The 72,089-nt window shown below is 45.2% G+C and overlaps 1 protein-coding gene, 1 long non-coding RNA gene and 1 other non-coding gene across 4 annotated transcripts; 2 read left to right on the top strand and 1 right to left on the bottom strand.

Annotated features, from left to right (window-relative positions):
* Positions 1-8,774: 8,774 nt before the first annotated feature.
* Positions 8,775-52,797, bottom strand: NYX (nyctalopin). 2 transcript variants are annotated; one of them, XM_067022983.1, is made up of 4 exons: positions 52,642-52,797; positions 33,966-34,424; positions 28,205-28,282; positions 8,776-11,238 (listed from the first exon to the last, which is right to left on the bottom strand). In XM_067022983.1, exons 3-4 carry the CDS (start codon positions 28,224-28,226, stop codon positions 9,827-9,829), a joined length of 1,434 nt encoding a protein of 477 aa, XP_066879084.1. In that variant the 5' UTR covers positions 28,227-28,282; positions 33,966-34,424; positions 52,642-52,797; the 3' UTR covers positions 8,776-9,826. The 2 variants fall into 2 exon arrangements, with proteins under 2 accessions (XP_066879085.1, XP_066879084.1); XM_067022984.1 differs by lacking the exons at positions 33,966-34,424; positions 52,642-52,797 and adding an exon at positions 28,617-28,700 and having other exon boundaries at positions 8,775-11,238.
* Positions 21,239-25,498, top strand: LOC136793359 (uncharacterized). Its single transcript, XR_010838558.1, has 3 exons — positions 21,239-21,278; positions 21,432-21,539; positions 22,715-25,498. It is a non-coding gene; the product is annotated as an uncharacterized lncRNA (long non-coding RNA).
* A 1,494-nt stretch (positions 52,798-54,291) lies between the features above and the next one.
* Positions 54,292-54,397, top strand: LOC131749123 (U6 spliceosomal RNA). Its single transcript, XR_009333231.1, has one exon. It is a non-coding gene; the product is annotated as a U6 spliceosomal RNA (small nuclear RNA).
* The last annotated feature ends 17,692 nt before the right edge of the window (positions 54,398-72,089 follow it).

The following is a 72,089-nucleotide window of genomic DNA, read 5'->3' on the forward strand; positions in this document are numbered from 1 at the left end:
ACAGTACCAGGAAGAGGGGGATGACCTTACCTCTAGAAACTCTTATCAGTGGAGAAGGTAAGGACTTAAATCTGCATAACAACATTACCTTTGTTTACTGTGCTTTTCCTGCTCACCTCCCACACCTGATACCCCTACCCAGCCTCAACATCCTCTTTTGTCTTTAGCTGAAGATGGTATTTAAGGTGAGGGCTTTGGCCATTTTGGTGAGTTATTCAGTTCTCCTGGGTCTCTCCCATGTATACATGTTTGTCAAACGTTTGTTTGATTTTCTCCTATTAATCTGTCTCATGTCAATTTAATTCTTAGACCAGCCAGAAGAACCTGGTAGGGTAGAGGGAAATTTTTCCTCCCCAGCAACTCCCCTAGATCAATTTGGGAAGAACTGACATCTTTAAATGTTGTCTTCCAATCCATGAACACAGTGTGTCTTGTTTAGGTCTTTGGTTTCTTTCATCAGCATTTCATACAGATGCTATACATGTTTTGTTAAATGTATACATAAGCATTTTTCTTTGGAGTGATTGTAAATGGTATTGTTTTCTAAATTTCTATTTCCATGTGTTCATTGTTAATATATAGAAATATGGGGACTTCCTTGGCGGTCTGCGCTTCCCGTGCAGCAGGTGCAGGTTCAATCCCTGGTTGGGGAACTAAGATCCCACATGTCATGTGACGCAGTCAGAAAAAAAAATAAGAAATATGATTGATCTTTGTGTATCGATCTTGTTTCCTGTGATCTTGCTGAATATGCTTATTAGTTCTAGGAGTTTGGGGTATATTATTTGGAATTTCCTATGTAGAAAATCATGTCATTTGCAAATAAGGGCAATTTTATTTCTTCCTCTCAAATACTTATGTCTTTTATTTCTTTTTCTTAACTTATTTTCCTAGCTAGAATTTCCAGTACTACGTTGATCATGAATGGGTATTAGATTTTGCCAAATGCTTTTTCTGTATCAACTAGCATGATTATATGATTTTTTTTTCTTTAGTTCGTTGATATGTTAGATTACATTGATTTTCAAATGTTCAACCAGCCTTACATACCTGGAATAAATCCCACTTGGTCATGGTGTATAATTCTTTTGGTATCTTTTTTCAAGTCATTTCCTCTGAACTTCAACTATTATCTCCAGAAGAGAAAAGTTTCCAGAGGTGAAAAATGTCACATCACGATCTAGAGGCAGGGAAGTTTACTCTGGGTCTGGAGCTTAGAGATCTGGACTCAAATCCCAGTTTTGCGATTTACTAGCTCTGGAACTTTGGCAAGTCACCTATTTATCTGAACCTCAGTTTCTACATCTGTAAAATGGGGATAACAATGCCTGAATGAGAGAATTAGACGATTAGGCGCTGACTCTGACACATAATAGATAGTCAATAATGGTACCCATTTGAATTCCACAGCAATAGGCATTTTGGAGTAGAATTAGAAACATCTTATAAACGCAGTTATATAGAATATTAGGAACAGGGCATTGAGGTGACATAGCAAGATTTTCCTAAATGATCACAATCTCAATCATTTTTTCATCTTACTGGATGCTTTAATAATAGATATCACTGAGAGACACCAAGAGGGTCCTTCAAAGACATTCTCATTATTAGTTATTAATTTATTAAATGAACAGCCATTAGTGCTCTGCAGGCCTCTACAGAACCTCACTGCAGGAGTCCCACACCCATTAGCCACCTGGTTTGCACGTACCACTTCACCCTGACTCTTCAGGTCCATCAAAGAGCACCTCGATTCTAACTCCTAATTGCCCAGGTGCTCTTCAAAATGCTCAATCTTGCTTCTTTTGATCTAACGAGGTCTTTAAACAGGGAATAAATAAGGCTAGCCCACGTTTTAGTGGGGATGCAAGAAAATAAATTGGCTGGGAGAAAATTAATCAACAAAACAGAGTCCTCTGCTTTACTTTCAACCCCATGCTCTTTGAAAACAACTAAGGAATCAAAGTGATCTATGATACTGTCTTTCAAATATTTACAATTGTGACCCCCAATGAGAGATACATTTTTATATTGGGTTCCAGTATACACATACACACATATAACTGAAGCAAAGTTTAATGAAATAATACTTTTCTTACTATCTGTGATGCATGCTGAAGTTTCCCCATCTACTTTGTCACGATTATTTATTTATTTATTTATTTATTTATTTATTTATTTATTTATTTATTTTGCGGTCCGCGGGCCTCTCACTGTTGTGGCCTCTCCCGTTGCGGAGCACAGGCTCCGGACGCGCAGGCTCAGCGGCCATGGCTCACGGGCCCAGCCGCTCCGCCACGTGTGGGATCTTCCCGGACCGGGGCACAAACCCACGTCCCCTGCATCGGCAGGCAGACTCTCAACCACTGCACCACCAGGGAAGCCCGTCACTATTATTTTTAATGCTGGTTGCCACTACCAATGCCATGACCCACTAATGGATCATGAGTGAGCCACAAGTGGGCCTCAGCCATGGGTCCTGTATGGCAGACAGAACTCCTGCTAGGCCACTGGGAACCACAGCAGTGTGCCCCCCACGGGCCTCTCTGCAAGTTGGCATTTCATTCAGTCTGGCTGTGAACAAAAACTCTTTTTTCTCCTCTCAGGAGTACAGTAGCAAAAGTCAGCCACATTTCAAGGGAACTCCCTTAAAAAGTGCAAATGTTTGTCTAAGTGCTTCTGAACTTTCTGTGCCTGGAACACAAATAGAAGGAACATAAGAAACATTCATTCAGCAACTGAAGTTGGCCAGGCTCACCATGGAGGGGCCGTGTTTCACTCCAGCTTTGCACCCCAGGTCACAGATAGACAGATGCCAAAGAGCTCTAAGATGAGGGGTTGCTCATGACTCCTCCAATGAGCTCAGCCCCTGTGAGTGCATGTGTGTGTAGAGGGCAGAGAGCAGAGATCTAGTTGTTACTGATGTTTAAAACATGAAAATACCACCTCCCCTGGCCTGACTCCTGTCCCCTTTGGCCTTTCTTGACCACACTTGCCTCAAGGCCACGCAAAAGCCCCACATACATCACCCAGGAGAACCAGTAGGTGCGGAGACACATCCCAGACAACACAATGAACAGGATGGAGATGAGACTCTCGGACTTCTGGAACCCAGAACACTTATTTACTGTCACAAGCAGTTTCTGCTCCCTGGGGTGGAGAATTGGGTGGGCCTCTAGGAAAGAGTCCTCTACTCTGTGAAGACATGGGGCCCAGTGCAAACAGAAAGGCAGGACCTACTCCTCGTTCTTGGGGGAAATCTGAACACAGTCTCAGAGGGGGAAGTGAAGAGTCCTGTTTGATAACAGAAAAAGGGAGTATCTTACAAGATTAAAGAAACTTTGGTCATACATGTAACACTTTTTAAAAAATATATTTATTGGGCTGCGTCAGGTCTTAGTTGTGGCACGCGGGATCTTCATTGAGGCATGTGGGATCTTTCGTTGCGGCGTGCGGGCTCCTCTCTAGTTGTGGAGTGTGGGTTTTTCTCTCTCTAGTTGAGGCGCGTGAGCTCAGTACCGGTGGCGCGCGGGCTTAGTTGCCCCACGGCACGTGGGATCTTAGTTCCCCGACCAGGGATTGAACCCACGTCCCCTGCATTGGAAGGTGGATTCTTTCCCACTGGACCACCAGGGAAGTCCCCATACATGTAACACTTTAAAAGGAGGGGGACTGCTGTATTTTTTTCTGAACTATGTCTCCCAGTCTCCCAGATGCTGGTGCTCTTTGGAGAGAAATGTTACTTTACTTTGTGCAACTTGAGGCTAACTGGTGTTTCCAGAACTATTTGTTCATTCGGAGCTCTGAGCAGCAGTTTTCAGACCCCATGGAGCTGGGGTGAGGAAGGGACTGGCCAGAAAGCAGGCACGCAGGCTGAGGATCGGACTTGACTGGCCCCTTCGGTTCTGATGGACCCCACCCTGGGAGACAAGAAAAAAGCTCCCCGGGAGTTTGGTCTCAGAAACAGGGAGGCCTGGGCGTTTCCAGCGTGTGCGGGTTGGGGAGGGAGTTAAGCCAGCCAAGATGCAGGGGCCCTTGAGGGCACAGTCGCCACATCAGGTCTCCTTCACTTCTCAGCTGCTGTGATCTTCTGTGCTGTGAGGGACTTAGCAGGAGGGCATAAGCTGTCCTTGGGCCAGAGGATCAGAGAAGAAAGTAGGGTCCCCTCCCTTGAGATTGGGGTAAAGATGTCAGAAGGAAGCAACAGCCCAGGACAGCTGGGCGCAGCAGACAGGGTCCTCCAGAAGGTAACACTGTGGTGGCCTGACAAAGGTGGGTGGACCAGAAGGCTGTTGACCATCCCTGTGAAACCACCACAGGGAGACCTCTTCAAAACAGCCAGGGAGCTTTCTGAGAGGGAATTTTCCAAAGATCAAGCTTCCAGGGATTTCAATACTGCAAGTTGAGTCTTTGAATGGAAAACAAAGGGGAAAATATGAACCTTTTGCCTCTACATTTTCTCTCCCCTTTCCTGAAAGAACCAATACAGTGAGGCCACAGCATTCCTATTGACTAAAGCAAATACTGTCTTCAAAGCCTAGTTGGGGTGAAAGACTGGGGCTAGTGGCTCGCTCACCAGATTGCCCCTGCAAACCTCTATTTCTTCTTACAGTTCTGAGCAGTCCAGGCTTGGTTCCATCAGGTGACCTGCCTGGAGCCTCTAGTGCTTTGGAACGTTGCCAGTGTTCACCAATATTCCCAGTTCTCCCCCTCCTCCTGGGCACATGGGGAGACCATACTTCCCTGCCTTGGTGAAGTGTGGCCATGTGACATTTAAAAAAAATATTTATTTATATATTTGGCTGCACCAGGTCTTAGTTGAGGTGTGCAGGATCTTCGTTGCATGCGGGATCTTTAGTTGAGGCATGCAAACTCTTAGTTGCAGCATGTGGGATCTAGTTCCCTGACCAGGGATTGAACCTGGGCCCCCTGTATTGGGAACATGGAGTCCTAGCCACTGGACCACCAGGGGAGTCCCTATGTGACATTTTTGGCCAGTAAAATATGAGAAGCAACATGTGTCACATCTGGGTGGAAGCATTTAAGAGTGATGATTCTCTGGGGCTTCCCTGGTAGTGCAGTGGTTGAGAGTCCGCCTGCCGATGCAGGGGACGCGGGTTCGTGCCCCGGTCTGGGAAGATCCCACGTGCCGCGGAGTGGCTGGGCCCGTGAGCCATGGCCGCTGAGCCTGCGCGTCCGGAGCCTGTGCTCCACAACGGGAGAGACCACAGCAGGGAGAGGCCCGCGTACCGCAAAAAAAAAAAAAAAGAAAAAAAAAGAGTGATGATTCTCCCAAGCTTTCTTTCTCTGTTGCAGCAAACCCTAGAGCCCATGTTTGGATAACAATGTCCTCAAATGGCAGATCCTTCTTCAGCCTTGGTCCCTGAGTGGCTACAATGCACAGGGCCCCCCTAATAAGTCCATGTTGGACATGTAGCATGAGCAAGAAATAACCCTCAGTCAGCCACTGAAGTTTGGCGGTTGTTTGTTACCACAGCATAATGTGGTCCATCCTGATGGGTACACAGATTTGCTTAGCAGAATCCATAGAACCTTAACATTTCCCAAGGTACTAATTAGCCAATGATGGGGTGAGAAACTTAATGAACTCGAAACTGGGAACTCGGGCTTCCCTGGTCGCGCAGTGGTTGAGAGTCCACCTGCCGATGCAGGGGACGCGGGTTTGTGCCCCGGTTCGGGAAGATCCCACGTGCCGCGGAGCGGCTGGGCCCGTGAGCCATGGCCACTGAGCCTGCACATCCGGAGCCTGTGCTCCGCAACGGGAGAGGCCACAACAGTGAGAGGCCCGTGTACCGCAAAAAAAACCCCCAAAAACTGGGAACTCTCCATTCCCCTTTCTCTCATGAGAACTCATAATGGCCACAATTGACTGGGAACTCATTCCAGGCAACTCTGGATCTGTTTGGAAAGTAACTCCCACGTTCCCAGAATTCTACTGGGCTGGGTAGCTCTATAAAAATCTGTCTCCCCGGAGGCTACTTCAGTGTTGATACTTGTTCAGAAACTTTAAGCCAAACAAATGTTCAGTAAAAAGCTCACCATCTAACTACCCAGGCAGACCTGGAGCAGCATTTTGAAGCTGACTCTCAGGAACCTGCTCCGAATGAAAGGAAGGACATTCCTCCCAAGGTGACACCTGTTCCTCAGTAACACAGGCTGCAGGTCTGCTGTGGACTCCCATGGTTACCCAATGCAGAGATCTCGCCTCCAGGATTCTCATGATCCTCACTCAGTTACCATGGCCACAACACACAGTTTGAGCAAACAACATTTCTGACCTCATCTTGTTCTCACATTTGAAAAGTAAGACATTCAGAGAACAAATTCATTTTGAAACATTAAAATCAGCCAACGAATTAAGAATTTTGAGTATTGTGATCAAATGAATACAAGCCACAAACTAGGAACCTCATTTTCCACCCATAGGAAAAACAAGCACTGCCTAAAAAATCATTTTGACAACTGTTGAAATTTCAATATAGAGTATATTTTAAATAATAGTATTCTACCGATGATAAAGTTCCTAATTGTAATAAGGGCATCATGGATAAGAGAAAGTCCTTGCTTTTAGGAAATACACACTTAGGTATGTAGGGGTAAAGGGTCATGATGTTTACAACTAACTCAAACTGTTCGTGAGAAATGATAACAATATGGAGAGAGAGAGAAAGCAAATATAGTATAATGTTAACAAATGAGAAACCTAGGTGAATGGCCAAAGTGTTGGTTCTACTATTCTTGCAACTTTTCTGTAGGTTTGAGAGTTTTCCAAATAAAAAGTTTAAAAAGAACCATGCATGTTCCAGATTAGTGACTTTCAAACGTTTTTAACAATAAGCCACAATAAAGTATAAATATGCAGTAATCCAGACACACACACACACACACACACACACACACATATATATATAATCTGAACAAATGCATACAGATTAAAAGTTCCACAAAACAATACTTATAATATTACATGTGATGCTCTGTGACTTTTCTATCCTGTTTTTTTTTTGATTGGTAAATTCCTTTAATATTTTTCTATGACTCAGGAGTTAAGATTTTTTTTTAAGGCTAAAGTGTTTTTTGATATATTTCCCATCCCCTGCCTGAGCTCCCGCCCCACCTCCCAATCTCAGACAACTAATTACCGGTTTAGAAAATATTGGCTGATGCCAAACATTTCTTCTCTGTTCCTTCTGTTCCTTTCCTTCTGCTCAGAGACCCCTGTTCTTCCTTACTCTTTCTCTAAACTGTTACTAATATGTGAGAAGTTTGTTTGCTGCAGCCTTGCTATACACAGTTGTGAAATCTGAACATAATGTGGTAACATGCACATTACTTACCTTATTTTTTTTGGCTGCGTTGGGTCTTCGTTGCTGTGCACAGGCTTTCTCTAGTTGCGGTGAGCAGGGGCTACTCTTCATTACGGAGCGTGGGCTTCTCATGGCGGTGGCTTCTCATTGCGGTGGCTTCTCTTGTCGCGGAGCACGGGCTCCAGGCACGCGGGCTTCAGTAGTTGTGGCACGCAGGCTCAGTAGTTGTGGCTCAGGGGCTTAGTTGCTCCACGGCATGTGGGATCTTCCTGGACCAGGGATTGAACCGTGTCCCCTGCCTTGGCAGGAGGATTCTTAACCACTGCGCCACCAGGGAAGTCCCCACATTACTTACTATTGTGATATGCTCTGCTCTGGGCAATACCAAATAAAGAATGTTACCACTCAGATCACATTTACATCAGCCAAATATTTTCACAATACTGATATCAGAGTGTGTTATGTTGAAGATAAAAATAGCAGCTTGCGTGCTGCAGAAGACAGATTAACTTCCTTCTATACACAGCAATCTACCTCTTGGATCTGGGCACTAGAGTCTATCCTGTTTTTTAAAATGCTGGTTGTGACCCATTAAATTGAGTTGATGGGGGGCTTCCCTGGTGGCACAGTGGTTGAGAGTCCGCCTGCCGATGCAGGGGACGCGGGTTCGTGCCCCAGTCTGGGAGGATCCCACATGCCGCGGAGTGGCTGGGCTCGTGGGCCATGGCCGCCGAGCCTGCGCGTCCGGAGCCTGTGCTCCGCAAAGGGAGAGGCCACAGCGGTGAGAGGCCCGCATACCGCAAAAAAAAAAAAAAAAAAGAAAAAAGAAAAAAGAAAAAAAAATTGAGTTGATGACCACTAATGGTCACAATCCATTTGAACACTCCTGCACTCAGTGGTGCTTTCTGCAACATTTCTAATACTTTGTATTACCTAGAGACACAGAAGAAGCACTATGGCCTTGAAGAACTGACAGCTCAGCGCACCCTGAATCCATGTGGTCTTTGAAAACACACCCCTTCAAATACAGAGAGAGGACATTAAGATTAGGAATTGCCAGAATGTTGACAAAGGCAGTCATTGTTACACGTGTGTGGAGGACGGCTTGAGCACGTTATGTAGCAGACACACAGCCTCTACTCTGGCATTCAGGCCTGGGAGCTTACAGTTGGCCACCTCCCACCCTGAAAAATCGCTCAGCCCCCCTTCCCAGCTACTGTCTGCCTCCTTTCCTCTTGGCCCATTAGTCAGCCCCAAAGTGTGCGGCCCAAAATAATTCCCACACCTAATGGGATCATCCAAGCTGGAGACTCCCTGCCCCACTAACATAGCATCTCTGTCTTTCAGACACTCTTCCCACAAAACTCTAAGGAAAGAGGATTTTGTGGCCTCCTCGGGAGAGTCACAATGCATGTCTGCATATGAAAGACTCTTGAGAAGTCCTGCAGAAGAGAAACCTGTTTAATCTTTTTTTGTTTTTAATCGGAGTATTTTTAGAAATGTATTTATCCACAGACAATGCCCCCTCCTCTTTTTTTCCCTACCCTGCCCTAAAGTTCCTTTGTGGCTAAGGCCACCCCTGGGCATAACTGTGGAATAAATGAAATGATTCTTTGTTTTAAACACCCCCTAACACATCTCAGACAGCAGGAATCACTGCCACCACCTTGAGTCTAAGACCCTTTCCCTTCGCCCTTCTCTCCTGGGGGAGGGGGAGGAGGGTTGTAGTAGAAAACAAAGGGATTGGACTTTTTGAAATTTATTTATTTTTGGCTGCATTGGGTCTTCGTTGTTCATGCAGGCTTTCTCTAGTTGCAGCAAGCAGGGGCTACTCTTCGTTGCGGTGGGTGGCTTTTCTTGTTGCAGAGCCGGGCTCTAGGCACACGGGCTTCAGTAGTTGTGGCTCACGGGCTCTAGAGCACAGGCTCGGTAGTTGTGGCACATAGGCTGAGTTGCTCTGCAGCATGTGGGATCTTCCCGGACCAGGGCTCGAACCCATATCCCCTGCATTGGCAGGCAGATTCATAACCACTGCGCCACCAGGGAAGCTCCAGGGATTGGGCTTAATGGTTGCCCCACCAGGAGAATTGGCACAGTTTTTAGTACTTAGCCGATGGATTAACTCTAATTCAGGCATGCAGGCCCAGTTTCCTGGAAGATGGGCGGAAGGGATGGGAGTGGAGCCCTGTAGCCCTAGAAACTTCCAATTCCTAGTCTTCTCGCCAGAAGGCACATGTTCCTTCTTGCTTCTTTTGCAATTATGCCCATGTGACAGGAGCAGAAGTCCATAATCTCACCCCTCCCACACATGGCATTGACCAGGGTCCTCCTCTTCCCGGGGCCATCTCTGGAGGCAAACTGTTCCTTCCACCCTCTGATGGAATTTTCATCCCCCGCCCCCATCCTGTTCCCCTCTCCCTAAACCAACCACCATCAAGCCCAGTTAACTAAACTCCCTTGCTTGGCAAGGCAATCTGAGCCACCCCAGTGTGGCACAGTCAGTCCATCTGGAGGACAAACACCACGTGCTGGGCCACCCTGAGCAGAAGACCAGAGCCCAGGAGAAACGGTGTCTTGTGGCCCGAGCTGCCCACCCCCCGGGAGGGAAGGCTGTCGGACAGCGAGGTGTTGACCGGCTCCTCGGTGGTATTGGCCGCCTCCGCCACCGGGGCCCTCGGGGCCAGCAGCTTGGAGAGGAGGCTGCTGAACCTGCTCACTGTGGTGGCCGCTGGCTCTGGGGATGGGCCTGGACTGGACGCGGTGAGGTTCAGCTCCTCGGGGTCCACACAGAGGCCGTCGGAGGAGCGCCCAAAGGCCACCTGGCGGAGGTCCAGGCCGGCCACGGAGCCCGGGGAGGCGCACGGCACGTCGGCGGTGCGCCCAAAGCTCTCCATCCAGTCCCGCAGCCACTCCAGGTGACAGTCGCAGCGCCATGGGTTGCGGAAGAGGAAGAGGCGACCCAGGAAGAAGCCAGGCTGGAAGGCTGCCCAGGCGAGCACGGTGAGATGGTTGCCGTTGAGATGCAGGGCCAGGAGGCCCGAGAGGTTCTGGAAGGCGCCCTCTTCCACAAAGGCGATGTGGTTGCGGTCCAAGTAGAGCAGCTCAAGCTCAGCCAGCTCGGCAAACCAGGTGTGTGCCACGCGGCCCAGCGCGTTGCCGCCCAGGTTGAGCGTGCGCAGGTGGCGGAGGCCGAGGAAGGCATCGGCCGGCAGCGCGGCCAGCAGGTTATCGTTGAGCAGCAGGTGCTCCAGGGCGCTGCAGTCGCGGAAGGCACCGCCGTGCACGGCGCGGACGCGGTTGGCCTGCAGGCTGAGCGAGCGCAGGCGGCGCAGACCCAGCAGCGAGCCGGACGCCACAGCCTCGATGCGGCTGCGCTCCAGGTGCGCATGCGTCAGGTTAGCTAGGCCGCGCAGAGCGCCGGGCAGGCGGCGGAACAGGTTGTCGAAGGCGGCGAGCTCGCGTAGGGCGGGCAGCTCGGCCAGGAGGCGCTCGGGCACGCTGAAGAGACGGCAGGCGGCCAGGTCAAGGCGCCGCAGGCGGCCGAGTGCAGCGAAGGTGCGCGCGTGCAGGTAGCGCAGATCGCCGTTGTGCGCCAGGCGCAGCTCGGCCAGACGCGGCAGGCCCTTGAAGGCGCCAGGCGTGATGAAGGACAGGTTGTTGTGGCGCAGCGACAGGCGGCGCAGCGATGGCAGCGTGCCGAAGGCCCGCTCGCCCAGGAAGCGCAGGCCATTGCGGTCCAGGTCGATGGAGGCCGCCTCGCACGGGAACTCGGCCGGCACCTGCAAGAGGCCCGCGCGGTCGCAGTGCACAGAGCAGCCACGCTCCACGCTGCTGCAGACGCAGGCGGCCGGGCAGGCGCTCGCGCAGGCGTCCTCGGCAGCCCGGGCGGTGGGCAGGCCGAGGACCACAGCTGGCGGGGGCGGGCACGGGGGAGAGAGGAGGGAGGAGAAAAGACAAAAAAGGAACAACTGTCAGCCACAGGATTGCCCCAGGTCCAATCCTACCCATAAGCGTGGCAGGATGCGGCCATCCACCAAGTTCTCAAACGTCCCACAGAGCCCTGTCCTCCAAAGGGCCTCGTTCTGCCTTCCAGACCTTACTCAGGTTTCCCCACCCATCACGCCCTTTGCCTTTGCTCTCAAGTTCTGTTCATCAGCAAAACTCAGCTGGAATCCAGGCACCTGACCCAATCCTAAATCCTGCTTCCCATCACCTGTATTATGGCTTGTGCTCCCAGACCACGACCTAGACGGCTTGTTGTCTGCATGCATAGAGGGACCTGGAGGGCATCACTGTGGCCTGTGCTGTAGCCCTGTGCTGCCTAGTACCTACCCCCGGCCACATGTGGCTGTTGAGCATTTGTAGTGTAACTAGCCTGAACTGAGGTGTGCTCGCAGTGTAAAATACACACCAGATCCCAAAGACGTAGTACCAAAAAAAGGTAAACTAACTCATCAATAATTTTTATACTGCTTACATGTTGAAACGATATTTTAGATACATTGGGTTAGCGAAAATATTAAAATCAATGTCGATAGTTTCTTTTTGCCTTTTTTATTGGGCTGCTTAAAGAATTTAAACGTGTGGCTTGCATTATATTTCTACCGGTGCTGTTCTATTCCCTCCCACCGTAAGAATTCAATTTTTGAGGGCTTCCCTGGTGGTGCAGTGGTTAAGAATCCACCTGCTAATGCAAGAGACACGGGTTCGAGCCCTGGTCCGGGAAGATCCCACATGCTGTGCAGCAACTAAGCCTGTGCGCCACAACTACTGAGCCTGCGAGCCACAACTACTGAAGCCCGTGCGCCCTAGACCCCGTGCTCTGCAACAAGAGAAGCCACCGCAGTGAGAAGCCTGTGCATCACAACAGAGTAGCCCCCGCTCACCGCAACTAGAGAAAGCCCGCGCGCAGCAACGAAGGCCCAGCACAGCCAAAAATAAATAAATTAAATAAATTTTTAAAAATAATAATAATTCAATTTTTGAAAACCCCCACTGAGCAAATTAAGCCTCATGAAGAAGGGAGAATTAGGAAACAGGTTGTGAATGAAAGTAAAGCCTATCAATCTTTTTTTTTTTCTTTAACAGTCACCATAATTAAGCCACAAGGACAGCAAACTAAATAAACTATCAATGACCTTCTTACACATCTCAAAAATTACTTGTGGACACTGTGTGGTTAATTCCATTCACCAGGCTTTGCTCTCTAGAGCCTTTTTTCCATCATCAGGGGAAGGACTGGTGCTTGTAAATTAATTTTGTTCTGAGCATTTGAATGGAGGATCAGATAAAGACTTCCAAAGCCCTCCAGGTGGCTTGCCACCTGCAGGAAAGCAGAATGGCATGGCCTGCTTCTGTATGGTAGCCAGAAGTCCCAAGCCCCATCTTCAGTTCCAATGGAAAAGGCAGGATGGAAGATGCACAAGTTTTATTTTCTGGCCAGGAGCAGCTGGCAGGTGGAATGTGCTCCATCTGAAATTCCTGCAGAGGAGCAAAGGTACCCAGATGTAAAACCTGACCACTGCTATTCATAATTTCTACCTGTCCCCGACAGTACTCCCAAATTCCAGCAAACACCCTGGCTACCGTGCAGTCCCTCCCACTGTGTACACGTTATGCTGCCTTGCCTATCCAAGCCCTCGTGGGAACCTGAAGGTGTGGCCACACAAGGAGTGTGTATCAATAGATCTGCCTGCTGCTGCCTCTGTAGGTTTGCTCAGCTTCCAATGTCTTTTCAGTACATCTGTTATGGACACTCATGTTTTTCTCAGTTTCTAGGAAGGGGATTCAGCCCTTTCAGACTTAGATGGAGAACACTCAGCCCTTTGAGCAACCCTTCAGTTGTAAACTGTATCTAGTTCAAAATTCTGATGTTCCAGAGACTTAGCTTTTCCCTCTCCCTAAGAACTGTGAACTAGACACCAAGCTTCCAGCAAGGTTCTTGGACCCTGAACTGGGCTTGGCTGTAAGCAGGGCAGCTGCTGGGCGGGACAGACACCCTGTTAGAGAGACAGGGCCAAGAATGTAACCTTAACTCCAGGCATCAGCTGGACAGAGGCAGAACCTTCTTCTATTAACTCTTCCAACTGGGTCAAGCAGAGGCATCAGATTTCCTTACAAATAGTCCTTCATTCTACTCTCTTCTCCTTTCTAATTAAGGGAAGTGCACTCTCAACCATATGACTCATGTCTCTGCTCCACAATAGCTAATATTGTTCCAGGCGCACTGTATGGCTCAGTAAGTATTTGCAGAATTAAATGGAATTGACGCCTTCCTCTGTAACAAGCCCTGCTGGGGGATGTCATTTATTTTTAAAACTTTGTCAAGGAATTCATGGGATTATGACAAACAGGATACAACCAATTTACTTACATAACGCAAGAGACCAAAGTTTGGGCTCTTTAGCTGCCAGTTTTTTTTTTTTTTTTAATACATGCAACAGGGGTGGGGGTGAAGCTTTTTGTTGTATACCTTTTTACCTTGTACATTTTGAGCCATGTGAATGTATTACCTGTTTCACAAAATAGATTAAAGTGGTTTTTTTTTTAACTTTAAACACTCAAGATGTCACTATTAGAGACCTATTTTCAGCCTCTGAAACTTTGATAGCCATTAGGAACAATAAGTAATTTACTGGATTATTTAGTGAAATTTAAATTAAATCAAGTAACTTCTCAGAACAGACAACCAAACTCCAGTATCGGTTTACACAATATGAAGACTAAGTATATGCTTAGTGAGCCGGAAAAACAGGGCACCAAAACAAAATATTTATTTATTTATTTATGCCTGTGTTGGGTCTTCATTGCTGTGTGCAGGCTTCTCATTGCGGTGGCCTCTCTTGTTGCGGTGCATGGGCTCTAGGCGTGTGGGCCTCAGTAGTTGTGGCACACAGGCTCCAGAGCGCAGGCTCAGTAGTTACGGCACACCGGCTTAGTTGCTCCGCAGCATGTGGGATCTTCCCGGACCAGGGCTCTAACCCGTGACCCCTGCATTGGCAGGCGGATTCTTAACCACTGTGCCACCAGGGAAGTCCCCAAAACAAAATTTTAAAAAATAATAACATAGGGACTTCCCTGACGGTCCAGTGATTAAGACTCTGTGCTTCCACTGCAGGGGGCACGAGTTCAATCCCTGGTTGGGGAACTAAGATCCCCCATGCTATGAGGTGCCGCCAATTAATTAATTAATTAATTAAATTGAATAATAATATGTTTGGGTGAGTTGTGCTTGCAATAATGGCAGAGTAGCTTGTATCAGACTAACATTTCTGCTGATTGCTAGTGTCAACTCTGGAAAAATATTTTAAAAAATCATTTGAACACAACACTGTAAATCAACTGTACTTAAATTTTTTTAAAAAATCACTTGAAGGCACTGGAGAGAAACCTAAACAGGCCACCAGAGTAGATACGACCCTTAAAGGAAAAGAAGCAAACTAGGTGAGAGGCACTGGCTTTTCCTCTCAGGGCATTTTCAAGTCCACACTGCACATGGGCAGTAGAGCTCAAGCAGAAAGCAAGAGTCTTACTGGGATGAGAAATTAGAGGTCAGAGTGTATAGCAGCAGCAGTGGCTGGAAATTGAGGAGGGAAACCATAAGAAAGAGGGAGCCACAAAATTTGCACACAAGCTCCCCCTTAGATCCTTGTTAGAGTCCTAAAGTGCACGTATGTGGAGTGAGTCCAAGGAGCCAAGCACAGAACTCCAAAAGAACTAAACAGATTTCAGCAATTTCCCAGCGATGGGAAGCAGATTAAGAGTTCAAAGTCCACCAAGTTAGAAGCTCTTATAAAATACCTCGAGCTTTCCATTGAAACCCTGGAGGGCCACACCTCAGGAGTAAAGACCATTTCCCAGGGCAAAGGGTAAAACAGAACTAGGCCTTCCCTAACAAAGACTGAAACCAGGCTTCCCCTGTATCAAGGGGATCTGCCAGTAGTTTAGCTGAAGGCCAGAAGGAAATTCAACACTCTTCAAAGGAAGATAAGAGGATCTAGAGTTTCTATAACTACAATCTACAATATCTGCTATACAATCAAATAATACTAGATATGTGAAGAAGAAGCAAAACACGACACTGCTCAAGAGGAAAAAAAATAGTTAACAGAAGCAGACACAGTGACAGCCCAGATGTTAGAATTACAAAACAAGGATTTATTATAAATATGTTTAGGAATTTATAGGAAAAGATGGATATAATGCATGAGGACATGGGGAATGTGAATTTTAGAAGTATGGATCAATTTTTAAAAAGGTATGGAAACTATGAATATGAACCAAGTAGAAATCTTAGTACTGAAATAATACCATATCTGAAATTTTTTTTAAAAAATCATTGAATAAGAAAAACAGCAGACGAGACACAACGGAATAAATATTCATGAATTTGAAAGAAGTCAATAGAAATTACCCAAAATGAAGCTCAGGGAGAAAAAAGATTGGAAAAAATATGATCAGAGCTTCAATGACCTATGGGACAATATCAAGCAATTAGACTAACATGCATGTATTTGGAGCCCCAGAGGAGAAGAGAGAATATGGCAAAAAAATAATTGAAGACAATTTCCAAAATTTGATTAAAAACACAAAGCTCAGCAAACCCCAACTAATATCACACATGCACACACACACACACACACACACACACACACACACATACATATTATCTAGGCACATCACAGTCAAACTGCTGAAAACCAAAGTAGGAAGAAAATTCTTTAAGGCATCCAAAGAAAAAAGACACATTACATAGAGTAAACATCAATTAAAAAGTGATGACTGATTTCATATCAGAAACAGTGGAGGGCATAAGACAATAGAATTATGTCTATGACCCATTAAATTGAGTTGATGGGGGGCTTCCCTGGTGGCGCAGTGGTTGAGAGTCCGCCTGCCCATGCAGGGGACACGGGTTCGTGCCCCGGTCCGGGAAGATCCCACATGCCGCGGAGCGGCTGGGCCCGTGAGCCATGACCACTGAGCCTGCGCATCCGGAGCCTGTGCTCCGCAACGGGAGAGGCCACAGCAGTGAGAGGCCCGCGTACCGCAAAAGAATTATGTCTTGTAAGCTGCTGAAAGAAAAGCAAAATCTGGCAACCCAGAATTCTATATCCAATGGAAATATCTTCAAAAATGAAGTACAATAGAGATGCTTTCAGGTTAACAAAATCTGAGAAAATGCATCTCCATCAGATCTTCTGCACAACAAGAAATGAAGACATTGGGCTTCCCTGGTGGCGCAGTGGTTGAGAGTCTGCCTGCCGATGCAGGGGACGCGGGTTCGTGCCCCGGTCCGGGGAGATCCTACGTGCCACAGAGCGGCTGGGCCCGTGAGCCATGGCCACGGAGCCTGTGCGTCCAGAGCCTGTGCTAGCAGGGGAGGCCACAGCAGTGAGAGACCCACGTACTACAGAAAATAAATAAATAAAATAAAAACAAAACAAAACAAACAAACAAAAAAAGAAATGAAGACATTGTTTAGCTTGAAGGAAAATGACACTAGATGAAAGTCAGATCTACAGGAAGGAATGAAGAGCAATGGAAATGACAAATATGCCACTAAATATAAAAGACCTTAATTGCTTAACAGACAAGTGACTGTTGAAAGCAAAAATAACAATGTGTTGTGGAATTTATAACATATATAAATGAAAAATATGACAATAGCATAAAGAATGAGAAGAAGGGTAAACTAAATTGTACTCATAAGGATCTCGTGTTACACATGAAACTGTATAAGACTAATTCAAAGTAGACCACGATACAGACTTGATGTAAGGGATATGCACCACCAGCATAACTGCGTGGGCCACAGAAACCATGCTGCAAGCCCATCTGGGTGCTGACTGCCTCTTGATGCTTTTAAAAATGGGCATTGCAGCAGTGGTGTGGATCTCGTCAATTAAGTGGAGAATGGGGAAGCAAAGGCTTTTCTCCAAACCTTTAAGGTGGGTTTTTGTTTGGGGTGGGTTATTCCCCCCCTGGATTTTTACTTTTAAATCTTAAATGATATGCTGCAGGCCTCAGACATGACAGACAATGAGCAGGTGAAGAACGAATGGGAAAGTGTTCAAAAACTCCTGTGTTAGCTAACAAGCTTCTGAATGTATCGCTGTAGTCCACAGAGAAGGCTGGGAAAGGTAGCAAGGAGATGCTGCATCAGCTACTGCAGCCTTAAAACAAAGTTGGTGTCTCTTTGGACTTTAAAATTGTTCCTATGTAGCTTATTTTAATTTTGTTTAATCAAATAAACAAGAGGGTTTTTCCATGGGGGAAAAAAAGTAGACCATGATAAATTAAAGATGCATATTGCAATCCCTAGAAAATAAAAAAGAATCTCAACCCCTACCCCACAGCATACACAAAAACTCATCTTAGATGGACCATAGACCTAAATGTAAAAGCTAAAACTATAAAGCTTCTTAAAGATAACACAGGAGAATATCTTTGTGACCTAGTGATAGGCAAAGATTTCTTAGGGAAAAAAAAAAAGCATTAACCATAAAGGAAAAAAGTAATAAATTAGATTCATCAAAATTTAAAAGTTCTCTTTGAAGGACACTTGAGAGAATGAAAAAACAAGTCACAGACTGTGAGAAAATATCTGTATATTTTCTCTGTATATATCTCATAAATGACTTGTATTCAAAATTTATAAAGAACTCTCAAAACTCAATAATAAGAAAACAGGCAATAAATTATAAATAATTTATTAAATAATAATATTCAAATAAATATAATTTTATAAACTTATTTGATAATATTATTAAATAATAAACTATAAATAAATAAATCACCCAATTAATAAATGGGCAAAATATTAGAAGAAACACTTTACCAAAAAAGATATACAGTAGACAAACACATGAAAAGATGGTCAGGGCTTCCCTGGTGGTGCAGTGGTTGGGAGTCCGCCTGCCGATGCAGGGGACGCGGGTTCGTGCCCCGGTCCGGGGGGATCCCACGTGCCGCGGGGAGGCTGGGCCCGTGAGCCATGGCCGCTGGGCCTGTGGGTCCGGAGCCTGTGCTCCGCAACGGGAGAGGCCGCGGCGGTGAGAGGCCCGCGTACCACCAAAACAAACAAAAAAAAACAACAACAAAAAAGAAAAGATGGTCAACATTATTAGTTGTTAGGGAAATGCAAATTAAAATAGTCACCTATTAGAATGACTAAAATTAGAAAGACTGACCACACCTGGTAGGAATGTCAAATGGTGCAACCATGTTGGAAACAATGTGGCAGTTTCTTTAAAAGTTAATCATACACCTGCCTTATGACTGACCCATTCTATTTGTAGGGAAATAAAGGCACATGTCCATACAAAAGGCTTAGGCATGAATGTTCACAGCAGCTTTATTCATAATAACCCCAAACTGGAAATAACACAAACACCCAACAAGAGTTGAATGGGGGGACTTCCCTGGTGGCTCAGTGGTTAAGAATCTGCCTGCCAATGCAGGGGACACGGGTTCAATCTGTGGTCCGGGAAGATCCCACATGCCGCGGAGCAACTAAGCCCGTGAGCCATAACTACTGAGCCTGCGCTCTAGAGCCCGTGAGCCACAACTACTGAAGCCTGTGTGCCTAGAGCCCGTGCTCCACAACAGAAGCCACCGCAATGAGAAGCCCGCGCACCACAACGAAGAGTAGCCCCCGCTTGCCGCAACTAGAGAAAGCCCACGCGCAGCAACGAAGACCCAATGCAGCCAAAAATAAATACATAAATTTATAAATAAATAAATAAATAGGAGATGAATCTATTTGTATAACATGGAAAGACTTCTAAGATATATATATATTTTTTAAGATGTTGGGGGTAGGAGTTTATTAGTTAATTTATTTATTTTTGCTGTGTTGGGTCTTTGTTTTTGTATGAGGGCTTTCTCTAGTTGTGGCAAGTGGGGGCCACTCTTCATCGTGGTGCATGGGCCTCTCACTATCGCGGCCTCCCTTGTTGCCGAGCACAGGCTCCAGACGCGCAGGCTCAGTAGTTGTGGCTCACGGGCCTAGTTGCTCCATGGCATGTGGGATCCTCCCAGACCAGGGCTCGAACCCGTGTCCCCTGCATTAGCAGGCAGATTCTCAACCACTGTGCCACCAGGGAGGCCCTAAGATATATTTCTTTAAAGAAAGAGTTGAATGGGTAAACAAATTATGATATATGCATACAATGGAATACTATTCAGTGATAAAAAGAAATGGATTATTGATACATATAACATGGATGACTCTCAAGATAATTCTGCTGAGTGAAAGAAGCCAGACAAAAAAGAGCACATACTGTATGATTCCATTTACAAAAAATTCTAGAAACTGCAAATTAGTCTATAGTAACAGAAAGATCAGTGGTTGGCTGGGGGTGGATGGGGGGACAGGGAGGGGCGGAAGGGAAGGATTACAAAGGGGCATGAACTTTGGGGGTGATGGATGTGGGATATGTTCATTATCTCAATTGTGCTGATGGTTTCATGAGGGAACACTTTAAATATGTTTAATTTGTTATATGTCAATTATACCTCAATAAAGCTATTTTTTTAAAAGATACCATTTGTGCGTGTGCCTGTATGTGTGTATGACTTGTATACAGAATATAAAAACTACTCCTACAAATGAAGAATAATGAAAAGACAAACTAAATAAAAATGAGCAGAAGACCTGAACACTTTACAAAAGAATATATTAAGTAGCCATTAAGCACAAGAGAAGGTGCTCTACATCATTAGCCATTTGGGAAGTGCAAATTAAAACTACAGTGAGATTTCCCTACACACTCACTAGAATGGCTGACAACTCTAAATACTGGTGAGGATGTAGAACAGCGGGATTCTCTTCCATTGTTGATGTGAGTGGAAAATAGTTCAATAACTTTGGAAAACTTTGACAGTATCTATTAAAGCTAAACATATGACGACTATGATTCAGCTATTCCATTCCTAGGTATTTACCCAAGAGAAATGAAAACAAAATGTCCACATAAAGACTGTACAAGAAAGTTCATTGTGGCTTATTCAGAACAGACCAAAAGAGGAAATTACTCAACAGCAGAGAAATAAATAATTACAATATAGCCATACAGTGGAATACCACTCAGCAATAAAAAGGAACAAACTATTGACACAACAAAAACACTACGGTGAGCAAAAGAGAGCTGACACAAGAGTACATACTATACGATTACATGTACATGCAGTCCCAGAACAGAGCTGCTTGAAGTGGCTCTGGGAGCTCAACAGAACATGGCCTGCAGATGTATTCCACCCCCAAAGACAGCAAATATGCACAGGGCAGAGTTTGGGAAGTATGGTACCATATGTTGTCCAGGTGATATAAGCATGTCTAATGCTATTCAAATTAACCACAGTTTATGGGTTTCTTTTGCTCTCATAACAACCAACTCTTAATACGTATTTGCTCGGGGCTTAGCTTGCTACATATATTATTCCATTTAATGACAGCCCTGCAATGTAAGTATTCTTCTCTTCTACTCACAAAAAGAGGAAACTCAGGTTCAGGGTGGTTAAACACCACCAACCTTTGATTTTTGTCTTTCCACTGTACTGTACTATCCCCCACCCCCCATCCCTAGCCTTTCTGAGCTTCTGTTTCTTTAACTGTGAACTGAAGAGCCTGCACTTCCTGACCTTGGAGGGCCCTTCTGGCTCTCATTTTCCACAGTTGGACAGCAGCTGTTGCCAAGCACCACGTGTAAGAAAAAATACCCAATTCAAAACCCCATGTTTCTCTGCAGCCTCCTCCCAGCTACAGCTGTTTGGACTGCAGGTGAACATTTGACCTAAGCAGAGCCAATCAGATTCATTTCTTCCCTGTGAACATGGAACAGGCAGCGAGATCATGTGAGCACCAGCTGCTATATAGTATTGGGGCTGGGGTTTGTACCAAAGACATGTACAGGTCAAAGTCATCGGGGAGCAGGAGCCAAAGGCAAGGTAAGGAAACTGGTGTGCAGAGAGAGGAGTAGATTGGCCATGAGAATCACAGAAAAGGAGATCAGGGACAGTGGAAAGCTCCTGGCCAGTCCTTTAGTTCCCATAAGGCCCTGCTATAGCTATTTCTGTGACATTTCCCTGCTTCCATTTCAGAAACCCACTCAAACCATCTGGGCAGACCAGTGGATTTCTGTTCCTTGCAACCAAACCATCTCTGCTTATAGTGGACATTTGATGCCTTTTCCAGCTACCCAGCTTCTTGTAAGTACTGTTCACACATTTAGGGAATTTCCTACATTATAAGTCCTGCCTCCTCAACACAGAAGCCAGAAACTCTCTTTTCTCAACGTCCCTTGCAGTTAGGGCCCAGGCATGTGACCTAGCTTTGCCTGTCAGAAGTAGGCGCCAGGCAGAAACCATTTTCTGGCCAGGATGGTGGCAGAGGGCATCTGGCTTCCAGGCTCCCATGGTGGAATTTCAGGCACCCAGCACCCAGCATGATGCCTGTGAACGATCAGGTGTGTCCACCAGTGGTGGTGGCCATGGGGTCTTTGCTGGAACTGCCCCACTACCTGATATTAGGCATTGCTCCGGGCAGTGGACCTCCAACCAGGAAGCCTGGGAACACCTAGCATCCCTGAATAAACCCCTTCCCGTCTTCAGTGACTTGGAGTGGGTTCTATGGCTTGCGGTGAGATTCCTGAGCAACATCCTAAGTAAGACAGGTTCCCGACAGGTTCCCGACATCCCTTGAGTACCATCTCCTCCTTCTGGCCCCTCCCCCTTTCCCTGAGAACCTCATGAACTCTTCACCTTGAAAGATAAAACGACTCAAATTCGAGACCAGGCAGCACCCCTCAACCAAAAGGAAGCTCTTTGTCATCCATTGGCAGGAAATATAGAAAATGGAATCAAATTGTTTAGGCGATCCCCAATTTTTCCAAATTCAAATGAAAAGCGGCCTCTCCTGGAATCAGAAGGGATCATTCCAAAGACAAATCTCCTTGGCTGTCCAGAGCTGAGTTCCATGGGAATCCCTTGGCCAAAAACACATTTACCAAATTAAAATAAAGATCACAGTTTGTGAGAAGAGAAAGTCAGACTCATTGGCAGTTGCTTAGCAATTTATTTTCTCCCATCAGAATTTTTGGGAAGGCTCCATGTGGAAATCTGAAAAGGCTTCAGTGCTTTTATTCCCAGCCTGAGGTAGGGAGGGGAAGATGCGAAATTCAGCAGGATGGGCCTCAGCTCAGCCTGCCTCTGTCATAGCTCCAGGATTCACATGTGGGGCTTTCCAGAGCATTTGGTCTGGAAACACTCCTCCTGAGGGTGCGGCCTCTCACGCTAAATCTCTCGTAAACTCTGATAACACTGCCTTTTCCCCCCTGCTCTCTCATACTGCTTTTGTTGTTGTTGTTTTTTCTTTTGTTTCTCAGTTTCCTCATCTGTGATAGGTGGACAATTATGAGGAACAAATGACCTGTAATACTTGAAACAGCTGTGAAAGCATTGGGCCAAGCTAACAGCAGATTCCATGAGCCACTGTTGTCACAAGATTAAATCTCACCAAGGGACCAGTACTTCAAGGACCATGTGAATATCTGCCCCAGAGTGGAAAGCAAAATACCAAGTGTCAGAATACTGAAGTTATTACTACAAGTAAACTACAAAGGAAGAATCTAGAATGGTTCTCTACCTGGGCTGCACATTAGAATCACCTAAGGAGCTTTTAACCAACTCACAACTCACCAGAAAGATTACATCAGAATCTTCAGGTGTGAAAGCAGGCATCAGTACTCTAAAAAGTTCCTCAGGGAATTCCAATATATAGCCGAAGTCAAAAACCAAGGGTCGGGCTTCCCTGGTGGTGCAGTGGTTAAGAATCCGCCTGCCAACGCAGGGGACATAGGTTCAAGCCCTGGTCCCGGAAGATCCCACATGCCACGGAGCAACTAAGCCCATGCGCCACAACTACTGAGCCTGCGCTCTAGAGCCCACGAGCCACAGCTACTGAGCCCCTGTGCCGCAACTACTGAGGCCCGTGTGCCTAGAGCCCATGCTCTGCAACAAGAGAAGCCACCTCAATGAGAAGCCTGCGCACCGCAACAAAGAGTAGCTCCCGCTCACCGCAACTCGAGAAAGCCTGTGTGCAGCAATGAAGATCCAACACAGCCAAAAATAAAATAAATAAAAAAAGAAAATCCAATCCCCTGCAAGAAAACCAGGGGTCTAGGTGGACCAACTTTATAAAGAAGGGATTCGTCTGTGTGGTATCAAACGCTACAGGGTGTAACATAAAGTTATCACATGCCCCAGCAATTCCACCCCTAGGTGAAAGTGGGTGTTCTAACAAATACTTGTACGCAAGCGTCCATAAGGCACTGTTCACAATAGCCCAAAGATGGAAGCAACAAATGTTCAACAACAGGTAAATGGATAAATAACATGGTCTAGCTACACGGTGGAATATTAATCTGCCATAAAAAGGAATGAAGTACTGACACATGCTACAACGTGACCGAACCTCAAAAACATTATGCTAGAGGAAAGCAGCCAGACACACAAGGCCACATATGATTCCATTTATATGATGTATCCAGAATAGGCAAATCCATGGAGAAAGAAAGTGGATTAGTGGTTGCCTGGGGCTGACGGAAAGAAGAGTGAGGAGTGACTGCTTAATAGGTACCGGGTTTCCTTTTGGGATGTGAAAAATGTCTTGGAACTAGATAGAGGGGATATATGCACAACATTGTGAATGTACTAAATGCCACCGAATTGTACGCTTTAAACTGGTTAATGGTTAATCTTTTGTTATGTGAATTTTACTTCAAACAACAACAAAAAAGGTACAAGGTGTCCCTGAATTGGGGCAAATACCAGAAATGGGTCCCTGCCTTTGTATTCTGGTCCAGTATACTGGCCAGCCCCCGAGCTGCAGGGAGGCGGCGATGGCCGGACTCAGATGCCCACACAATGATGTCTTTTTTTTAATTATATTTTTTTTGGAATGATGTCTTAATGCAGACCAGCTGCGGGATTTCTCCGTAGGTCCTCAGCTTTTCGAGTATATGCTTTTGCCCCTTTGAGGTTTGCTAGGAAAAGAGTTACTCATGGAGTTTCCAACCACAGACTGAGTTTGAAGTGTTTCTTCATCCTCATTGTTTTCAAAGAACTTGTGCCTCCCGAAGCCAAAATAGCAAGGGAAAATGTGGTCCATTTTCTGATTTCAGCAAAATCTCTTCAGCCACTTTGGCTCTACGAGTCATTCCCCTCCCACCCTCGGTAAATGCTATCCCAATTACTCCTCAGACCAAGCCCCAGTGCTGGATTTTCAGAACCAAATGGGCTGAAGGAAGCAGAAATGCAGTGAGGGAGACCATTCCATGGCCTCTCATCTCACAGTGACCCCGGAACTTGCTTCTCACATCATGCAGGTATCTTCTGTGACAGAAAAGAAAGGCTCATGGATTCACACTGCAGCTTTGCTGGCCAATGTGAATCATTTTGGGGGTGGGGGTGTGGAGAAATCAGTTGGTCTTCAGAGGGCTGGTCTGCTGATGGCCTCGCAGGCCCTGTGGATCTCGAGGTGGAGAGCTGTCCCACCTGAGGAGGAGAACACTAGGCCCCAGAAAGTCCTCCAGATCTAAATACAACTGCCCCAAACTGGAAACAACTTAGGTGCTCAACAATAGGGTAATGGATAAACAAACCAGAACACCCAGGCAAGGGAAAACTACTTGGTAATCAAAAGGAAGGAGCTCCTTATCTATGTAATGACGTCGATGAGTCTCACCCACATACTACCCGGCTCTCCACAGCGCCTGACTCTCGATAACGAGGGATTTGTTCTCCTTGGGGTGCAGCTGTTCTCTCCCTACAACCTTCCTTTTTTTTCTTTTAAGTCAAGTTGATTCAGGTATAATTTACTTACGATAAAACGTATCCATTTAAAGTGTACGTAGTTCAGAAAGTATAACAAACATATACACCCACGTAACCCCCACCCCAATCACAATTTAGAATACTCCTACTACCCAGAAAGTTTCCTCAGGCCCCTTTGACAGCAGTCCCCTCCCCATCCTCTGCTCCAGGTAACCAGGAATACAGTTTCCGAAGTATAGTCTTGCCTGTTCTAGAACTTCATGTAAATGAAATAAAAATGGTTCTTTCAGTCAACATTGTGTTTGTGAGATTCACCAATGTTGCTCCGAAGATCACGTGATGATTCCTTATTATTGCTGAGCAGTGTTTCGTCGTATGGATGTACCACCATTTGCGTATTCAGTCACCTGCTGATGGACATTTGGATTGCTTCCAGTTTTCACCTGTTGTGACTAAAGTTGGCTAAAGTGACTAAAGTCACCTATAGTGACTAAGGACTTGGGCGCAAGTCTTTTTGTGGACACGTGTTTTCATTTCCCATTTATCTAGGAGTGGTATTGCTGGCTCATATGGTAAATATATGTTGAACTACCCAAGAAACTGCTAAACAGTTCTCCACAGGGGCCACGCCATTTTGAATTCCCACCAGCTGGAGTCCCAGGTGCTCCACATCCTCACCAACAATTGCTATGGTCTTTTTGACTAGCCATCCTAGTGGGTGTGAGGTGGCATCTCATTGTGGTTTGGATTTGCATTCCCCCATGACTACTGATGTGGAGCATCTTTTCATATGCTTATTAGCATTTTGCATATCTCCCTTGATGAAACAGCTATTCAAAAATGTTTGCCAATTTTTAAAAATTGGTTTGTCTTGGGCTTCCCTGGTGGCGCAGTGGTTGAGAATCCGCCTGCTGATGCAGGAGACACGGGTTCGTGCCCTGGTCCGGGAAGATCCCACATGCCGCGGAGCTGCTGGGCCCGTGAGCCATGGCCACCGAGCCTGCGCGTCCGGAGCCTGTGCTCCACAACGGGAGAGGCCACAACAGTGAGAGGCCCGCATACCGCAAAAAAAAAAAAAAAAAAAAAAATTGGGTTGTCTTATGATTGGATTTGAAGAGTTTTATATATATATATATTTTTTTTTTTAATGCAAAACCTTTATCAGGTATTGTCATGGTTCTAATCTGGGCAGCTTCACCCATTCAACAAGCAAACCCTTACTAAGAACTTACAGTAAGACTCTAGAGACAGGAGGCAAATAAGCTCCAAACCCTAGCCCTCATTAAAGACTCATGGTTTAGAGCAAGCCGATGGTGAAGACCCCTGTAAAGCAAGACAAGGAAGCGGGATATTGTGGACAGCAGGAAGACCCTGAAAGGGTTGCCATGGGGGAGGGGGGAGAGGCGAGGAATTTCCAGGAGACCCTCCTGTGGAGAATTTCTGTTTCAGTTTTGCCCTAGATTTACCCTGCTATGAGCCACCTCTGATTCCACCATGATCTTGTTTTGTCAGGCTGATTTAGTCATTTTTCTCTAGCTGGGGTGGTAGAGTCCTGTTCCTGCCTGCTTCTCGGGAGCATGTTGTCTGCAATCCTTGTGACTTGTAGTCAGAGTAATATTGTCTGTGCTGCTGAGTGCGTTTTAAATGAAAGCGCCAGGGGATGTGGAGATGGTCATTAATTTTAAGTGCATCTATTGTTAGCAAATGATGTCACCGCTCAGCTCTCCAACTTGTCACAAGAAGTCTGTCTGTATTTCGGGTCTCTGCAGCGGGGACAGTTCCTGTTTGGCAGCATGCAGGCTATGAATACTGTCTGCTTTCTGTGAGGAACCGGAGAGCTTTGGGTACAGAATTAAAATAATGTTGGCTCTTCGAAGCAAACATTCTGTCCCAATGAGTCAATCAAACTTCATATCCTTTCTAGGTAGGAGAAATGGCAAGGAGCTGACTGTTTGTAATTATATAAATGTCAACCTCTGTCCTTTGGAGACTCCTGCAGCTAGGAAGTCATGTCCTATTTATCCATACTGTTCCCTGAGCCTTGTTCCAATTTTTTTTCTCATTTACTTATTGAGTCGGCCATTAAAGAATGTAAGTTTCTCAAGGACAAAGGCTATGCAATTAGCTCTCTCATGATATCCCTAGAGTGTACTGAAGGTACAGTGTGTACCTGTTGATTCCTTGAATACAGCAAGTTCTACTTTTTGAAAAGGTGGAATTAAAGAATAAGAAAATTCTATTACTACCGTTCTTAGAATTATCTGGTAACATTTTCTCTGCCAGCATGGCATAGAGAGGTCTATTATGTGGGTCGCTATAACCTCAAATAATTATACATTCACCTGAGGGTCAGAAGAACAGAGTCTTTGTGTAAATTGCTTACTGCAGAACTTAACAAGGGATTTTTCCTTGGGCTATGTCGGTTGGGTTGGAACAGCTGGAGCTGCAGAGGTGTGGAAAAAAATGGGGGATGAGTCTTCTTGTTATATTAAAACGCATATAACAATAGGACCAAAAAACTTGGAAAAAATTCCTAAACATCCATAATCACATAATTCCAACATGATATTTTTCACGTCATCTTCCTCCTTTAGGAAGATATTTCTTTAAGGGATTTTTTTAATGAAATGAGCTTAAAATAATGTGATTAGAAAACCACTATAGCTTTTGGTAATTACACCAATGAATTCATATCTGAAATTAGAATAAGAAAACCACCAAGAGTTTATTTCATATATTTGGCTCAGGAGTTTTGTTTTTAAAACAAACAAAGAACCAAAAACACTGCCCCACCCCCGCCCCGACCTGCTGTTTTCTTTAACTCTCTGTACCCTCCCCCATGATCGCACATTCAGTGAAACCTAATCAGAAGTATTGGTGTCCAGGTACAGCTTTCATGGAAGCCACCTGAAGCCCACACTTCTTGGGTAGAAGCCCTGTGGTTTCCACGCATGTTCTAGCATCTTCTACTGACTTCCCAACCCCCGCACCCACTGGCAGGTGTCTGCTAGGGGATGGAAGGAGGGGGCCTTGGAACTCACCATGCAGCAGCAGGAACAGCATCCCGCAGCTTTTCACGCACCTGGTGGCTTAGAACCATCCAGCTGTGGAATCCCTACCTAAGGGAAGAGAGCACAGGTCACCGGGTGCCCAGGAGGGGTCCCTTGACAACCAGGTCACTCAGGCCCCTCTCTATACCTCCACTTCCTCCTGAATGCCCTGCCTTTCCCCCTTCTTCTCTGCATGCATTTCTCCCCATCACCTTGGTGCTGGGTTAAGAAAAACCAGTAACAACAGCCAATCAGATGCTCCCCCCAAACTGACAGCTTGGATGTATTTGGAAACCCTTCGTCAGCAGCAACTCACACGGACTCACTGACAACCCAGCAAGGAAATGGACAGAGGAAACCTCTGCAGAGAAGCATTAGCGAATAGTCCCCAAATGTTGCTTACCATCCTGGGGCTCTGCCTGATCCCGCTCCTCCTGCAAGGTGCCCTTCGGTTCCCCCAGCCCAACCATCTCCCAAGTCAAGCAGCCACAGATGCTAAAAATGATTCGACAGAGAAGGAAAGTGGGGGCAGGGAGGATGGTGAGCCGGGGCAGAGGAGAAATAGTTGCTTATGCAGGTTTGAGTGCCTATTTTTCTTTCTCCAGATTTAATGGCAGGAAAATCCTGTATCCGATGAGGATTAAGAGAGATGAGAGAATGTGTCTGCCTTTCGAATCACCAAAGCCAGTGACAGATTTTGCTGACACACCAATCAGCTTTATTCCCAGGCCTCAGCTTCTCCATCTGCCTGGCCCCTTTCTCTCCTTAAACCTTCCGCAGACCCCGCCTCCTGCCCTGACCCCAGCCCCAAGCAATTTGCAGCCAGAAATTGGCTTCCTGCCATCCAAATAGCATTATCAGCATTTTCAACAAGGACATGTCATATAACTTGGAGAGGTGGGGAAGGGACAGAACAGCTTAAAATAATGATGTTTCCCGAAATGCAGGCTGCTGCTTTCCTTTCTCTGTGGAATGGTTGAAGGCGGATGATCCAAAAACAAATTGGAGATGGCTTTTCACTATCACGAAGCTTAGAGTCCCGGCTTTGGGGTCAAGGCCATGCTTGCCACTCCCTAAGGCAGCAGGTCCTTGGGCCATTTTCAGAACCTGGCTGAGATTTCTCAAACCCATCAGGACTCAGAGTGTGGCCTCAGACCAGCAGCAGCATCTGGGAGCTGGTTAGGAATGGGGATGTCTCAGCACCCCTACCCCAACCCCAGACCCCTGGAATCAGCATCTGCATTTTAACAGGACTCCTATGCTCCCTAAAGTGGAAAGCCCTGGTTTAGGGGAGTGATGAAGAGGGTCTGCTCAAGGTGGTGGCAGCAGTTCGGCTGCCCTCACATTCTTCTGGGCCCAGCAGATCCACCGGGCCTGGCTGTAGGGTCTGGCCCTCAGCTCTGCTCGAGCAAGCTCCCAGGTATCCATGGCAACCTGCTGCATCCTGGTTGTCATGGCCTTGGTGTGCCGGTGCTGATGGGCCAGGAGTCCCATCCCACAAAGAGGTCTCAGGGTGTGAAGCTAAGCATCTGAGGCTGCTGTGCCCTGGGGAATTTTTGTTTTCTTCCATTTGGGTCTTGAAAGCCAAAGTACGGCTGAACTTGTCATAACCTCTGCTGGGAAGGAAGCCATACTGGGGATGGGATATGGATGTGGGCGGAGGGAGCCCCCCAGATGAAGTCCCTGTCCCCAGGGGTGCACTCACCCTGCCCAGGTGAGAGCGGTAGGCATCTATCCCCTTGTGGCCGCTCGTGTTGGGGGCATCCTTGCAGCCCTCATTCCAAACCTTGGCCCCATGAAGCCTCTGCAGCAGGCCACAGACTGAAACGTGGCTGTGAGAGCAGCCTGTCGGCACCTACAACCCTGGGCTCTGCTTACTGGGTCCACCTTGCCTTCAGTCTTCTGCAGGCTAGTGGGCCTGGGGCTCTACACCAAGGATCTCCCTCAGGAAGACCGCCTCTGCCTGTGAGATCAGACATCTCCCGAGTGGGAAGTAAGGAGCAATGAGAAGCCTGTCAGGGGAGAGACGAAGGGCCCATTCACTGGGCCAGCTAGTCACACTGACAGCAACTGGGGAACAAGCAGCCTCGTCATCAAAACCTAGTTCCCAAGGGGAAAAAAAAGCAAGGAGGGAGGGGTTGTCACAGGAAGTGCGATTGACTGGCATGCCCCCAAGGAGAAACTTCAGACTGGACCCTGTTATCCAGAGAGCAAGACAGCAGGTCCCCAGCCACTCGGGGGCTGGCGGGGCAGTTAGCACCAGTGCTGGCTCTCTGTCTCCATGTAGCTGGTGGCTGATTAGAGGGGAAGGAAAAAGGAGGAAGGGTAAGTTAAGTGAGCCCGTGATATAGAGGCAGCCCAGGATGCCAGGCTTTGCCTTTGCAGGTGGCCTTCTAGAAAAGCTTCCATCAGCAGTGCAAGTGGGGGCGGGGCGGGGGAGGGAGGGAGCCCTAGTGTTTCTTTGTAATTCCTGCTGCACTGGTTTGGAGGCAGCCAGCAGGGACTCAGCACGGGGCCTCTAATGATAGGAAAAGACAAAATTCCTCCTCGGGTTCAGGGGTTCAGACTTCAGCGGCCTCCAATGGGCACCCTCAGGAAGGACTTGGATACTAAACCTGATTCTTTCCACTCCTCTGCTCCTGACTCCTGCTGGCACACATGTACACACACACCACAGGGAAACATGACCATTCCGCAGGGCCAGTGCTCGAGGGCATGTTCAGCCTGGCACCGAGTGAAACAAAGCAAAGTGCCCTGTTTCCATTTGATACCAGGCAGGAGGATGATGTAAACTCCAGCAGAGCCTGGGAAGGAAGTCGGCGATCGCGTCATTCCACGCTTTTCTTTACTGATGAGGAAGCCCGGGCCCACCTGTAACATGAAATGTCCTTATGCTTAGTTCAGATTCCCCCAGAGGCAGGTCCTGGGACAATGATACGGAATGGAAGTACTTGATTTGTGAAGCGATTGCAGAAGCACCAGCAGGAGTGGGGAAGGTAGAAATCAAGTGTTATCAAACAAGTTGGTGCTGTGACCAAGCGGAGCCTAATCCCGTGGCAAACTCTGCGAGACAGAGCACACGTCTCAGAATTCTCTCTCCTGCAGGGCAGGGAGCTGGGGCACTTATCCACCAACTCCCGCCCTTGGTAGAGGCTGCTCCCAGAGGAGATGAGGGGCCGTTGCTTCTCCAGCAGCCTCTGGCTGGCAGGCTCCCCAGCAAATCAGGGAGGCTGGGGGAGTAGCTAAGCTTCCCCAACTTGGAATTGGTAAGGAAATGCTGATTACCAAGGAGGCATGGTGCAGGGAGGGGCGTCGGGACTCTTGCTCTATGCAGAGCTGCCCTGGGATGGGCTGCAGGGTCTCATCCTGCTCTGATGGGTGAGGCTGCCCCTCAGGGGCTGCAGAGCTGGTGGCTGCACCCTACGCGGTACAGCGATATTCGGAGGACACAGATTTGCCTCCAGCCTTTCTACACCATGGTCACAATTCACAGACATTCCGACTCTGGATGGCTGATCCTCAAGACCTTTGCTCCTTTCTTTCCCCACTTCTCCACCTGCTGAAACCCCAACCTTCCTGCAGGCTTAGCCCAAGTACTACCTCCTCTAAGAAATGAGCCCCTCTTGGCATCCTCCCTCCTCGCCCACAGGCATCGGCCCTGCCCTTTGGAGTGTCTGGATGGTCCAGGGCTGTGCTTGGTCCAAGTCTGCACCCCCATAACGCCTGTCAGGTACCACCCTCAAACTGGGCAAGACAGAGGACGAGGAGTCAAAGTGCCAAGGAGATGTCCACCGGATTCTGGGTACCTGGGAGTGTTCCTGGCCAATTTGAGATTCTTTCTTTTTCACCGAAAGAATTCAGAGATGAAGTGATAGGTAAGAAGTGGATTTATTTAGAGAGTAACACGCTCCACAGATAGAGCATGGGCCATCTCAGAAGGCGAGAGAGCCTCGAAATATGGCGTGGTTAGTTTTTATGGGCTGGGTAATTTCATAGGCTGATGAGTGGGTGGATTATTCCAACTATTTGGGGGAAGGGGTGAGGATTTCCAGGAATTGGGCCACCGCACCTCAGGACTCCCTGCCCAACAGATTCTGAACCTGCTTTTCTTAGTCCATCCTCCAAGGGTAGACTGTACCACCACCGTGCACACTGGAGAAGGGGCCCCTCAAAGGGCATCTGTTTGCACTTGAGGACGTGTGTGGGAAAGGGCCCTTGTGGTGTGGGATGGACGCAGGCAGGGGAGAGGGAAGCCACGCCACAGCCCTTGAGCTGGGACCACTCTCTGTGCCACCACATTCCTGCTCAGAACGCTGAGGAATACAAGAATTCCAAACTTGAACCTGGCCTTCCAGATTGTTATTCATGGAGGTATATCTGTCAAGGTAGGATAGAACACATTTTACTTAAGAGTTTGTTGGCTTGATTTATAACTTTTAAATATTTAGACATATGGTATGTGGTCCTCTGTGTGTACTCTTGTCCCAGGTCCCACAAACATCAGGGCTGAGCCTATGTTTGGCATCCAGGCAGAGGTGCACAAATGTTTGCTAACGAAGCCCATGTGAGAATTGGTGGGCAGAGGTGGGGAGGGGGACTATGGAAGGAGGACTGGGGCACATGACAGCCTTGGCCCCTGGCGCCACCTTCTTATCTGACTTACTCGGTGGTCTCAGGACAGATACCCTCACTTCCCATGCCTTACAGTACTTGAAACTATTCCATAATCTAGTCCAGACCATCATTCTTCAAGTTGGGAAACTGAGGCCCACAAAGGTTAAGTGACCAGCTGCCCAGGGTGACAGTTAAGTGGAAGTGGAGCTAGGACCCAGTCCTCCTGTCTCTCAGTCCCTGGGTTATTCCGGGACCCTAGTAAGACAGGGACACAATCTATCCCCATCCCCATGGCCACTCCCGTGGCCTGCACTAGGAGAAGGGGAAAGGGGGAAGGGGAGGGAAGTCACTCCCCTTCTTGCCAGGCACCCCTAAACTACCTGGGCTGAACCCATTCTGTGGCCACAGCACCTATAACTCCTTTGTTCTCTATTAGCAAACCATCCTACTTCCTTTCACTTCCAACCTTCCAATGGAAACCCAGCTCCGATGGGTCTGGTTAGATCTGCCTGGGCTCAGGAGCCTCGTTTCTGGAATTGGGGGGAGGGGAAGGGAGGGGCAGAGAAAACTGTGCCTTCTTTCCGCGAACTCCCGGTGAAGTGACGTCGCCCCAAATGCAGGCCCAGACACAGTCGGGGTGAGGGCTCGCACCCCCTTCCATCCTCCCCGGGGCGCAGGGCGCGCCACAGCCCTAATGGAGGGGCAAGTAGGCAGCGAGTCAGCGGTCTGGACATTTCGGCCCAGCCCCTCCTTCCATCCCTCCCTCTCCGGGCTTCGGAGAACTAGTTCAGCTCGCTAACCCCGGTTAGCAACCACTCGTGACACAGTGGGGTTTTTCCCCTTAAGGTCACGTCCTTGTGAAGCCTCTACAGCTCCTGCCCGCATCCGCCGGCCCAGCCCCAACCCCTCCGGGGACGAAGAGGCGGAGCCGCTGGGCGCTAAGCCCCACCCCCGCCAAGCCCCACCCAACCAGGCGCGGCCGCCAGAGGTCGCTGAGGCTCCGGAGCCGGGCCAGGGCGGCTCCCTCAGCCCCCGCCCGTCCCCGCCTTCGCGCACCGCTCTTACCAGCTCGGCGGGGCGGGACGGAGGCCCGGGAAAGTCCCAGAGTGCATCTGTGCCTGAAACGTTAGTCACGCACCTGGAGCCGCAGAATATCCGGCTGGAAGGGATGCCAGGGCGAGGGCCTGACTTGTCAAAGGTCACACCCTGGGAAAGGTGTCCCAGAGCCTTGCCCTCCTGACCCGGCCATGTAGCTCCGATTGTGGCTGATAATCCTGTTTGCTCATCTGTAAATGAAGAGCTGGCTCAGGGTCCCTTCCCGGCTTATCACTCAACAAACGCTGCCCACTGCCCACCTCCTTGGAGCCTCTTTTGAAATCATCGCTCTTTACATTGCATCAAGAGTAGGTGTCTTCATTTCCAAGTAAAAGGAACCAGAGCTCCTTGAAGAAAAGTCTGTTTCCAGGTCTGGGGCAGGCAAAGTACAACATGATCCTGGAACGTCTTATTATTTCAGAAGATAAGCCATCAAAGATATTTGAGTAGAAGGAACGTTGAGTGGTTCCACTGGCCAAAGATGGACCAATAAGAATATTGACTGTAAAATGAAATAAATATATTTGTTAAATCCATGAGTTTATAAGATATTTGAAAAACTCCTCAGTAGACTTTGGAGGTTCTAGGGTGTTATTCTGAAAGGTGATAACTAAAGGGAAAGAATCAAGCATTTATCTTGCCTTTCCTTTATGGGTTGTATTTCAGGGTAACCAAATACACTAGTTGATAAGGGAAAGTTTTTCTTTATAAAAGAATCACACATAATAAATGCAGAAGTGATAGAATGAGGAAATCACTGTATTGCAATGAAATCATGCATCCTACGGATCGTTCTTAAACATACCCCCCAGGTGGCACAACCAGACATTAGGTACCTCTTGATCTGACATAATAGAAAGTACAGAGCACTACCATTGAAGTGTTTGGGGCAAGGAAAAAAAAAAAAAAAAAAAAAGAACCTGAAGCTAATCAAGCCTCCAGATCTAGCTACCATTTAAAGAAATGTGAAGGATGGAGAAATATGTTAAAAGACTCCAAAGGTACAATAAGCTAAATACACACTGTGGAAAGTTCTCCAGGGCAAATGATCCAGTTTTCCCAACAAATTAATGGAATGGGGGACGAAGGGGAAGAAGGAAGACCTGTTAAGTAAAAGAGACTAAAGAGAGAGTTACTGGGAGTTCCCTGGTGGCCTAATGGTTAGGATTCCGGGCTTTCACTGCCTTGGCCTGGGTTCAATCCCTGGTGGGGGAACTGAGATCCTGCAAGCCACGTGGCACGGCCAAAAAAAAAAAAAAAGATAGTAGTCAATGCAATTTTCAGACAATTTTGAAACCATCATTAGAAACTAAATACAGATTGATTATTAGATAATATTAAAGAATTGGTTTTCTGTTGGGTGTGATAATGGTATTATGGTTCTATTTTTTAAATTCTATGCATTAGGAAAAATACAGAAGTAATTATGGTGAAATATGATATCTTGGATTTGCTTTGAAACACTCCCACAAAACAAGGGGCAGGGAGAATTGAAACAAAAATAGCAGAAAGTTGATAAATGTGGAAACTGGGTGATGAATACATGGGGGTGTCTCTACTTTTGTGTGTTTGAAATTTTTTCATAATAGCTTTTTAAAAGTATGCTCCTCATTTTGCCCCTTTCAGATACATAGCTAAATATATTTGGCGGGAAGAAAATTTTATATTTTGCATTTCCTTCCATGCATTCCTATCAACTTTCCTATATTTCCTTCATTGAAAATGAAAACAACCTATAAGAAGTGGAATAACTGGCAATCGTGCCTTGCTTTTCTGATCTAGAACATTTTCATACATAACCCATAACTCAAAATGGTTAAACTATAGAGGAAACTGAGAATCAGAACTTCTGAGCTGTATAGTCCCTTTGATTTGTTTTGGTTTTCTTGTTTTTTGTTTGTTTAGATAACTTTAGAAAGTGGCTTATAATAAGTAATAATTTCTCATGAACCCTAAAATGTTCTGTTTTGGCTCAGGTGTCTAGCGTGTCAAGATGGGAACCAATTTGTACTTCTCATTTAAAGCTTGTGAATGTCAGTTCTTGGTCAAGCAGAGGCGAAAGACTGAGCTCAGTGCTGAGCTGTGAGGAGGCAGCTTTATTCTGCCTCCAAACAGGACCCTTCTTTGTGTTTCACTTTCCTCTTTCGCAAAATGGAGCTGTTTTACTTCTTCCTAGTAGAGTTATAAGGGCTAATTAAAGCCTGTGGAAGCACTTTTAAAGAAGATCCTAAGATGTAGGGTACTTGAGAAGTGAAAACTATCATTAATATATTTTAATCATCACGTTAAATACCCACATAGACACACCCACCTCTTCTCCATTCAGGCAGATTTTTGCAAAGGGGTAATTAACAGAGATGATGTCATAACCACAGATGGCTGCTTTCATCCTGAAAGCTGCAAAGTTTCCAAATGCTCACTAACTCCTCATTAGACTTTTCAAACATATTAAGTAAGTACAGAGTCCCCAAATCTGAGCGAAAGCATGCTGGCAAGAGAAACCTTTTTCTTTGTAAACAGAGTAAATGAACATTTAAAAGTAGCCATCTTTTAGGTAAGCCTGCCAAAACCCAGAGGGCAGCAGTAATAAAATCAAATGCTGAGACTGCATGTTTGGAAAAATCAACTTGACTACATCCAAAAAGATCTCCAAAAAGACCTGTACCTGCTTTTTAAGTCTTCACCAGGCACCTAGAACGTGATGAGGGCAGCTGTTCAGCTGTTAAATGCCAAACCCTCTGGGAAACAGCTGACAAGCGCTTTGCTAATGCAGACACCAGCTACAGTGATGCAGCTCTTTGAAATTCTAATATAATGTTCTCAAATTCCCCTGTGATGGGAAACCCTGTGTCCTTTTCCAATCTCTACAGGGAATCATGGGATAGTGGGGTGGTGAAGGGTACATTTTACCTAGTGACTTCCGGTTCTGATTTCCGGGCTTTGCTCAGAATTCTATCACCCACACTTCACCTCTTGTTTTCTCTCCACTCCCTGTCAACCCTGACATGTAATAAAGCCCCTTTTCCTTGATCTCCCCAGGACGCCACTCACCAAGGCTGTCGTGAATGTGTAGCAGACTTTGGCTGAGGACTTGGAGAGTTTAAGACATAATGTAGGTAGCCTCAGCCATTCATCTTCCCCTCACTCCACTCCCCTTTCCCCACCGAGGACCCTTTCCCTCTCCTTTATTCCTCTCCCGAGCAAACTCACCCCAGATTCTCATTCTTTTCTTATGCTGAGCAGTCTGGCTTTCTCTCTGTCTCATTCCCAGGTGGCCCCAGCCCTGCTATCTTTCTAAAACCACAATGGCCCATTAGTTTGCTTTTCTAAACAGACAGTTCTCACCCAAGAAGAATTCTGTTCCAAGTCATTCAGGAATGCTTTTCAGAAATGTACAATTTCTGCAGCAGTTAACAGAAAAATCCACCTAATAATGCCTTTGGTCAGAAGCTCTCAAACTTTTTGGCTTTCAGGACTCCTTTACACTCTTCACTCAAAATTATTGAGGATCCCCAAAAGCCTTTGTTTATATGGGTTATATCTATCAATAGTTACTGTATTAGAAGTTAATACTGTATTTCCCAGTTAACTGAGAAACTTTTTTTTTTTTTTTTTTTTTTTTTTTTTTTTTGTGGTAGGCGGGCCTCCCACTGTTGTGGTCTCTCCCTTTGCGGAGCACAGGCTCCGGACGCGCAGGCTCAGCGGCCATGGCTCACGGGCCCAGCCGCTCCGCAGCATGTGGGATCCTCCCGGATCGGGGCACGAACCCGTGTCCCCTGCATCGGCAGGCGGATTCTCAACCACTGCGCCACCAGGGGAGCCCTCTGAGAAACTTTTAAAATTTGTATTCATTTGGACTTCCCTGGCGGTCCAGTGGTTAAGACTCCACGCTCCCAATGCAGGAGACAGCCCTGGTCGGGAAACTAAGATCCTACATGGTGCAGCCAAAAAAAATAAAATTGTATTCATTTAAAAATAACAGTAATAAGCCCATTGCATGTCAACATAAATACATTTTTTGAAAAATAACTATTCTCCAAAACAAAACCAAAAAATGAGTGAGAATGACACTGTGTTACATTTTTGCAAATCTTTCATGTCTGACTTAATAGAAGACAGCTGGATTTTCTAGCAGCTTCTGCCTTCAATCTGTTGTGATATTAAACAACATGGAGCCTCTGGAAAACCCCACTGTATGCTCATGAGAGAATGTGGGTGAAAAGAGCTAATAACATCTTAATACTGTTGTTACTAAACCAAACTTGGGTCCGGCTCGCCTCACCAGCGCAGTAAAGCCAATCTACTGACACTGGGTCGTGGTGAAGGGAAGTGCAGCGTGTATTGCAGGGCCCCAAGCAAGGAGTCCAGGCATCTAATGCTCAAAAGGCCCGAACTCCTGATGGCTTTCAGGGGAAGGCTTTTAAAGACAGGGTGAGGGAGAGGGTTGCTGGGTATGTGATCAGCTGGTGGACATTTTTCTGATTGGTTGGTGGTGAGGTAATCAGGAGTCAACATCAACCTTCTGGTTCCAGCTGGTCTGGGGTCTGCGTGCTTGTGGGCAGCAGGCAGTTAACTTCTTCCACCTGGTGGGGGCTTCAGTGTCTGCAAAACAGCTCAAAGGATTTGGCTCTGAAGATTATCTATAGCGCTTGAGGAGGAACTAAAGGTCCTGACTTTGTTTAATGGCCAAACTATTATTTTGTCTTGTTTGACTATTTCCCTTTGTTTCTGCATTTTCTCACTTCTCTGATTAAATATATTCTTTGGAACTCAGGGAAGGCCTAGGAGGCTAAAGTTTTCCTATAGACAAGAGGCAGGTGGAGGACATGGGGGAGGGGTGGTTCTGTCCCAGAAAGGCCTTATAGGGTCCTGCTCAGTTACACTATTACAAATTTTGTTCTCGTGGGACCTCTTAAAGGGTCTCAGGGATCCCCAGAACACACTTTGAGAACCACTATCTTAAAACCTAAAGACATTTATTGTTTACTTAATAAGAGATCTGAGGTAGGTGGGCTCAGGGTTGGTTCGGCAGGTAACACCGCCAAAGACCCTGGTGCTTTCCTACCTTCCATTCCCCCCACCATTGCATGTTGGCTTCTAACCTTCAGGCTTGTTGCAAGATGGCAGCCACAGCTCCAAACATTAACTTCATGCACTTTCAAAGGAAGCAAGCAGGGAGGTGTACCTAGGGAAACCACCACCTTCTCCCCATCTCTCTGTTTCTTACCAAAAGTTTTTCCAGAAAGCCCCCAGCAGACTTCTCCTCCAACCTTATTGGCCTTGATGGGTCACATGGCTACTCTTAACTGGAAAGGAAGTCTCTTGAGATGGGGAACAAGAGGACTATGATAAGCTAAACTCAAGACTCCTTGTCCCCTGAAGCTAGGCACATGGTTGCCCAAACAAAATCAGGGTTCTGTTAGCAATGTAGATGGTGGATTGGCTGCATGATAAGCAACAAACAGTGTGACCCCCAACTCTTAAACTAATAAATATTTCACCTACTACATCTTTATCCATAACAAGGAAGCAAAATGTGTAATTGACCCAATACTATTGGCAGAGACTCAACTACAAGGATTGGATTTCTAGTAAAGATGTTCTCATGGGAATCTCTAGTTAACTTGAGCCACCAAATTGGGTGAAAGTGCAGAAAAGCATTGTTATTTTTCAAACATTAAGTTGAATGTTAAATTGGACATGAAAATCCTTCATCATATAGCTCCCCAAGGCCATCTCTAAGGTCATTTTGTGAATATCGTATCAGAAATGAGATCTCTTGTGGTTTCCTTAGATGTAAGATCTTTGTGGAAACAATAGAACTCCACACTAAAGATTATCATAAAGATTGAAGAGTAGGGCTTCCCTGGTGGCGCAGTGGTTGGGAGTCCGCCTGCCGATGCAGGGGACACGGGTTCGTGCCCCGGTCCGGGAAGATCCCACGTGCCGCGGAGCGGCTGGGCCCGTGAGCCATGGCTGCTGAGCCTGCACGTCCGGAGCCTGTGCTCCGCAACGGAAGAGGCCACAACAGTGAGAGGCCCGCATACCGCAAAATAATAAAAAAAAAAAAAAAAAAAAAAAAAAACAAGATTGAAGAGTATTCTTCACTTAAGTGGATTATCAAGCAAAGCTACGGCCCCACATAATTCTAATGGGTGGGTGTCCACAGTTAATGAGCCACAAATTTGGAGGTGCTCAGCCAATCTTTTGGGAAATATCCATTGAGCAGACTTGGAACATACACATAAGAATATTATTATTTGTTTTTCTTTGAAACTTATCTCATTCCAAAAGGGATTCTAGTAGCATACAACACAAAATATAAAATAAAATAAATTGTCTCTATAATAAGAATTTTTCTCCCCCAATTTTTTCTAACCAAAGTGAAGAAATTGGACAGGAAGGAAAAAATAAGATGAAGCTAAGGTTAATGCCTAAAATTCATGATATAAGGTTACATATTGTTTTTAGAGCTAACTTTCAAATTTAACACAACTGCCAGCAGTCCCATCACAGATAGAAATACGATGAATTTACACAATGCCACTGTTACTAAGGAAAATATTCTCCTCAGGCTCACATATATACATAGGAACACACGCACATATAGGCATTGAGATACCTAAACAAACAAACAAAACAAGCTTTCAAAACCATCTCCACAATAAGTAAAGAGTTAAATAGGGCTACTTCTCATTACAGTCTTCAACATATGTCAAAGCAAATTTCCATAAACATCATGCTACAAACTCCTACAAGATGGGGCACAGGTACATAGCTCTTTGAGGATCTGGTTTAACACAAAAATAAAATTTAGAGATGATGGAGGTCTGCAAATAGCAAGAAACAAATGAGAGATTGGTATATTTTCTTTAACTGTTATAAATTATTTTTTAATTGAAGTATAGTTGATTTACAATGTTGTGTTAGTTTCAGGTGTACAGCAAAGTACACCTATATATATATATATATATATATATAGAGAGAGAGAGAGAGAGAGACAGACAGACAGACAGACAGACAGAGGTGTACAGTGATTCAGTTATATATGTATATATGTATATACATATATATGTATATGTGTATATATATATAAATCAGTACATTCTAATATCACCAAAGAACAAGTTTGATGAGAAAAAGTAAAATAAATATTACATTATTTTCTTTTTTTTCGCCACACCGTGCATACGGGATCTTAGTTCCCTGACCAGGGATCAAACCCCTGCCCTCTGCAGTGGAAGTGCAGACTCTTAACCACTGGACCGCCAGGGAAGTCCCAAATCTGTAAATATTTTGAGAAATAATTGGTACAGAGTTTTGTTTGTTTGTGTGTTTGTTTGCCACGACACTCAGCTTTCGGGATCTTAGTTCCCCAACCAGGGAGTGAACCCGAGTCCTCGTCAGTGAAAGCACAGAGTCCTTACCACTGGACCGCCAAGGAATTCTCTGAATTTTAATAAGAATATCTCACAACCATATATGGTTGAGGGTGGGAGGGCAGAGAATAAAGGATAATAATAATAAAAAGAATAATATTATTTAAAAAGAATAATTATTTTTAAAAATAATTTATTTTTATTTATTTTTGGCTGCTTTAGGTCTTCGTTGCTGCGCACAGGCTTTCTCTAGTTGCAGAGAGCGGGGGCTACTCTTCGTTGCGGTGCGCGGGCTTTCATTGCGGTGGCTTCTCTTATTGCAGAGCACGGGCTCTAGAGCGCAGGCTCAGTAGTTGTGGCGCACAGGCTTAGTTGCTCTGTGTCATGTGGGATGTTCCCAGATCAGGGCTCGAACCCCGTGCCCCCTGCATTAGCAGGCGCATTCTTAACCACTGTGCCAACAGGGAAGTCTGAGAATACAGTTTTTAAGACTAGAGTTTTAACATTCCTACATGAGAATCCAAAGTATCCCAGGTTAATAATAGAAGTAAATACTAGAAGTAAACAGTTTTGTAAAAGCCTGATAAATCAAAAACTTTAGAAAAACAGATTAGTTAAGGTTACCTTCTAATAGAATTCAAAAGGAAACAAAAAGTTGAAAGAACCTCACATAAAGTTCATAAATCGAAAGGGAGAGACCAAATGAAAATTTAAATAAATTTAAAAGGAAACGGGATATGGTAAAATTTCACCAATTAAAGCATTAAATGTAAAGAGGCTGAACTCTGCTCTTAAAAAAGGCAGTTCATTGACTGTTAAAAGAGCAAAATCTAACAATTTGTTGCTTACAGGAGACACACAAATCAAAAAAAAAATCAACAGAGCCCCGGTGTAAGAGGATATTCTTATGTGAACAGAAGAAAAGCTGGGATTACTGTTTTGGTAGCAGATAAAGCAGATGTAATAGCAAAAGGCAGTACAATAAGTAAGGTCATTACATAATAGCCAAATGTACATTAAATTATGAAAATTGAAAAATACTGAATGTATGTGTTACAGAAACCATTGGAACATTGCAACAAAGTCAGGGAAAGAAAATGGACAAAAAAGGACAAAAAGGCAAGAAGAAATAAAAAACAAATATTATTTTAATTGGAACCCTCAACATTCCATTTCAGGAAGTAATAGACAAAGAATATATTGGAAACTACTATATGATTGAATAACTCATTCAATAAAAATCTTGGTGGGGTGTTCACTACGTTCCAGGGCCTCTGTACTCCATGCTAGAAGACAATTCCATAAACAATATGAGTTTAACAGACATGTGGGGAAACTAAAGATGGGACAGGTTCATATGGTCTTTTCTCAAATGTACATAAATCATACCATTCGCAAACAAACATACCAAAAACTATGATTCTATATTGGACCACAAAGACTCATTCTTTCATTGATTTAGCACACATTAACAAGTTTATTCAACTTACTGGGTTTGGTATTTGCAGAAAGGCAGAAATACGGTCCACCAAATAGTCAAACCACAAGGCATTAAAATTTTTAAAAATAACAAAAACAAAATGCCGATCACATAGGAATGCTATGTGACACATTTAAATGCTCTCTTTGGAAGTGCTTGAGTTACACAGGAAATCCAGAACATATGTGGGGGACATCTGTTGTTTTTGTCCTGCCCCATTTCTCCCTTCTGCTAACAGAGGTCGTCTCTTTCTCTGGGGAACTTCCCCTCCCCCACTCTGCGTGACTTTGGTAGAACTGTCAACCCCTGGTTCTGTGATGAGGAGGTGACCCAAGTGGCCAGAGTAACTCATTCTTCTGAAGATAGTGATTGTCCTAAAGGGCATGTGATCCACACGGGTGAATCAAGAGCCCTTTTCAAAGACTGATATGAACATTGGGGGAGAGAGAGTCATGGTAAATTCTCCAAGATTCTGAGGGTTAAGGAGAACGTAAACCTTGTGACGCTCGTGACCATCTCAACTGCCTTGTGGAGAGAGTCTACCTGAGACTGAAACCTACACAAAGAAAAGAATGGGGCTTCCCTGGTGGCGCAGTGGTTGAGAGTCCGCCTGCTGATGCAGGGGACGCGGGTTCGTGCCCCGGTCCGGGAGGATCCCACATGCCGCGCAGCGGGCTGGGCCCGTGGGCCATGGCCGCTGGGCCTGCGCGTCCGGAGCCTGTGCTCTGCAACGGGAGAGGCCGCAGCGGTGGGAGGCCCACGTACCACAAAAATTTAAAAAAAAAAAAAAAAAAAGAAAAGAATTAAGATATGGGAGCGAGAGGGCCAGAATCCTAATGATATCGCTTTGATCCTTGGATCCAGCCGTGCCAGAAGCACGTCCAGTTGCTCGCCCTCTTTTTAAAAAAAACCGTGGTAAAATATATAGAACATAAAATTTAACATTTTAAACCTTTTTAAGAGGAGTGGCGTTAAGTATACTCACATTGTTGTGCAACCATCAGCACTATACTTCTCCAGAACTTTTCCATCATCCCAAACTGAAATTCTGTACCCATTAAATAACAACTCCCCTTTCCCCCTCCTCCCAAGAAATTCCCTATGAGGCTTAAACTGTTTCTAGTTCAATTTCTGTACCTTTTAATTAAAAGAGTTGACTAATGCAACTCTGTAAGAGAATATTTTTTAAGCAATGAAAACATAATACAAAATATACAATTACTACATATAACAAGAACTATAAAATTATTCAAACTCTTTGACACAGTAATTTTATTCTGGGAAGTATAACCCAAAGAACCCTCCGCCACACACACACACACACAAAACCTATATTGAACAAAAAGCATTCAGGCTATTAATAGTGAATTATGAAAACAACACGATATACAGCAATATGGGTGACAACTAAGCAAAATTTTAATGACATATGTGGACCATGTAAAAACATGAAAATGTTCATATAAAATAATCTAAAGTGGAAAAAGCAATTGAAATAGCAGGCATGCATTGATGGTAAGTGTAAAGGAATGAAACACTTGAATACACACTTCCCAAAAGCCCATGTAAAGTTGCTCAACTTCATTAATTACCAGGGAATTACAAATGAAAACCATAATGTGATACCACTTCACACCTACCAGAATGGCTCAAAAGACAATACCAAGTGTTGGTAAGGATATAGAATAAGTGAACTCTCATACACTGTTGCTGGGAGTGTAAATTGGTACCATCAAATTGGAAAACCATTAGGCAGTATCTATTCCGCTCCTGGGTGTATACTCAAGAGAAATTCATGTACTAGAATGTTCAGAGCAGCACCATTCCTAATAGCCCCAAACTAAAAACTACCAGAACACACCTCAGCAATAGAATGGATCCATAAATTGTGGATATTCACACAATGGGATACTATATATAGTGGTCTGCAAAACTATAACCTGCAGGCCAAATCCAGCTTGCTGCCTGTTTTTGAAAGTTTTACTGGGACACAGTTGCGCCCATTTGTTTACATTCTGTCTAAGGCTCTTTTCACCAGTATCAGAAACTATAGTAGTTGCAACAGAAACTATATGGCTCACAAACTTAAAATCTTTACTCTCTGGCCCAGCACAGAAAAAGTTGGCTCTATAGCAACAGGAATGAACCGCCAGTACACATGACGAATGAATCTCACAAACAGATTGTTGAGCAAAAACAACACCAGACCCAAAGAGCACACGTTGTATGATTCCATTTACATAAAGTACAAAACCAGGCAAAACTCTTCTACACTGTTAGCAGCCAGGATGGTGGTTATCTTTGGAGAGGTAGTGTCTGAAATAGGGCATGAAAGTGGGTTCTGAAGCTATGGTCACATTCTGTTTCTTGTTTTGGATGTTGTTTGTGAATGTTCATCCAGCTCTGCACTTATGATTTATGAGCTTTTCATAACCTATTGTAAGTACAGAGCTGGGTGTATATTATGCATTCACCATAATGCATACTTTTTTTTTTTTTTTTTGCCGCTCCGGGGCATGTGGGATCTTCCCGGACCGGGGCGCGAACCCGCGTCCCCTGCATCGGCAGGCGGACTCTCAACCACTGCGCCACCAGGGAAGCCCAATGCATACATTTTAAAAGTATAAAAAGACCATTACTGAAATTTGAAAAATTAGGAAAAACTACATGCACTAAATGTACTATCTCAGATTGGATCCTGGAACAACAACAACAAAATAACATTAGTGGAAAAACTGGGGAAATCCACGCAAAGTCTGTAGTTTAGTTAGTAGTAATGTACCAGTGCTGGTTCCTTCATTCTGGCTAACGTACCATGTACATTATGTAAGATGCTAACATCAGGGCAAGCTTGGTGAGGGGTGCATAGGAACTCGGTACCAGCTTTACAACTTTTCTATAAATCTAAAGTTACTTCAAAAGAAGCACAGAGAGATCAGCTCGGTGCTTTGTGACCACCTAGAGGGGTGGGATAGGGAGGGTGGGAGGGAGGGAGATGCAAAAGGGAAGAAATATGGAGATATATGTGTATGTATAGCTGATTCACTTTGTTATAAAGCAGAAACTAACACACCATTGTAAAGCAATTATACTCCAATAAAGATGTTAAAAAAAAAAAGAAAAAGTAGTTTTTGAAAAAACTATAGAGCTAGCAGCAGTTCACAAATGTTTTGGTCTCAGGACCCCTCTACACTCTTAAAATTTACTGAAGACCTCAAAGAGTTGTTGTTTGTGTGGGTTACATCTATCAATATTTACTGTATTAGGAATTAAAACAGAAAGTTTTAAAATATGTATTCATTAATTCATTTAAAATAAGAATAAGAAACCCATTACATATCAACATAAATCATATTCTTTTATGAAAAATAACTATATTTGCCAAAACAAAACAAAAATTAACCAGAAGAGTGGCATTGTTTTACATGTTTGCAAATCTCTCAGCTTTTATGCTTAAAGAAGACAGCTGGATTCTCCAAGTGCTTCTCCCCTCAATCTTTTGTGTTAGCAAACATAAAACACTACTGTACATTAGGGAGAGAATGACAGCGACAAATGTGAACACTGCCTTAGTATTATTATGAAAGTAGTTTTAAACAGGCAGGACCCCTGTACTACACTACATAGGAATGGATTAAACAATAAGATTGTGTTTCATTTGATTCCTTGTTCAGTAAAATTGCTTCAACTACATAATTTTTTTGATGTTAAAAACAAAGTCCCCTGCAGGAAGCTAATTAAGCATTGCTGCCAAGAGGCCAGCAGCTCCTTTTTGAGCTTGTGTTTCTGCATCTTTCCTGCAACAGAATGAGGCTCCTGCCCGGGTTGCCAAGGACGCACTGTCCCCGCTGGAAAGCCCTGCTCACCACGGAGGCTCCAGCAGATGTCCATGGAGGGTTTTTTAACGCCATGCTAAGCGGCTGGTACCGAGGTCATGCATGAGAGGGGAGGTGCAGCCTGCTCGGGATTTATTTGGGAGCTCACACGAGGGACCTAGCCTCTCAGGGCGGCAGTGCATGAATGTGCCCGGGCTTGCATACGACCTGGAACGGCTGCCAACAGGGCACCGCCCCGGCCCGGCGCTGCCTTCTTTCTGTTTGTTTATTCTTTATATCAAGTAGATGTGATTTTGCACTTTTTAATTGAAGTACAGCCTGGATATGGAAAGGTGCACCTATGATAAGATAGAGTTTCATGAATTTCCACAAACAGCACAGCCGTGCAGCCCTTACCCCAGAAGCCCGCCCCTCCCCCAGCCCATCCCCAGACAAAACTCAAGCACCTTGCTGGATAGCCACCCTCCTAACTTCTACCACCATAAATTCGTTTTGTCAGTTTCTATACATAAACGGAATCACCTGTACCTGTTCTTCTGTGTGTGGCTTCTTTTGCTCAAGGTCTTATCTGTATGAGTATCTTGTCTTATGACCTTAAGTGTAGTTCGTTCATTTCCACTGCAGGATAGTAAGTATTCCATTGTATGACTATACTGCAATTGTTTATCCATCCTCCGTGGACATCTGGGCCATTTCAAGTTTGGGGCTACTATGAATAAGGCAGCCATGAACATTCTTGTAGGAATCTTTTTGTGGAAACATTAGCTAGTTTTAAATTTAAACTTACCATGTTTTTATGTACAGGTTATAATGTGAAAAGCAGAAATTGCCTTCCTCATTTCTGCCTCTTTTTTGTAAGCCCTATTAAATTTCTCCTTTCAGAAATTTCTTAAGCATCTAAACACTCACGAATATAAATGAATGAGATCACTCTTTTGGCACTTGGGGGTTTTTTTTCACTTAATTATCATGGAGATTGTATTAGTCATGATGGGCTGGAATATACTGAAGTAATGAAAAGTATTCACAATCTCAGTGGTTGAAATGTTTATTTCCCCCTCCTACTACCTGTCTAAGCTGGGTAGATAAGATATTCATGTTCATCATAGTCACTCAGAGACCCAGGTCCCATCCCAACATGTGTGTCCAGTCACTGGGGCAGGGAGAAGGGGATGTCACACACCAACACTTAAGGTGTTGGCCCAGAAGGGACATATGTCATTTTTGCTTGGTTATCATTGGCCACACCTATCTTCAAAGAGGGTGGGAAAATGCAATCCTACCCTGTGTGGGGAGAGAGAAGAGAGGCAGAACATTGGGAACATCTTTAGTGACTACCACAGAGATCTTTCCACATCAGGACCCACAGATCTACCTCATTCAACCACAGTAAAGATGTAATGCAAATGACTTAACCAATGCCGCTCCTCGGACAATACAAGCCATGTAACAATGAATGTTCTCTCACATTTCTCTTTACTCACTTGTTTCAGTATATCTGTAGGATAAATTCCTTGAAGTAGAATTGCTGGCTCAAAGAGTTTGTGCATTTTTAAACTGTACTAAATATTGCCAAATTGCTAGGTCTTGCTAAATTATCTCCTGAAGGAATTGCCAATTTGCACTCAGACCAAGAGAGAATGCGAATTTCTGTTTCCACCAAGTCCTGGTTCTATCTAACTTTTAAATCGTTGACCATTAGATAGGCTAATATTGTCATTTTAATTTGTGTTTCTCTTTTTTTTTTTTTTTTTTTTGTAGTACGCGGGCCTCTCACTGTTGTGGCCTCTCCCGCTGCGGAGCGCAGGCTCCGGACGCGCAGGCTCAGCGGCCATGGCTCACACGCCCAGCCACTACGCGGCATGTGGGATCTTCCCGGACCGGGGCACGAACCTGCGTCCCCTGCATCGGCAGGCGGACTCCCAACCACTGTGCCACCAGGGAAGGCCCTAATTTGTGTTTCTTTAATTAGGAATTACATTGAGCATCTTATCACATGTCTACTAGTCACTTATATTTCTTTTTCTGTAAATTACCCATTCCTGACCTTTGCCCATTTTCTGTTGGGTTACTAGTCTTTGTTCTCATTGATTAGTAAGAGCTCTTTGTATATTCAGGAAATTAGCCTATAGTCTGCCATGTGTATTTCAAAGTTTTTTTTGGGGGGGTATGTATTTATCTTTTGTTGTTATGGTATTTTTGTTTACACAGACATTTAAAATTTCATATTGATCAAAACTACCAGTTTTGGGACTTCCCTGGTGGCACAGCGGTTAAGAATCCACCTGCCAGTGCAGGGGACACGGGTTCGAGCCCTGATCCAGGAAGATCCCACATGCCACGGAGCAACTAAGCCTGTGCCCCACAACTACTGAGCCCGCACTCTAGAGCCCGCGAGCCACAACTACTGAGCCTGTGCACCTAGAGCCCACGCTCTGCAACAAGAGAAGCCACCGTAATGAGAAGCCCACGCACCGCAACGAAGAGTAGCCCCTGCTCGCCGCAACAATAGAAAGCCCGCGCACAGCAACGGAGAACCAACGCAGCCAAAAATAAATAAATAAATAAATAAAATTTTTTTAAAAACTACCAGTTTTTTGCTTTGTGAATTCTGGGCTTAGGAACTTGTTTTAAAAGGCTTTTCCCGGGCTTCCCTGGTGGCGCAGTGGTTGGGGGTCCACCTGCCAATGCAGGGGATGCGGGTTCGTGCCCCGGTCCGGGAGGATCCCGCGTGCCGCGGAGCGGCTGGGCCCGTGAGCCATGGCCACTGAGCCTGCGCGTCAGGAGCCTGTGCCCCACAACGGGAGAGGCCACAACAGTGAGAGGCCTGCGTACCACTAAAAAAAATAAAAATAAAAAATAAAAGGCTTTTCCCAATGAAAATATTTTTTTAAATCACCCATGTTTCTTTCTAAAACTTTTATATTCCTTCACTCTTGGAGGATCTTCCTCTCTTCAAAGGACAGGATTGGTGTTACTAAAAATCTGTTTCTTGCAGAAAGTGGGTGGATAAATATTGAACTGAACTCTTATTTTGCACTTCAACTGCCCCCCCAGCCCCCCCCCACACACACATGCATGTTGAGCTCTGAAACCCTTTTCCTAAATTCACTCAATTCTTTCGCCAGGAAAATATCATTACTGGCCTAATTACAGATACACTTAGAAGAAATTGTTCTGGGTCAGCAGGAGCTGTTTCTGCCTCCTTTCCAAATCTTATTTCCTGCACACAGATACCATAATTATAGGACTGAGTTGAGCTGATGGAACAACCACAAAACTGGCAAGATAAAAGGAAGATCAAAAAATTGAGTGGCTACTTTGTATTCCCTTTTTCCTAGGATTGAGAACTTCAGAAATCCACAAACTAAATATCCATGATACCTAAATTTAAAGTAAAAGAAGCGGGCTTCCCTGGTGGCGCAGTGGTTGAGAATCCACCTGCAGATGTAGGGGACACAGGTTCGTGCCCTGGTCCAGGAAGATCCCACATGTCGCGCAGCGGCTGGGCCCGTGAGCCATGGCCGCTGGGCCTGCGCGTCCGGAGCCTGTGCTCCGCAAAGGGAGAGGCCACAGCAGTGAGAGGCCCGCGTACTGCAAAAAAATAAAATAAAAAATAAAGTAAAAGAAGCAAGAGTGGGTGGAACTGTATATTCTCATATGTACATAAAAATGACATAGCTTTCTAGCTTAAACTTGAACAATAGTTTGCTCATTGAATTAGGTAAGATTCTTCATTTTTGTTTTCATTCGTCTCTTAAGCACAGAATCCTATCTGGATGTTTATTTCATCTCCATATTTTGGGAAACTAAAACCTAGAGTATTCCTAGGAAAATCCTTGAATATATGCACGAGGATATGTATGCAAAAATAGTCTTGGTAGCATTGTTTATAAGTGCTCCAAACTGGAGACACCCCAAGTGTTCACCAACAGCAGAAAGAATACATAAGTTGTGTAATATTCATACCATGGAATACTATACAGCAATGGGAGTGAACAAATAGAGCCACGTGCCAAAAGAGAGTGTTTAGAGCCCTCACAAAAATATATACAGTATAACTGATTTCTCTAAATTCAAGCACAGGTAAACCACATTGTTTTATTTATTTATTTTGCGGTACGTGAGCCTCTCACTGCTGTGGCCTTCCCGTTGCGGAGCTCAGGCTCTGGACACACAGGCTCAGTGGCCATGGCTCACGGGCCCAGCCGCTCCACGGCACGTGGGATCTTCCTGGACCGGGGCACGAACCCGTGTCCCCTGCATCGGCAGGCGGACTCCCAACCACTGCGCCACCAGGGAAGCCCAACCACATTGTTTTAAAATGCATACATGAGAGGTCAAAATATAAGAAAAAGCATGGAAATGATTACTATAAAAGTCAGGAGAGGGATTATTTCTTGAGGACAGAAGACAATGATCACGAGGGAGGGATACCTGGGGATTTCGAAGATGGGGGTGATGTCCTATTCCTTGATCTGGGTGTTGTTGACATGCGTGTTCCCTTTAGAAACATTTGTTAAATCACATGTGTAGGTTTTAGGCACTTCTCTGTTCTTTTACTTCAACATGAAAAGAGTTTTTTAAGCTTTTTTTAAAACCCTAGCAGGTTACACAAAGTTGAGTTACAGTAAAAATTCACAGAAGATTAGAGTGGGTTGTGGGCAGCTGTCTGCCTTACTTATGAGGAAGTCGGGTAGGGTTGCCAGATAAAGTAGAGGATGGTTACACAGTAAATGTAAATTTCAGATAAACAATGCATAGTTTTGTAACATATTTCAAATATTTCATGCAGCAACATGGATGGACCTAGAGATTATCATCCTAAGTGAAGTAAATCAGAGAAAGACATATACCATGATATCACTTATATGTGGAATCTAAAAAAAAAAATGATACAAATGAACTTATTTACAAAAGAGAGATAGACTCACAGACATAGAAAACAAACATATGGTTACCAAAGGGGGAAGGGGGGGAAGGGATAAATTGGGAATTTGGGATTAAAAGATACACACTACTATATATAAAATAGATAAACAACAAGGACCTACTGTATAGCACAGGGAACTATATTCAATATCTTGTAATAACCTATAGTGGAAAAGAATTTGAAAAAGAATATATATATATATATATATATATATATATATATATATATATACACACACACACACACATAACGGACTCACTTTGCTATACACCTGAAATATTATAAATCAACTATATTTCAACTTAAAAAATATTTCATAGAATGTGCTTATCCTAAAATATTTATTCAAAATTCAAATTTAACTTGACTTTTGTATTTTTATTTGCTAAATCTGGCCACAGTATACCGTCCAGGACAATAGTACAAAAGGAGGCCCCTACAACATATGCCTGAAGACTAAGTTATACACCCAACCAGCAAACTGTTCAATAAAACATGTTCTATTCTCCTATCTTGACAAATACTCCTCACAATGACAAAGTTGATAAATATATATGTAAAGCGATGATATTTTTGTATGACTGAAATTCAGTAAAACATCAAAGACTACTGAAGTCAGTTATGTTTGTGTGTGTCTGTGTATTTTGTGAGTTTGGAGTATTAATAAAATAAAGACATACATAATTCATACATTAGCATATATATATTACTTAAATTTTATTTTATTGCCTGAGTTTACAAAGTCACAAATTATGCTACTATAATTAAAAATTTCATACAACTTGTGTTCTGTTGATAGTAATTATCTACAGAATTTTAAACAGAAAATGTGTGTTAGAAAAAATTCAGTCTCCCTCCTATGTATCTCTGACACTCACACTATGGCCACACTCACAGCACTTCTGACACCAGATGTGTGTAGATTTCCCCACCAAGCAATTCTCTGCAACACCAGCTGGGTGTCCTACAATTCAACTCAATTCTGACACTATCTACCTGGAGACAGAATCAGATTCCACAAGTTAAAGACTCAGTGCCACAAGACTGCCCCACCCTCACTTCAATCGCCAATTGCAAGCCCAGACTATTACCTGTACTTCTGACCATCCAGCTGTAAATCAGAAGTTCCCATGACCCCTTCCTCGCGTTTGATTAATTTGCTAGGGTGACTCACAGAACTCAGAGAAACAGTTTATATACTGTTTACCAATTTATTATAAACGGATATGATAAAAGATACAGATGAACTGGCAGATGGAAGAGATGTGTAGAGCAAAGTATGTGGGAAGAGGGTTGGAGCCTCCCGCCCTCCCTGGGTGAGTCACTCTCCCCAAATCTCCACATGTTCACCAACCCGGAAGCTCTCCAAACCTGGTACTTGGGGGATTTTTTTTTAAGAAGATGTTGGAGGTAGGAGTTTATTATACTTGGGGGATTTTTATGGAGGTTTCCTCACATAGACATGGTTGATCATTAACTCCATCTCCAACCCCTCTCCACTCTTTGGAGAATGGGGGATGGGACTGAAAATTCCAAGCTTCTAATCATGGCTTGGTCTTTCTGGTGATCCAGCCCCCATCCAGGACCCCACCAAGAGTCACCTCATTAGAACAAAAGACACTGCTATCACCCAGGAAATTCCAAGGGACTTAAGAGCTCTGTGTCAGGAACTGGGGCCAAAGATCAAATATTAGAACAGAAGATGCTCCTACAGCTCTTATCAGTTAGGAAATTACAAGGGTTTGGGGAGCTTGTGCCAGAAACCAGGGACAGAGACCAATATATGTTTTCTATTATTTCACAAGATGTAACTGCATTAAAATTGTATACATTTTTAATATATTTACATCAAGTTTTAAAATTAAGGTAGGTAGCAAAAATCAAAATATTTAAACATTCTCATATGTTTCAAAAACATTTTTCTTATAAAATATTAAAAATTGTGTATTAAAGTTAAATGGCAGGACTTCCCTGGTGGTGCAGTGGTTAAGAATCCGTCTGCTGATGCAGGGGACACAGGTTCGAGCCCTGGTCCAGGAAGATCCCACATGCTACGGAGCAGCTAAGTCCGCGAGCCACAACTACTGAGCCCACGTGCTGCAACTACTGAAGCCCGCGTGCCTAGAGCCCATGCTCCGCAACAAGAGAAGTCACTGCAATGAGAAGCCCGTGCACTGCAATGAAGAGTAGCCGCCGCTCACCGCAACTAGAGAAAGCCTGCGTGCAGCAACGAAGACCCAACACAGCCAAAAATAAATAAATTAAAACAAACAAATTATTTTTAAAAAGAAAAGAAAGGGATGGAAGGGGGGAAATAAGTTAAAAGTAACTTAGAAGACATTTAAATAAAAGTTTTTAAAAGGCAAGCTAGTGCTCACTTCGGCAGCACATACACTAAAATTGAAACGAGGGCTTCCCTGGTGGTGCAGTGGTTAAGAATCCGCCTGCCAATGCAGGGGACAGGGGTTCGAGCCCTGCTCCGGGAAGATCCCACATGCCGCAGAGCAACTAAGCCTGTGTGCCACAACTACTGAGTCTGCGCTCTAGAGCCCGCGAGCCATGGCTACTGAAGCCCATGCGCCTAGAGCCCGTTGTCTGCAACAAGAGAAGCCACCGCAATGAGAAGCCCGTGCACCACAACAAAGAGTAGCCCCCTCCTGCAGCAGCAAGAGGGGGCAGCAACGCAGCAACGAAGACTCAACACAGCCTAAATAAATAAATAAATAAATGAACAAATAAATTTATTAAAACATAAATAAATAAAATAAAATTGGAACAATACAGAGAAGATTAGTATGGCCCCTACACAAGGATGACGCACAAATTCATGAAGCGTTCCATATTTTTGTGGGAATGTAAACTGGTACAGCCACTATGGAGAACAGCATGGAAGTTCCTTAAAAAGCTAAAAATAGAACTACCATATGACCCAGCAATCCCACTCCTGGGCATATATCCGGAACAAACCATAATTCGAAAAGCTGTATGCACCCCAATGTTCATTGCAGCACTATTTACGATAGCCAAGACATGGAAGCAACCTAAACGTCCATCGACAAATGAATGGATAAAGAAGATGTGGTACATGTACACAAAGGAATATTACTCAGCCATAAGAAAGAATGAAATAATGCCATTTGCAGCAACATGGATGGACCTAGAGATTATCATACTAAGTGAAGTAAGTCAGAGAAAGACAAATATCATGTGATATCATTTATATGTGGAATTTTAAAAATGCCATATGAACTTACTTACAAAACAGAAACAGACTCACAGACTTTGAAAGCAAACTTATGGTTACCAAAGGGGAAACATGGGGAGAGGGATAAATTAGGAACTTGAGATTAACATACATACGCTACTATATATAAGATAGATAACCAACAAGGACCTACTGTATAGCACAGGGAACTCTACTCAATATTCTGTAATAACCTATATGTGTAAAGAATCTGAAAAAGAATGATTATATGTATATGTGTAACTGAATCACTTTGCGGTACACCTGAAACTAACACAAGATTGTAAATCAACTATACTCCAATAAAAAATTCTTTTTAAAGACAAGCTAAACTTACTGTAGGGATGCAAAATTGGTTGATAAAACACTTGTTTTTTTGTGACTAACATAAAAGTCAGGATCATGGTTACTTCTGGGCAAGGGAGGGGGCTATGAATTGGGATGGGAAACATGAAGTGGTTTCTAGGGTGCCTGGCAAAGCTCTATTTCTTGACCTAGGTGGTAGTTAAAAGGATGTTTGGCTTAAAATAATTCATTGTCATACATTTGTTTTGCTTGTGTCTGTGTTTTATTTTATAATAAAGAGGGTTTGAAAAATAAAAAGTTTGCTATATAATCTACAAGGACTTCATTTTGCTGTTCTTAGGACCCAGAAACCCTCAGTATAGTTCTTAAAATTTCCAATTCTCTGGTATCTGTTGCGGTCACACCATTCATACGGTTGTTTTCCAGATGTTGAGCATATGTTCTGGCTATTCTGGGACAACGGTGATTTTAAATAGTCTATCTGCATGTCATTGCTAATCATCATTTCCCCCTAAATTCCAGGATCTTGATGAATTATAGCTACATGAACCAAATCATTAAGCACTGTTTGAGATCGTGGGGCTGAAAAAAAAATGCCACCTCACAATTATTTACAAAGTTGAGTTCACAGTGACCCATGTTCTATTGAGGGAAGATTGTGTGTGCAGCACATTCTGGTCAGAATGCCTGTGGGCGAGGGAACAGTTCCCTGAGCAATGTCCTCCTCCTTGAGGTACAGTGATTGGCATTTGGGGGACCAAGGATGGTAGACACATTTCTTCTGAAGTAGGAAGAGCCAGAGGGTGGGCCTGGTTCCACAACCATTGGGGCCAAGGATGGGAAAGTAAGGTGAGCAGGCAAGTCTCCAGGTTAGAAGCAGAGATAGAACAGGGGCAAGGCCAGGGGACAGGACATGGGCAGGGCAAGAGTAGGTATGTGTGTGGAAGTGGTGGCTTTCCTTGCTGGCCATCCATCTTATGGGGTGTGCTAAGATGACCTGGTTTATGGGCAGCCCCATCCCTCTGCTATCTCCCCCCTAGGCAGCTGGGTAGGGCAAGGAAGAATTGAGCTTCTCCAAATTTGTCTAAGGAAAGACCTTTGCCTTTTCCTGAGAAGAAAATCAGGTTTCCTCTGGTGCTCTAGTTACTATGTACTGTGGGAAGAGGAGGTGGATCAGAGCTAGCCAAGGTCTCTGCCACAACCCAGTACTTCCTCCCCCGTGTCCTCCTGCTTCCTATCTCTAGTGGGCAGGCTGTTGTGGTGGGAGGTATGGTAATCCCCAGAACCTGTGACTATGTCACCTTATGTGGCAAAAAGGACTTCACAGATGTGACCAAGTTCAGGATCTCACGATGGGGAAATCAGTCCAGTGTGATCACAAGGGTCCTTCTAAGAGGGTGGCAAGAGGGTCAGAGCTAGAGAAGGTGATGTGATGATGGAAGCAGAGGTGAGAGAGAGAGAGAGAGAGAGAGACATTGAGAGAGAGATTGGAAGATGCTATGCTGAAGGCTTTGAAGATGGAGGGAGGGGCCATGAGCTAAAGAATGCAGGCAGCCTGTAGCTGGAAAAGGCAAGGAAGTATATTCTCCCCTAGAGGCTCCTGAAGGAACGCAGTCAACACCTTGATGTCTGGACTTCTAACCTTCCAAACTTTAAGATGATAAATGGGTATTGTTTTAAGTCACTAAGTTTGTGGTCATTTGTTACAGCAGCGATAGGAAACTCATACAGGGAGGAAATGGGGCAGGCTCTCGATGAGCCAGCTGAGGCAGGGAATGGTAGAAGATGCTGTGGGGTGCCTAGACAGGGGCCACCGACAGTGGAATTCCACGGGGCTGAGGAAGCCTGTGAGCCTGCATGGGTGGAGAAAGTGAGCTTCAGCTTTTCAACAGGGACGGCTGAAGCAGTGGGAGGGAGGAGAGTCTTGGGTTGTTTTCTGATTGTCTGCTTAGAGCCCAATGTCTGTTGGCCCATGCCATATTTCCCTTTTGCCCTCATTGTAGGGTATCCCTTTGGCCTCCCTTAAAGCTGACAGGCACTGTGTCCTACCAGGGCAAGAAGAAGCCTTGCTAGATATTAACAGGCAGCTGGCATTATGAGTTGGTCTCAGAGGCAGTAGGGACGAAAGCTCTAGTGATCAAGGAATGGAATGTTCTGGATAGAGGGAGGTGAATTGACAGGTTACCTGTTAGCTGGATGATGAGTTAGCATAGGGCCACATGAGTCATTCAGTTCGGCTGCCAGGAATGAATTGGAAAGCTGTGGTGACTCTTGCCCAGTGACAGGAACTCTGGAAGCTTCAGTTCCCCCAGCTGTGAAATGGTCTGAACATACTATCTACCTCACAGGGCTGTAACTAGGCTTAAGGAGCTAATCCATGGGAACCAGTGCAGTGTCAGCACACAGCAAGCACTCAAGGAAGTTTATAATGATGTAACACTGCAGCCTCAATTGGAAATCAGGGAGAGGGTGGCTTGTGCAGGTGGAAAGGCCCTTTGGTAAACAGGGCAAAGGGAGGTCTGTTGAATGCAGGTGGTGAGTTGTATCGGATCATGCCGTAACACAGATGGGGCACATCCATCAGGAAGTCCAGCAGGATGCTCGGTAATCAGGAAGCGGATGTCAAAGCCTGTCCTCGGCAGGGACACATGCATGGTGGGGGGTTGGGGGGTAACATGACACACCCTGAAAGGCAGGCCTCGGGACCTGACAGTCACCTCATCCCTATCCCTGTAACATGGGGCATGACTCTACCGTGGTGAGGAGTGGCCAGGAAGTCCAGGGGTCCATTCTGGGGCCAGGCCAGAGCAGGACCCCTGCAGGATGCAGCTAGAACTTCTGTTCTAGAGCTGGTGGCAAGGCCAAGTTCGGTGAGCCCGGTGAGTGCCAGGCCTGGGGTAGCTGAGATCATTCAAGGAGACCAAAGGGTAAGAGGAGGACTGGACCTGAGAGGGAAAATGCAGCACCAGGAGCTGGAGTGCCAAGGGGCAAAGTCCAGTGGGAGGCTGGGAAGCACTGGGTAACTCCTCACCAACTGAAGGCCTGGGCCCCCAGGGGAATGTTCCATGGCTGTCCATGGTGGGCTGTGCCTGAATCAGTTGGGCTAACTTTGTCAAGCATTGCAGGCTGTTTGACGAGTTTGGGGAAACCTTCAAGGAAATGTTTAAATGCAGTTTTTTGTTTCAGTGTCAAAATGAGTGCAAAAGGCATGAGAAGAAGACGTAGTTTTAAAAATGTTGACCTTGTACCATCTATACTCAGTGGAAAAGTGGCATGAATGTTTTTTACAGTGGGAAATCTGACTTCACAAACACAGCCAAAGAACCATCAGTTCCCTACCCGTTCTGCAGCTTCTATTATGTCTGTGAAGAAAATTTTCATGAAATTATTCTGTTAAAATGGAAGAGTACTTTTATAGTCAAATAAACAGTTGTCATTTAAATGTCATTTAAGTGGATCACCCCATTACCTAACACAGCCATGATTTCAGATTGTACTAAACATCGATTTTCACTTTTTTTTTTTTTTTTTGGTACGTGGGCCTCTCACTCACTGTTGTGGCCCCTCCCGTTGCAGAGCACAGGCTCCGGACGCGCAGGCTCAGCGGCCGTGGCTCACGGGCCCAGCCGCTCCGCGGCATGTGGGATCCCCCCAGACCCGGGCACGAACCCGTGTCCCCTGCATCAGCAGGCGCACTCTCAACCAGTGGGCCACCAGGGAAGTCCAATTTTCACATATTTAAAACCAATATTTTATCAGCACTAACAAAAAGTGGAACAATTGTAGAAAAGTTTTCTTCCAAAGCCTCATTTTTTTTTTCTTTTTTTGGCCACACCGCGAGGCATGCAGAACTTCCCTGGGGTCGAACCCACACCCCCCTGCAGTGGAAGCAGGGAATCTTAAACACTGGACCACCAGTGAAGTCCCCCAAAGCCTCTTAAGAATTAGCCAGTGGGAGACTTCCCTGGTGGTCCAGAGGTTAAGAATCCGCCTTGCAATGCAGCAGATGCAGGTTTTGATCCCTGGTTGGGGAACTAGGATCCCACATGCCGCAGGGCAACTAAGCCCACGCGCTGCAATGAAAGATCCCGCGTGCTGCAACTAAGACCCGACGCAGCCCAAAAATAAATAAATAAATATTAGGGAAAAAAAATGAATTAGCCAGGGGTATTGAGTGAAACTTTATCTCTTAGAAATATTTCTCTAAATTCAAACGAAAAGTTGTTCCTATCATTACTAAAAATTTTTAATGAAAACACTATAGTTAATGTGAAAGCCCCTGAACTTTACATTCTACTGTGGTAGTTAACTGAGTGATTACATAAATATTATCATTGTTATGAGCCATAAAGAACATGCTACTGAGATTGCTGGCACATCTGCTCAAAGTATAAATACTGACTTTGGAGAAGCAAAACTTACAAAGTTACAGTAGGGTTTAGAAGAAAGAAAAACTTCTGAAATTTTGTAGTTCCTAGAAATGAAATTTCAGGAGACAATTGCTAATGACAGTAGAGGCAAATCTTGAGACCATCTATTGTTTATTCTAATTCAATAGGGGGGAAAGCGCCCTGAATAGGATTATCTGAAAAAAGCATGAAGTCTTTTAAAAATCCCTCTTCCTTCTATATCACAGTGTGTCTCATCTTTCTTTGTTTCTCGATGAGAACAGTAGTTAAACATTATCAGGAATGGTTGGATGTTCCTAAAAGTATTCATCACAAGAAAACAAAAATATTGGTCCTTTCACTTCTAGGGAAGTGAGATTGTTTTGTTGATTATCCAGTTTGAGGTATCTGAAAAGTAATTGACCATTGAAACTGTAAAACCTCTCCTAAGAATTCAAATTAATTACTCAGAGTCAGGTCAAGAAATGTTTGAAAGTTTAAAGAAGAATAAATAATGGTTGAGCAGACTGAGTTCCTCAAACAAGTACATGTAGATCCACATGAAAATTGCGGGAGATAATTTTTAATGACAGCTTAGACAACTACCCACTAACCAATGTTTCTAACCTGTATGATCCTGTTGTAAAGTCCATAAACCCAAGTACTAAGTTTTTCTTGTTTTAGAGGAATACCCAATACCTAGAATAGTGCTTAGAATTTAGTAGAGCCTCAATAAATATTCATGGAATTTTAAAAAATAGGTAAATAAAAAATCAAGGCAATTATAAACTCCAGGAAAAAATGGTGTGGCAGAATTTATCCGCAGTAGCCATCCCTCCTCTTCTTTGTTAACAGAACTCTGACTTCCTTTAAGTATAGGTCAGTTTCATCTACTTCAGGAGTGTTGGGACTCCTCTCTGTCCCCCAGAGGGAGAATACTAATTAGTCAAAGCCAGTCACGGTAATTTATCCCCTTTGATGGTGACTGGTTTACAAATAAACACGTGACACAACACTGGTCAATGAGACCCAAGAAGAAGTCTGCTGTGAAGTTTCCAAGAAAGTTCTCACACTTAAGAAAAGGACAAGGAGACAGGACATCCCCTCTTCAATCCAATTGACACTCTGTGATCCTTGCAGTTGCTGCAGCCCCCCTGTGACCATGATGAGACAAGCCAGAGGACCAGAGCCAACAATTAGCAGAAAGATGGAAAAGGCTTGGAACTTTGCTGCCACTGTTGAGTCAGTCGCTAAATTAAGCAACCCTGGAATTCCCGAGCTCTGGGCTTCTTTTACAAGATGACAAACCTCACTATTGTTTAAGCCATGTTAAGTTGAGTCTTCTGCCACTTGTGGGAAAAAACACCCCAACAGGCTTATGCTATTAGTTGGCTACTCATTCCTCACCTCCTTTCTCATTATAGAAAGTGAAAATGCTTTCCCAGCTTCCCTTGCAGCTGGGAACTCATGTGACCTCGTTTTGACCCATGAGATATAAAGGGAAGTCCACTTGGAGTTCTGGGAAAGGAATTACCTCCCCTCCAATCAAAATAAAAGACAGAGGCATGGGAGGAGAATTTTCTTTCTCTCCCTGAATGATGCAGTTGGAGCTGTGTCAACCACCTTGTGGCTATTAGGAGCAAAACTGAATATGAAAACCAGGACACAGGATGGCAGAATGGAAGGAGGGAAGGGACTGGGTTCTGATGACACTGCCAAGCCTCTGAACCAACCCTTGGCCTTCCTGCTTTACACACATTAAGAAAGTAAGAAAGAGCCTTATGGTTTAAATCAGTGTTTTGTTTTTTTGTTTGTTTGGTTGGGGTTTTTTGGCCGTGTGGCGTGGCTTGTGGGATCTTAGTTCCCTGGCCAGTGATGGAACCCATGTCCCCTACAGTGGAAGCGTGGAGTCTTAACCACTGGACCGCCACGGAAGTCCCTAGCCACTGTTGGTGAGATGGGTTTTCTGTTACTTGCAGCTTAGAGCATCCTTACTGATATATCCACAATTATAGAGCTGTTGAGTCAGAAAGAAAGTGTGGCTGTGGAGCACAACCTAGCTCAGCAGTGAATGTTTGCCTGGCCATAATAACATAAATGCTGACTTGTTTTAACCAAAAATTGTAATATAGCCCTGTTGGGGGGAGCAGAGGGAGGGGGAAAATGGGATCAGGGTATCTGAAAAGGTCCAGTTTTCATCACCATGATGGGAAGTCCACAGATAATGTCTAAACTTAAAAAATAAAACATAGTGGTTTAAGTGTATTAACTAGTAATATGGAGAGATATATCAGGAGAAAGAGAGAAAAGGGCTGAAAATATGTGCTTTGGAAGAAAAGTGAAGGAGGTAGGGAAGGCTGGGGCAGGGTGATTGCCCTGATTTATTATGAGCCTTTCAGTTCTACTTGACTCTTTAAGAAATGAACACATATTCTCTGATAAAATCTTAAACTAATTTCAAATCAAATAATATCCAAAAATGTTAGATTTGGAGACAAAATTTTACTAATTAAACCATGCCAAAGAGAAATAAACTAACCAACAAAATGAGTGACTACATGAGAGGTTACTCATGTAGTATCATTTAATAATTACAAAAATGGATGGAAGTAACAAAGACAAGCCTGTTAAGGGTGTATGGTGATGTGTATTTGTAATGAACATAGGAAATGTGAAGACAAAGCCTACAATTTTGACTTCCAGTTCAAGGCATCAATTTATCAGTTTACAGATACTAGTTTTATGCATATCACATGCTAAGTCTTATATTTGAATCTCTTTGAATCCCTGCAATCAAAACACTCAACATCACAGCTGGGGAGCCAAGAGTAACCAACATAGAACAGCATAAGAAAAGAGTCAAGAAGAGTTGATAAATGAGCATTGGTATGGTCAGGCACGGCCCTCCGGGCAATGTGGATTTGACCTGGGCTGTAAAGAATGAATGGTGCTTCTGGAGGAAGCAAGGAGGAAGGTGGGGTTCTAGGTAAAATAAATAAGACAAACAAAGTCATTAAGGTAGCAAAGATCCTTAACATATAAAGAGCTCTTCTAATTTAAGAAAAAGAAAAAGACCAGGAACCCAGTAGTAAAAGGGGCAAAGGATATAAGCAGATATCATTCACCAAAAAAACCACAGAGAAATGTAAATGGATCTTAAATATGTGAAAACATTTCCAGACATAGAAAGAGAAAAATCCAATAAATTCCATGTTCATCTCTCACATTTTACAAAGATGAAAAAGTTTGATAATTCAGTGTGTGGCAGGCAGAATTCTAAGGTGGTCACCCACATCCCCACCCCATGGTATACCATCACCTTCTCCCAGTTCTTCACTCATACACTAATCTAGGTGTTGCTGTGAAGGAATTCTGCAGATGTGATTATGTTCCCAAATCAGGTGACTTTAGGATAATCTGGGCGGGCATGACTTAATCACATGAGTCCTTTAAATCTAGGTATAGAGGTCAGAGACAGGGCAGGCAGAGATCCAAAGCACAAGAAGGATTTGATTAGCTGTTGTTCACATGAAGATGGAGGGGACAATGTGGCAAGGACTGTGGACAGTCTTTAGGAGCTAAGAGTGGCCCCCAGCTGACAGCCAGCAAAGAGAGGCAGACCTCAGTCCTACAACCATAAGGAACTGAATTCCACCAACAACAGAAACAAGCTTGGAAGCAGATATTTCACCAGAGCCTCCAGACAAGAACTCAGCCCTGCTAACACCTTATTTTTAACCTTGTGAGACCCTGAGCAGAGAACCCAGCCATGCCATGCCAGACTTCTGACCTACAGAACTGTGAGCTAATAAATGGGTGGGTTTTTAAGCCATTGAGTTTGTGGTAATTTATTACACAGCCATAGAAAACTAATATGCTGTGTTTAAAAGGGCATGGAGGGCCTCCCTGGTGGCGCAGTGGTTGAGAATCTGCCTGCCAATGCAGGGGACACGGGTTCGAGCCCTGGTCTGGGAAGATCCCACATGCCGCGGATCAACTAGGCCTGTGAACCACAACTACTGAGCCTGTGCGTCTGGAGCCTGTGCTCCGCAACAAGAGAGGCCGCGATAGTGAGAGGCCCGCGCACTGTGATGAAGAGTGGCGCCCGCTTGCCACAACTGGAGAAAGCCCTCACACGGAAACGAAGACCCAACACAGCCAAAAATTAATTAATTAATTAATTTTTTTAAAAGGGCGTGGAGAAACTGGCTTATTCATTTCTTGCTATCCAGCATGTAAATAGGCATAACCTCTATGCAGGGCAAGTTGACAATATCTATGAAAATTAAAGTTGCTCATCCGTTTGACCCAGCAACTCCACCTTTAAAGATTCATCCTACGGGTATACTCACATGTGTACAAGATGATCCACAAACAACAACATACACTGCAGTGTTGTTTGTAACAGCAAAAGACCATCTGCCACCTAAATATCTATCAATGGCAGGCTAGCCAAATACATGATGGTATGGCCTCCAAAATGAGACCACTCCAGATACACTGATGTAGAAACATCTCCAGGAATTATTGTTAGGTAAAAATGTAAGGTTTAGGTGGTGTGTAGAATCCTACTATTTATATGGGGCCCCCAAAATAGATACAATCAGATATGTTGGTAAATGCACAGGATTTTTATGGAAGATACACAAGAAACCTGTCCCAAGAACACTTTGGGGAGGGGACCAAGTGACAAGAGGACAGAGGAGGAAGATCGTTCCCAGGTTACCTTTGCTCTCTTGTGTGTATTACGTGTTCAGAAAAATAAATACAAACAAAAGAACAAGGTTAGCTCTGCCCTTGTGGGTACTTGAAGAGAAGGAAACTACATTTCATTTGTTTCTCCTTCCTCCTTCAAAGGGAGGAAGAAAGAAAGAAGGGCAGGAGATGGGGGGAGGGAGGAAGGGAAGAAAGGAAAAATAGTAGGAGAAACGGAAGGAGAAACTTCCCCTCTGCTCAACTGGTTACTTTTACTTGGTATGAGCATTATGGTTCATCTTCAGCCAGAGGTCCACTTGCAACTGGGCACAGAGATGTCCCCTGTGAGAACAGCGCCTGCCATTTCCTTGTGCTGGCTGCGTACCCTCCTGGCTCCCAGTAGCTGCGCCATAAATATTTCCTGCAGGAAGAAGCGATTGACTAATGGCTGCTTTATCCACATTCTTTCCCTCGAAACAGTAGGGTGGAAATGTGCTTTTGTTCTTACGTTTGTGAAAGATTTCTAAACTTTTGCTAAAAAGTTGGCATTTCAATATGAGTTGTTGTCTTTTTCTGCCAGTGGGCACCAGTTGGGAGAAGACTGGGTTGGGGGGCTTGCTTATGGTGAACCAATTTTGAAATTGAGAAAGGACTTGATGGCAAATGGAATAGGGCAGAGAGGGACCCCGCAGACTCAGAGCCCACCCCAGCCCTGGCTGCAAGGACGATCACTGGACAGCTCTCACATGTGCGTACCCTGCATCCTGGTCCTTCTGAACGATTTCCTACACACCTATCCCTTTCCACTTGTTGGCCCCTCTGCCTGGAAAACAACCCCTTCTCCCTCTTTGCCTGATCAACTCAGGCTTCTCACCAGACTTGGTTCAAGGCTTTCTGTTTGGTGAAACTGTCATGACCCACCCCATATGGACTAGGGGCCCCTCCTCTGTGTTCCCATAACCCCCCGACACTGTTCACATCCCTACTGTCTTAGTGTGTGCTCCTCCCAAAAGCAAGCCAAGAGACATTGAGACAAGGATTTTGGGTGCAGGTCGTTATTTGAGAGGTGACCCCAGGAATCACCAGTGAAAGACTGGGGAAAGTGAGACAGAGGGAAGCCAATAAAGGATAAGTTTATGAGTTGATTATCACTGAGAGCAACGGGGCTGAATCCTGCTGGGGATTGTCTGATTTGGGGGAGGGGATGGGAAACATGCCTCAAATCTGTCCCAGTGGAGGACAAGGTTGGGGCATTTCTTCACCAACTCCCATTCCCCTTAGGTAACCACTTTCTCCCTACAATTCCCAGTTGCCCCTCCAGGTTCTCAAACTGAGAAGCTGAGAGAGGCAGGCCCTGAGGTAGAAAGCAGTTACCTGCCTAGCACAGCTGCTGGTGAGCTCAGGAGTCCCCGAGGAGACAGCATCTGTATCACCTAGCATAACACTTTCACATGGAATGGAAGGGTACATTTGTTGTTGTTGTTGTTTAATATTTATTTATTTATTTGGCTGCATCGGGTCTTAGTTGTGGCATGCGGGCTCTTTCGTTGTGGCGCATGGGCTCAGTAGTTGCCACGCCAGGGGCTCTCTAGTTGTGGTGCGCGGGCTCCAGAGCACGCAGGCTTAGTTGCCCCACGGCATGTGGGATCTTAGTTCCCCGACCAGGGATCGGACCTGTGCCCCCTGCAGTGGAAGCACAGAATCTTAACCACTGGACCACCAGGGAAGTCCAGGATACATTTGTTTTTATTTTCTCCCTCCCTGCTCCCATAGACTATATGTTTCATCTCTGCATCCTCAGCTTCAAGCAGTATATTGGCACACATTTTGTGCTCAAAAACTATTTTCTGAATGAATGAATGAACAAGCTTGGAGTTTATGTTACTGACTACTGAGTGAGAAGACTGATTTTTAATTTTTTTTTTTTTTTTTGTGGTACGTGGGCCTCTCACTCTTGTGGCCTCTCCCGTTGCGGAGCACAGGCTCCGGACACGCAAGCCCAGCGGCCGTGGCTCACGGGCCCAGCCGCTCCGCGGCACGTGGGATCCTCCCGGACCAGGGCACGAACCCGCGTCCCCTGCATCGGCAGGCGGACTCCCAACCACTGCGCCACCAGGGAAGCCCGGAAAACACTAATTTAAGGGATGAAAATTCCTGGTGATTGCTTCAGTCAACCCTTAATACACACTGAGCTTCATTAGTAAATAGACAACTCTCAGACCTTTCCCTTGGCAGAGGTCACATAATCAGGCTTTGTGTTGATTTCGCATTCTGTTCGTTAGAGACAGTTCCCTGGTGGCGCAGTGGTTGAGAATCTGCCTGCTAATGCAGGGGACACGGGTTCGAGTCCAGGTCTAGGAGGATCCCACATGCCGCGGAGCAACTGATCCCATGAGCCACAACTGCTGAGCCTACGTGTCTGGGGCCTGTGCTCCGCGGCAGGAGAGTGAGAGGCCCACGCACCGCGATGAAGAGTGGCCCCCGCTTGCCACAACTGGAGAAGGCCCTCGCACAGAGGCAAGGACCCAGCACAGCAAAAAAAAAAAAAAAAAAAAAAAAAGGCAGAAAACACAGGAGTTTCAAATTATAAAACTCTCAGAACCACTTGGCAAACAGGGCTGTGCCATATCCATGTTGTGCCATGAGGATGAATTATCTCATGAAAAACGGTTGTCATTTCTATAATTTCTCAAAGCATCCGAGAGCCTCAGAAAATGACGTCCGCACTCTTCCCTTCTCAACCAGGGGTTTGAAAAGCCATCCCCCAACTTCCCTCTGAGTCCAAATAGAGGCGCTCTTTCTTTTTAGTTTCCTTTTTCAGTTCAAGTGCTATGGAAAGTAACCACGGCCCAGCTAAAATGACCCCGGACAGGAAGAACAAGAAGGAGCAAGTCATGTGGAAAGTGTACAGCCACTGCCGTCCTCGGAGAGCTGCCCAACACATCCTCCTGGCCCAGTTTGGGGATCTGGACCAGGCAGGCCTGGCCACGAAAGTGACCTGCCCATCTGCCCTTGGGCACTCCCACAGCCTCTGCCATGCTGGCACCCGGATGGGGCCACCCTGCCCAGGTCGCCATGCAAGTGGACGGGGACTGAGTTGATCCCATGACCTCTGGCCTGGAGCCAGGACCCAGGCTCCCCGCTGACAGGGAGTGCTCCCCTGGGCTGTCAAAGGCCCTGACTCATCTGTCCTGGCTCCAATAGGTGTGGCCTCAGCAGGGACTCTACCAGCAGGGGCCTAGGTGGCCTCCAGGATGCTTTCCTGTCAGCCTGGGATCCAACAAGAGCGATCTGGTTCCCCCAGAAAAGTACACTCAAGGCCTGGACAGTTCAGCCCCGCCCACACTGAAGTGTAAGTCAAGCATGACTCGGAAGGATACAAGGAACGCAACTCTTTCCACAGGGATTAGCCTCACTTGGCGGCCCAGTGCAGTGGGGGGACCCCGAGCACTCATGGAATTGAAGCCCTGGCCGTCTCTGGCCTCTTTGACACAGTACTTTTCCAGCTTTCCTGCTACACTGCTGGCCTCTTCAGTGACTATCTTTCGTCTTCCCCTTGGCTGGGGGTGCTTCCAAGGCTTCTGTCCTCATCTTCCCTAATTTACGCATCTCTCCACCCTGTTCGTCAGTGAGCTTACCAAGCTTGGTTTCAAGGATCACTTTTTGAGAGCTCAAACTGTAATTGACCTTTGCACCACTCTCTATTTCCCAGGGCAGAACTTTCTAGGGGCTCAATGGATGTGAAATCCTAAATTTCTACCTATAGCCTGAATCCCTCTTCTTGGCCTGAATCCAGTCAGAACAGAAATTTCTGCCCAGGCCATGCAGCACCAGGGGACACTCCTGGATGGCTACAGCCCTGCCCTTCTATCTCACCATGCTGCACAGCCAAGACTTCCCCATGTGACCTCCAGTCTCCTCTTAAGGCACCAAAGGTAAATCAGGTCAAAGGCCTCCTGCTTCTGGCTTCCCTTTCAATTTCTCCAACTTTCCACCCTTTCCTGGCCAGAAGCCCAGAAAAGTGACCTTGGGACCCACTGCCACACCTCTCCTGGCCCTGCCTCTGTTTCTTCCCACAATTCCTGGCGACCAGAAGGGACAAAGGCTGGGTTTTCACTTCCTCTAGATCATATCCTCCTCCTCAAAGACAAGTCCCGTGGCCCCATCTATGGTGGAAGGGGTACTGTCTGTCCATCCTGGAAGAAATACTGTGATCTAAATTCTCCAAGAAATTCTCTCCGATTCTCGCAAGAAACTTAGGAAAACCTTCCTCACTCCCAAGCAAATGGCTCCTCAGGCTGCCCAGGGAGAAGGTGGCCTGTAGAAATGCAAGATAGAAAAGCCCATTTCGAATTCTCCAGTGTTCCCTGTTTCAAGTGGATTTTCCCAGTTACACCTCATGACAACCTATGCGGCAGTTACTATTATTTGAATTTTACTGTTGGAAATATTAAAGCACAGAGAGGTCATGTGAGTTGCCCAAGTCACACAGCCAATAGTGGCAGAGCTGAGATTTAAACCAGGTCATGGTCTCACTCGGGAAACAGCTGTGGGTCCATGATTGTATAGCGTTCCCTCTGATTCTTTTTCTTCATTCTCCATTAGCCAATCTCACACTAATTTTCCCTTTAAACTCTGACTTTGCTCTTTCCTCTGCAGTCCCCCATCAAGCCCCAGGCCTAGACCCCCACCATTTCATTTCTTGATTCCTGCCCCAGCTTCTCAGTTGGCCTTTTACTGCCAGTCCTTGCTTACAGTACATATTTACACAAAAGCCAGGCTATTCCTCCTAAAACCCTGCTTTCTTCACATCGTTATAATCATCTTTGGCTCCATATCTTCAGCTGCAATGCGTCCTGGCATTCAGGGAGGACCTCAGCCCACTCCTGCAAAACTGTCTTCCCCAACTTCCCCAATTTGACAGTCTGGGTCAGTCTACGCAGACCCCCAATCACTCCCAGCACATGCCATGCACATTCCCAGGCCCAGTCTCCCACCTAGAATTCATCCTTTTGTCTGCATAATCCTGTCTCTCCTCTAAGGCTCTGCTCAGTTCTCCCACCCCTCCCAGCCCACCCTGACCCACAACGGTCCTCTCTCTCCACAACTGTACTCTTCTCTAAGACCACACAGTTTGACCCTGAATTGTCCCCTAAGATACCCCTGTATTTCCCCAGTGTGACTGTGAGCTCCTCAGGGATGTGAGTGATGTTGAAACAGGAGGGAAGGGGGCAGGGCATAACCTTTAAAACAATGACATAGCCATAGGACATGACAAAAACTGATTAGAACCAACTAGAACCAAGATGGCAAAAGATTCAACTTCCAGTGGAGCTTGAGCCTCATTATATGCTCATTATAATACATTAGCATATGCTAAATGACACACAGGCACCATGACAGTTCCGAGGCCAACCATAAAAGGCCTAAAACTGGGTAGTACCCCAATTCCTGGAAATCCCCGCCTCTTCCTCCAAATAGCTGGAATAATCCTCCCACTCATTAGCCTATGAAATTACCCAGCCCATAAAAACTAACCACCCCATATTTCAGGGCCCACACTCTGTGGAGTGCTTCTCCTAAGGCCATTCCTGCCTTTTGAGATGGACTGCATTCTGTCTGTGGAGTGTGTTTCTCTCTAAATAAATCTACTTCTTACCTATCACTCTGTCTCTCACTGAATTCTTTCTGTAACGAGACATCAAGAACCTGAGCTTCATTAAGTCCTGAGACCAGGTGTGTGATCTCAATTAAAAGATAGCGGGGATGAGGGGGAACTTCCCTGGTGGCAAAGCGGTTAACAATCTGCCTGCCAATGCAGGGGACACGGGTTCGAGCCCTGGTCCGGGAAGATCCCACATGCTGAGGAGCAACTAAATCTGTGCGCCAGAACTACTGAGCCTGCGCTCTAGAGTCCGTGAGCCACAACTACTAAGCCCGTGTGCCACAGCTACTGAAACCTGCGTGCCTAGAGCCCGTGCTCCGCAACAAGAGAAACCACCGCAATGAGAAGCCTGCACACTGCAACGAAGAGTAGCCCCCGCTCGCCGCAACTAGAGAAAGCCTGCGTGCAGCAACGAAGACCCAACGCAACCCAACACAGCCAAAAAAAAAAAAAAAAAAAATAGTGAGGGGAATTCCCTGGTGGTCCAGTGGTTAGGATGCCTCGCTGTCACTGCCAAGGGCCTAGGTTCAATCCCTGGTTGGGGAACTAAGAGCCCACAAGCCGTGCAGCGTGGCCAAAAAAAGGCAGTGGGTTCAAGTCCCAATCTGGGCTTTGGCTGGGTTCAAGTCCCAGTTTGAATTGTGCGGTTTCAGTTTCATACATTTCCTTGTAAACCACTCTCTCCCCAACGTTTAGGGTACTTTACTAAAAAGGCAGCTGGCCAGCTCCCACCTCAGACTTGCTAAAGCAGAATCTCTGAAGGTAGGCCCAGGTGTATGTATTTTTTTGGTAATAGCTTAACTGAGATCCAGTTTACATACCATAAAATTCACCCTTTTTTCTCTTCCAGTTTTAGTGAGATATGGTTGACATACAACACTGTATAAGTTTAAGGTCTATAGCATAACGATTTGGCTTACATAAGTCTAAACTTATGTAATAAGTTTAAGTGAATAAGTTTAAGTGAAAAAGTGAACAAGTTTAGAGAACATCCATCATCTCATAAAGATACAAAATAAAAGAAAAAGAAAAAATTTTTTTCCTTGTGATGAGAAAATTCACCCTTTTAAAGTATACAAGTCAGTGGTTTTCAGTATATTCACAGAGTTTTGCAAGTATCACCACTAGCTAATTTTAGAACATTTTCATCACCCACAAAGGAAATTCCATACCCATTAGTAGTCAATGCCATCCCCCACCTTCCTCCAGCCCCTGGCAACCACTAAGCCACTTTCTGTCTCTATGGATTTGCTTATTCTGGAAATTTCCTTTAAATAAAATCATATGATATGTGGTCCTCTGTGACTGGCTTCTGCACTCAGCATGTTTTTAAGGCTCATCTATGTTGTAGCAGGTGTTAGTACTTCATTCCTTTAAATTGCTGAATGATATTCCACTGTAGGGATAGACCACGTTTTGTTTCCATTTATCTTTTGCTGGATATTTGGGCTGTTTCCACTTTTTGACTACAGTATTATGAATAATGCTGCTGTGAACATTCGTGTACAAATTTTTGTGTGGGCATAAGTTCTCACTTCTTGTGGGTAGATACCTACTAGTAGAATTGCTGGGTTGTGGGATAACTCTCTGTTTAACCATTTGAGGAACCACCAAAGTGTTTTCCCCAGCAGCTGCACCATGGAACAATCCCACCAGCAATGAATGAGGGTTCCAGTTTCTCCACATCCTTGCCATATGTATTTTTAACATGCTCCACAGGTATGACACAGCTTGAGCATCCCTGTGCTAAATTCTGGAAGCCCTGCTTGTGTACGTCCTGAGAATTACCTGGGACTACTCTGAGGTGCTGGGTGACCCTGGGTTGGATGACCTTCTGAGACAGGAGGGAATAGGGCAGGACACAACCTTTAAGAGAATGACATAGCCGGTTAGGATACCGGCTAGGTCCAAAATGGTGGAAGATTCAACTTCCAGGGGACCTTGAGTCTCATTATACCCTCATTGTAATACATTAGCATATGCTAAATGACACACCCACCAGTGCCATGACAGTTCCGAGGCTGACCATAAAAGGCCAAAAAGTGGGTGGTGGCCAAATCCTGGAAATCCCCACCCCTTCCCCAAAATAGTTGAAATAATCCACTCATTAGCCTATGAAATTACACAGCCCATAAAAACTAACCACCTCTACAACCCCCAGGCCTCTCTCTTTCCAAGATGGCCCACACACTGTCTATGGAGTACGTATCTCTCTCAATAAATCTACTTACCTATCACTTT

The sequence above is a fragment of the Kogia breviceps genome, chromosome X (assembly GCF_026419965.1).
Source record: "Kogia breviceps isolate mKogBre1 chromosome X, mKogBre1 haplotype 1, whole genome shotgun sequence".
NCBI lineage: Eukaryota > Metazoa > Chordata > Mammalia > Artiodactyla > Physeteridae > Kogia > Kogia breviceps.

Coding starts and splice junctions, on each gene's coding strand:
- NYX (XM_067022984.1), bottom strand. CDS start 28,226: ATGCTGTTCCTGCTGCTGCATG. Junction 11,239..28,204: donor GCTGTTCCTGCTGCTGCATG/GTGAGTTCCAAG, acceptor CGCCCCCGCCAG/CTGTGGTCCTCGGCCTGCCC.